This window comes from Copadichromis virginalis, linkage group LG20 (assembly GCF_057382275.1).
Source record: "Copadichromis virginalis isolate Kocher_CV1m ecotype Utaka linkage group LG20, C_Virginalis_male_GT1.1, whole genome shotgun sequence".
NCBI classification, from domain to species: Eukaryota; Metazoa; Chordata; class Actinopteri; order Cichliformes; family Cichlidae; genus Copadichromis; species Copadichromis virginalis.
This window is the reverse complement of record NC_140637.1, coordinates 19787937-19847103: the sequence shown is the minus strand read 5'-3', so window position 1 is coordinate 19847103 and position 59167 is coordinate 19787937. Positions and strand designations below refer to the sequence as shown.

General features: G+C 39.9%; 3 protein-coding genes across 6 annotated transcripts; 2 read left to right on the top strand and 1 right to left on the bottom strand.

The window, feature by feature from the left end:
* Positions 1–262: 262 nt before the first annotated feature.
* On the top strand, positions 263–11839 carry LOC146684680 (rho-related GTP-binding protein Rho6-like). Its single transcript, XM_085443898.1, has 5 exons — positions 263–537; positions 957–1044; positions 8365–8474; positions 8568–8702; positions 8830–11839. The coding sequence occupies exons 1-5, from the start codon at positions 418–420 to the stop codon at positions 9073–9075; spliced, it is 699 nt and encodes a 232-aa protein (XP_085300024.1). The 5' UTR covers positions 263–417; the 3' UTR covers positions 9076–11839.
* Positions 11840–21280: 9441 nt separating this feature from the next.
* ddx23 (DEAD (Asp-Glu-Ala-Asp) box polypeptide 23) lies at positions 21281–30000 on the top strand. Its single transcript, XM_085443955.1, has 17 exons — positions 21281–21414; positions 22646–22803; positions 22933–23052; positions 23556–23649; positions 23734–23799; positions 24513–24651; positions 24738–24871; positions 25048–25160; positions 25244–25387; positions 25492–25717; positions 25856–26001; positions 26124–26301; positions 27454–27696; positions 27792–27943; positions 28031–28139; positions 28933–29107; positions 29220–30000. Exons 2-17 carry the CDS (start codon positions 22646–22648, stop codon positions 29441–29443), a joined length of 2421 nt encoding a protein of 806 aa, XP_085300081.1. The 5' UTR covers positions 21281–21414; the 3' UTR covers positions 29444–30000.
* A 2551-nt stretch (positions 30001–32551) lies between these two features.
* Positions 32552–58944, bottom strand: LOC146684678 (voltage-dependent L-type calcium channel subunit beta-4-like). Of its 4 annotated transcripts, XM_085443030.1 has the most exons (15): positions 58603–58944; positions 57652–57744; positions 44420–44539; positions 43191–43313; positions 42941–43056; positions 42776–42855; positions 42656–42675; positions 42007–42084; positions 40870–40928; positions 40655–40755; positions 39964–40115; positions 39789–39884; positions 38634–38804; positions 38366–38411; positions 35144–35205 (listed from the first exon to the last, which is right to left on the bottom strand). In XM_085443030.1, the coding sequence occupies exons 1-14, from the start codon at positions 58681–58683 to the stop codon at positions 38382–38384; spliced, it is 1320 nt and encodes a 439-aa protein (XP_085299156.1). In that variant the 5' UTR covers positions 58684–58944; the 3' UTR covers positions 35144–35205; positions 38366–38381. The 4 variants fall into 4 exon arrangements, with proteins under 4 accessions (XP_085299154.1, XP_085299155.1, XP_085299156.1 ...); XM_085443028.1 differs by lacking the exon at positions 38366–38411 and having other exon boundaries at positions 32552–35205; XM_085443031.1 differs by lacking the exons at positions 57652–57744; positions 58603–58944 and adding an exon at positions 46410–46475.
* Positions 58945–59167: the final 223 nt, after the last annotated feature.

The following is a 59167-nucleotide window of genomic DNA, read 5'->3' as shown; positions in this document are numbered from 1 at the left end:
ACCCTGATTGGTGGCCCATTCTGGCTCTCCGGACTTATGTTTAACATCCCTGGTCTACTGTGTCCTCTGTTGTCCCACATAAACAGTAAACAAAGTGTCCAAAATAAAAGCAGAAGAACATTCGTTTGTACTATTAAATAAAAGGATACTCGTGGTGAACAAGCTGCTCCTCCAACCCTATTAGAAGATGAGCTCTCGTGCACGGCCCTCCTCCTGCGGCTCGCGCACTGCGCAGCGCTCATTGGTTGGCGCGACAATATAAAGTTCCGCAGTGACTCCTTCACTGACTGCTGCTCAGCCTCACTCACTCACTGCAGGAGGACACCGTGTACGGTGCCCGGCGTCCGAGAGGATTTACCAAACTTTCCCGCATTTGCACTCGGGCTTCCTTTGAAGGTCTCCCTGTTTTATTCCAACATGAAGGAGCGAAGACTCACACAGCCGTTTGTAGGGAGGTGTAAGCTGGTGCTGGTTGGGGACGTCCAATGCGGTAAAACAGCGATGTTACAAGTCTTGGTGAAGGACTGCTATCCAGAGGTATGAGATTTCTGCACACGTCTCATGTGTCTGCAGTCGTTTTAGGATCAATACTGAGGAAAAATCCCTAAAAAATGTCTCATTATCATTCATTTATACGATGTTGTAGATTCTGTTCTGCATATTTTTTGGGGGGTATAATTGGTATAATTATAAATAGTGTGTAAGCTATAATAATGAGATTTTTTTTAGCTCACACACACATATACATATATATAATGCTGCTTACATTTAAGCATCAAGTCATGAACTGATGTGTTGATTTTGTTTAAATGTAAAAAAAAAAAAGAAGCAAAATTTAATCTAGAATAATATGTGAGAATATGTTGTAATTTCTTTTCTCACTGACTGATTAATTAAATCTACTTGTTTCTGTGTGTGTTTGTCTTTTTTAAATCTCTTTCTTTAATTGTTTCCAGACTTATGTCCCTACTGTGTTTGAGAACTACACAGCCTGTCTGGAGCTTGAAGACCAGCGTGTGGAGCTCAGCCTTTGGGACACATCAGGTGAGCTCCTCTTCTGTCTACCCTCAATTCAGTGTTATTTTAACTTTTGCTGCTTAGGTTGGGCAGTAAAGTAAGGTAATTTGGTTCACTGCTGGGATAAAGGGTCATTATTGGGAAACTCAGCCAGCCAGGAGTTGGTGAATCGAACCACGTCCCGTGTATTGTTTGGCTTACAGTTTTGTTGCTGTTTACTCAGTCTTCACATTCTGTCAATCCTGTTTTGATGCAGTTAAGCAGCTTTTCAGTGGTGTGAGATCTGCTGAGAGATCAGTGATCGGCAGGTCTGAGCCGCAAGCCTGCCTGGATTACTTTAAGAACATCTGGAGCCAAACATCCAGTTTTGAATCTGAAATCCTAATGAGCCAAATCTAGATTAAAAAGAGACCCGGTTTGAAAAACTATGAAACTGTTATTACGAATAAATAATCCTGATGGCTGGTAGACACATAAAATAAATCTGCTGGTTGTTGCTTTTTGATCCTTACATCCTTTTTTTGTGATTTCAACATTAAATCATTTATTATCTGTCATAAAAACTGAGAACAATACCAGCAAGCCTGGTGTGTTTCAATACCAGACCAAAACCTTCATATATGCAGTTTACAAAGATATTAGACTAATAAAAAATGTGGTGTTTACCATTCGTGTTCGAAAACGGCCTTAAGTAAATAATCAGTTTAGCAGCTGATTCAATTCCAGCACACTCAGCTGATCATTCAAGCCTGAATTTGCTGGCCTCTGGCCTCAACGTGGACAAAGTCAAGCTATCAATGTCACAAAAGAGTAAAGCAAAAGTAGATTTGATTATTTAGGTCTTAAATATAAAGCACACACCAGAATTTGCTGCTTCTAGTTTTTTTAATGTGATTTTTTTTTTTTTAAGTTAAGATTTCTGGGCTTGTAGGTTGAACAAATCAAGGTCTTAGCAGATGTTGCCATAACCTCTGTGAAAAGAAAAGAAATCAGCAGATAACGTATCATGAAAACAATCGGTTGTTTCTTCTTTTGTTTTTTGTTTTTTAGTTCCAAATGTTTCGTGTGCTTTGTGCCTCTGGGTTAATGTGCTAACTTCAGCTGACCTTTGAATGTACATAGAAATTATGTAAATAGGATCAATAAGCAAAGCCATCCGGTGCACTACAGATTTATTTCATAACAGCACTGGCTGAGGTTTTGTGTTCAGAGGAAGTTGAGCGGTGCCAGTTGGCCTTCAGTGGGGTTGTTTAACAGGGGGGCGAGGGGGATGCCTCGTCCACGCAGGGGGTGGAAGTCCACACGAGTGTGGATGAGCGCGTGTTTGTGCGCGTCCCTTCTTTACTATGCGTGTAACCGTGTGTGTGCGGCGTACAGTCGCTGTGAACAGAAGGCACCAGTGAGGGATACTGAGAGTAAAGAGAAGCATGACCTCCTCACTGCCTTATGGTGTGTGCTGCTTTGAAAAAAGAGGTCTTATGTAACTGAAAGCAGCACTGAACTAATGTAGGTTTGTGTGTTTGTCTCCCACGAAGTGAAAACTTTCTGGACAGTCACCCTTTCCAGAGGAAACGTTGCATAAGACCGATTTACATTTAGAGCACAAACATAAACACGAGCTTCCCATCTCTCTTTGTTTTGCTTATTAATTCCGCTTTCCTGTTGTCTTTATTCAAACATGTAGAAGACGTTTTCTGATAATGGATTTCAATATTTTCACATTTAACCAAGCTAACTGTTCGGTAGAGAAATGAAGAGTGAGTGCTATAACTTCCTGAAGCACAAATTGGTTCCTCGAGATGTCTTAAGGTATTCGGTGTCCACAGAATTTGATATGTCTTATAAACTAATTATTATCATTTCAGATTTACTGACACTGCCTAAGGAGGAAAAAAAAGAGATTTTTACCCTATTTCTATGTGCATCTTAAGTTTCTTTGCATATGAAAGGCTGTTTTATTTCTGATTTATATTAAGGCAGTCTTATAGTCCTCTTGGTGTACAAAGATGAGTGCAGCTCCCACCATTTGCTTTTTTGTGTGAGAGTAGAGCGGACAGTTGCAACAGCTCCTGTTTGCTCAGCTAAAAGGGTTTTGTGTGCGTGTGTGTGTGTTTGGCTTGTCTTGTTTGTGTGTCCAGGCAGGGGGCTGCTAATGTGTGGGAGGTGGTAGGTGCTAGAAGTTGTGTCCTCTTTAGATATGTCTGCCTCCTCTTTCTCAAGCCTTACATCACCCTGGATAGTTATGTGACGGCCGCTTTGATTCCCTCTGAAAGATAGAGATTGTGTAAGTTGACTTACTTTGCAGCTTTAAGTCCAAAAATTTAGACGGGCTGAACCAACCAAGAGTTCGTTTGAACAGGGTTGCTTCTTGGCAGTAATATTGTTGTAAAACGTTTAGTTATTGACTGTAAAGCTCATCAAGATAACATGATTGTTTGTTTGTCCAGCTGGGGGACTAATAGAAAAATCTATCTTTGCTATAATTATGACCTCTTATATCAGCACAGAAGGCTTGAAGTTAACCTCGGAGGACAGGAGAAGGAAATTACATTTTAGTGTTAGTGTGTGCGGAGTGATTAGGTAGCAGAGGGAAGACAATAGAAAGCGGACATCCTGTCAGTCTGTTTTTAGCACTTCCTGAGAATGATATAAAAAAAAGTTGCTTTTTTTGGAATTGTAAGCTAAATATGCTTCCTTAATGTCATAATTCACTAGGACAAACAAGGTGTTATACAATGCTCAGGAGGAGGTTTTTATATGTTAGGGCTTTAAGTTTGATAGAGGAAAAAGCCTTCAAATACATTTTAAAAATGTGCAATGATGTCAAGGTATCTGCAAGGGCTAAGAAATCAGAAGATCAACCTTTAATACTAAAGGTATTAAAGGTACTACTCTCCTTTAAGTGAGATTTAAGTGGACAACACAGCCTCTCAGTACAGTGATTGCTCCACAAAAGACTATAGTGAAGCAAATAATCATAATTAAATTGTGGGTACTATACAGCAGTGCTATAAAAGTTGATGTTATTTTGCAGCAGGTGTATGTAAATTCGTATTGTTTTTGCTGGTTTCCATCGAGCTGAGTATTTGAAACTGTGGATCGTGAAATACAGCGTAAAGTTTTGGAGTAATTGTTTAAAAATTTAAAAGAAGCATTTGGACAACTAAAAGTGTTACATTAAGATGGATAACAGTTCCTTATGTAGCAGGTTGAATATAAGGCTTCAGCTAGCAGTAGTTTAGGTTGGGTTAGCAAAAACACTAGATGTAGCTGGGAGGCAGTTAGCTAAAAAAAGACAGCAACAATCCACCTAAAAGCATAACATAAATCTGTATATTATATCTTATTTGTCTATACAAATACCACTGTGTGAGAGTTGTTATGGTCTGTAGTCTGTGGACTCTGTGTTTCTGCTTAAGTTTATTAATATTCTGTGGTTTTGTTTATTTTGGGTTGTTTGTGATCATCTCTAGTGTTTTGTGTCCTCTGTGCTCTCCTTTTCCACGTTTCAAGTTTCTATGTTCTGTCACCCCAATCTGTGTTAAGTTTGCGTGTTTAGAGTGTTGTCGGTGTGTTTCCTGTTTTATTTTGAAGGTCAGTTTCTCTTGTCAGTGTTTCAAGTTTCGCTTCCCCTTGTCATGTTATGTCCAATTAATCCCAGCCGTGTCTCCCTTCTGTCTCACGGTCCCTGATTGCCCTGTGTGTATTTAAGCCCTGTGTTTTCTTGGGTGCGTTGCTGGTTCGTCTGTGTTCTTTTTCTGCTTCATTCTGTTATTTCTGCGTTTCATGGCGGCGTTTTGTTAGTTTCTCCCAGTATAGGTTTTTTAGGCTACATCTACACGTACCCGGGTATTTTTGAAAACGCAGATTTTTCTATGCGTTTGCACCTTTCGTCCACACGTAAACGGCGTTTTTTAAAAACTCCGGCCAGGGTGGATATTTTTGAAAACTCCGTTTTTGCATTTACGTGTGGACAAGAAAACGCAGCGTCAAAGGTGTGCGCCTTTTTTGACGTCACACTGTGCGCCACGTTATTGTTTCGGTGAAATGAATTTCTACAATACTGTTACTGTTAATTGTACTCTCTGCAGTGTTTAAATGCTTACATATACACACACAGTTACTGTTCCTCCACACATAGAATAGAATAGAATAGAATAGAATAGCCTTTATTGTCATTGTACAGAGTACAACGAAATTGGAGTGCCACTCCCTTGGTGCAAGTTTCAATAATAAATATAAATGTAAAATATAAAAAGTACAAAAAAACCAATCGTAAGTACTCAAACAATAGTATGTACAATATATACAGGATAGCAGCATTAATATAATGACAGTATGAATAGCAGCATAATATAATGACAGTGACGGTATGGAATAGGTTCAATTGTTTTTGTGCTTATTTACTACGGTGATAGCTCTGGGAAAGAAGCTATCCCTGAATCTGTTTGTCCTGGTTTTATGTGACCTGTACCGTCGGCCTGACGGTAATAGTTCAAACAGTTGGTTGCTGGGGTGAGAGTGGTCCTTGATGATATTGCCAGCTCTGCTGAGGTACCGAGAGTTTGCAGTGACCTCCAGGCTGGGCAGAGAGCAGCCAGTGATCTTCTGGGCTGTGTTGATGACCCTCTGCAGTACTTTCCTGTCTGCAGCTGAGCACCCTGCATACCATGTTGTTATGCCGTACGTTAGGATGCTCTCTATGGTGGCTCTGTAAAATGTCACCAGCAGCCTCTCCTCCAGGTTGTTCCTCCTGAGCACTCTCAGAAAGTGGAGACGCTGCTGGGCCTTTTTAACCACCGCTGTAGTACATACGACTAGGATCTGCTTCTATGCCCCATCTTTGTTTACTATTTCCCACCGAGGCTTCTAGACTTCTGATTGGCCAACATTTCTACACGGTTAGGAATATATCGCCACCTGTTGCTTTGGCATGTTCCTAGCAGCGTTTTCCTTCATTTCTGCGTTTACGTGTGGACGGGATTATTTTTTAAAACGAAAACAGAAAATCTCCATTTTCAAAAATACCCGTGTACGTGCGGACGTAGCCTTAGCTTCTGTTTTTGTTTGTTTCACTTACCGGTTTAATAAAGTTCACCTGCATCTGACGCTTGGGTCCTACTTTCAACCTCCACTCGTCTGCCAATGCAGACGTGACAAGAGTAATGTGTTTGATGCTGTTGAATAATGTTTTGAACAACAAACATTGCAGAAAAATGAAGAAGACGCATATACATTTTTGCAGCTTTGATTATCAGTTGCAGTTCAGTGAGTGGCGATAACAACAGTTACTGCGCTTGACTGAAAAGCAGTCTGACAGTAGAGCCCACTGACATTGTAGATTGTTGAACCATGCTAGCTGCTTTCATCTCTTTTCATCCAGAATGGAGATTATTTGAATTCTTCACTACAAAGATAAAGAAAAGTGTTTTCCAAGAATGTTACATACCTTCCAACCACAACCTTCCAACTCTTGCACGAGAATTTATGTTTAGAATTAGAATTTAAAATTAGAATTTATGTTTTTTTTCATTAGGGAATAATAAAGTATTCTGGTTCTGATTGTGATATAGAGATATACTAATTTTACTAACAGGCCATTATTTTAGGTACACATGTTCAGCTGCTTGTTGCAAATATCTAATCAGCCAATCACACGACAGCAAGACGTCAAGATGGTCAAGACAAACTGCTGAAGTTCAAACTTAGCATCTGCTGCAGCTCACAGATGGCAGGGTCATAATTTGGCATCATGAAAGCATGGATTAATCCTGCCTATCATCTGCTGTTTAGTGTTTGTTGTTACGGTTTAGTGGATAATATTTTCTTTGCATACTTTGGGGTCATTAGTACCAAGTGAGCATTATTGAAAAGCCACAGCTTACCCAAGTATTATTGCTGACCATGTCCATCCCTTTATGACCACAGTGCACTCATGTCACAAAGCTTAGATCATCTCAAACTGCTTTCTTGAACATAAGAGTGACTTTACTGTACTCAAATGAGCTCCACAGCCACCAGTGTGTATGTCTTTATTAGAGAACAAATATGTAAAGAGTCTACCTGAACATTTAACCAGGGTTTCTATTTTATCATTCAAAACTCTGGTATGAAAAGTTTTCTATTGAATCATTGAAAGATAGTTGCACTGTCTGACTCACTGAGTTAGTGGACTTTTCTGGAAAATTTCCCATCAGTGGGAAGGCTCCAGGCTTTGTGAAACTCTCATGAGCTTGGCAGGGGTGTATGTGTCTGTTTGTGTTTGTACTGTGTTAATGTGAGTAGGATGACTGTGATGGAACATTATAATACTGTCAGCTGGCACACCGTAGAAAGAGCAGTCATATTTTTGTTTTTGCTGGCTAACAAAATTGAAAAAAAGCTTTCAGTTTTCAGAGATGTTGTTTCGTGCCGAGTGGCCGACTGTGGAGGGTTGAGTTCTTAGGACCGAAGAGCACGACACAAGAAGCAGGTTATAGAAATAAAAAAGTAAAAGCTTTACTTACAAAAATAGGTTCAAGGATGGAAAGTCCAGGCAGGCAGACAAAGCACACAGTCCAGGCAGTGATAAAGTCAAAGTACAGGCAAATTTAACCCCGTAACGACTAATGTGTCATATTTGCTACATGAGATTTTGTGTGTTTTTGAGACTTTTACATCATCATCAAAAAAAAAACTTCAACATTAAATCAACAGTAAATTCAACAATAAATAAAAATTGTGAGATGTAGCAAATATGATACAAATTAAAACTCATATGCTCAAATTAATATTTAATTAATCTAAACTATTGTCAGAAGGTTCAATAAACACTCATTTTTTAAAATTGCATTTTCTTGCCATTAATTCGTTGTTCAGGCTTTGAATGACTAAAAAGAAATCAGAATCAGAACCACAATGTTGCATAGATGTGACATAAACTGCCAGTCTGACATATAACTAGCAGAGGAATGGGTGTATACACTGTGTGGAAAAATTAGTAAAGGTGAGCAAAGCCCCTAAAACAAGCAAAACATTTATTAAAAATGAAAACTGTGGTGTATTAGAACACCATCTTATGCATGCTACCCATTCTTTGCACCTGTGGCAGCTGATCCATTGTGTGCGATGCCTTTTTAAGACAGTGGGGTGCACACATTTGTCAGAGTGAACATGTCCCAGGTGATGCAGCAGGCAGGAAAAGCAGTGCAGGCGGGAGTGACTGGTCTAAAGAGACAGCAGAATGGATCACGAGACGCAAAAACCAAACTAAATGAATGGAGAAGCTCGGAATCCTAAATCTCTAGCTTCCTAAATTGCATATTTAGAAAATTATGGTCTCATTTTGTCAATTCTCTGTCTCGTTAGGTTCTCCGTACTACGACAATGTCAGGCCTCTCTGCTACAGCGACTCAGATGCAGTCCTCTTATGCTTTGACATCAGCCGACCGGACACAGTAGACGGTGCACTCAAGAAGGTATGTATCCCTGCAGTTTGCCCTCATTGATCAGTTGTCTGCCATCCCTCATGTCTATTCTTGCCCAGTTAAACCTGTTTCCTTTATTTGCAGTGGAAAGCAGAAATCCAGGACTTCTGCCCCAGCACTCGGATCCTGCTAGTAGGCTGCAAGACGGACCTGCGCACAGACGTGTGCACCCGCATGGAGCTGTCCAATCAGAAACAGGCTCCAATCTCCCACGAACAGGTTTGTTCCTCATCAACTTTTTGCTCCTTAGTATCTGCTTAAGCTTCTGTCTCCATCCTGTCTACAAGCCCCTCCTTTGTCTTTGATTTCCTCCGACCCAGACTCATCTCTTCCTTCAATTTTATAGGGTTCATCATTAGCCAAGCAGCTTGGAGCCGAGGCTTACTTGGAGTGCTCAGCTTTCACATCAGAGAAGAGCATCCACAGTGTTTTCCGTACCGCGGCTCTGGCCTGCATGAACAAACTCCAACCCACCAATAAGCCCAGCCCAGTCCGGCGCCTCTCCAAGAGACTCCTACACCTGCCCAGCAAGACGGAACTCCTCTCCTCCACCTTCAGCAAGGACAAGTCCAAGAGCTGCTCCATCATGTGAATACTACTAAGATAAATGTGGCAAAAGGACAAACGAACGAGACTGTTGCTGGCTCAGCGGGGGTGCCTGGTGTGCAAGGGAAAGAGAGCAATTATGTGGATTTTTACAAAGCCTCTCTCTCTCTCCTTTGCAGCTTCCTCCTGCAAACTCCTGTCAACCGCTTCCAGAAAAATCACTTTCTATATTCAACTCCAGTGCTGAAGTTTTGATCATGACTTGCCACCAGCATCACAATATCTGCAGAGAGAGAGAATTATGTTTGATGTTCAATTAAACCATGTGCTAGCAGAGCATAACAGGCGCTTTAAGGTGCTGTGAATCGTCTTGAATAAGGTCACTACTGCCTCTTTACCAAAGGAAGGGTTTGTAACTATTACATCTGACTGCATTTAAAATTCTGAAGGCAGTGCCCTTTCCCATCCATCTTTGTTTGAATGTCTGTCTGAGGTCACCGTATGGGCTGAGTGACGAGATTAAATGTAAAATCTGACATCTGACAGGAATTGGTATCAACAGAAATACGGTGCGGGGGATTGAAAATGGCAGGCCTTGGAGAAATTCCTCTCCCAGCTGACCCCTCTTGGTATATCGGTTGGAAATTAAAGCTGAAAGTGGAGAAAAGGTGGGGAGAGAGAGGAGGGGTTTGGCGAGCAGAGCGCTCATTTGCAAAGGCAGCGGGAGGACAAACCGAGAGCTCGTCTGAAGGAGCACAATGTGACTCAGCACTCACATGATCTGCAAAACAGTCACGGGTTGGACGTGCTGTGCTTAAAAACAAATAAACAAACACGTGCATGTCTTTGTGGATTCTCTGCCATTACCCATCATCACCCACCACGGCAGTCTTTTGTTCAGTGTTACTAACCACAGGCCTTTATTATGGCACTGATGAATCATCTTACCCTGCTTAATGGATATCGGTTTTTATACATGTTCCAGCATAAAAATGAAGTTGTTCTTGCTGGGCCTTCATCGATTACACAAAGATGTCCTTTTACACAACACAAACTCGATAGATGTATTTTAGTGTACCAAAAGAAATCTTTCTTTTCAAATCCCTCTCCTGCTAGACGTTTAATGACAAGTAGTCCTGGGAGGCTTAGGAGCCATAAACGTGCTTATCAGGGTTCATGAACTCCAGGGGCTGATTTTAAGGGGTATGAAACTGATTAGCAATTTTACCAACAGAAAATTGCCTGATGGACAATGGACTGTTAAAAAAGGAAGACCAAAATTGGGTCATACTTTTCTCCTTCTTTACAAAAATCTTGACACAGGCCTACAATTTCAATAATGAAACCTCCATTATAATTTCTAAGCTGGAAAGGTGGCTAATGTTCATTCTCAATGGGCCCAAAATTGTATAAGTGTGTGGAACATTAGGATAACTCCCAAAAGAAGAAGCCTAAACCTTTTCCTTTTCTTATGACAGCAAATGAGTCTTCTCTTTTTTTTACATCCATGCTAGTAGTAGCTAATCAAGCCTTGCATTGATTAGCTACCAATCTTCAAGTATTAAGAGACACTTGAAGATTGCTTGTCTGGTGCTTCAACCATAAAACATTTTCCAGCTTCATGAACTTTCTGGTACAGTATCCGCTCTTTAACTCTTTAAATCTGCCTGCTTATAGAATAAAATGACCGGGTGTGCATCAGAAGTTAGTGAGGGTGATCTCTGCCTATGCAGCTATGCTCGGAAGAACCCAGAAACTGCTCTAAAGGTTGTCAAACCCTGGCTTTATTGATATATACTGAGGTGCTAAAAGTCATCATTAAGGGACAAGGGAGGTTGTCAAATGCCATTTTGATGGGGAAGTTAAGCAGTAGTTTGTCCCAAAAGCTGTTAACAGACTGATTTGTAATATGGAGAAGTTTCTCCAAGCTCAATTCTTAACTAAGTTTCCTTGAGAGAGGAACAGGCTGCTCCTGACTTTTTTCTTCCTCATTTCTTTTTTTATGCATTAGATATATTTGGATATATATATATATATATATATATATATATACATTTTCATCCTAATCCGGCCTTTTCCCCCCCGGTGGATGCTTTGTTGTGGCTGTCACGGGTGTTTTTGTAGCTGATGATGTTGTTCTTGTATTCACCGGAGTCTTCTGGCATTAGCTGCTGTTGACAGCTCGGCTAATGGAGGACTTGATGATTTGTAGGTCTGCGCCGAGAAGCCCGGCAATGCGCGGATCACTGGAATTTAACGTGTTGCCTAGCAACAGTGTGAGCAGGGGCAGTTCCTGTTTCTCGGAGAGGAGGAGGGAGGGATCTCTCAGAGAAGGCGCCTGACCTTTTTATTTGTAGCATTTAGACAGAAGGAACAGCAAAGGTGATGGCTGCACATATCGGAGCAGCGGACTGTTGGGGATGTCCCGAGCCGTCACGTGTTGTCTAAAACTTGTCTTTGTAACACTACTGCAGTCATTTTTTTCACTCCTCAGTCCTGCCTGGAACATCATGTCACCCTTAAGTTGTATTTGTCTAATGTACAGCCATTATTTAAGTCTCTCTCTCTGTTTTTTTTTTTTTTTTTTTTTGTATATATCCTTTTAGAAATTCCCCAAAGAATATCAGTGAAGCAAAACTAAATGTTCATGTGAAGTTGCCAATTATTGCTTAAATTATTGACTTGAGTTCTGTACTTGTTAATGCCATACACTAACTTCTAAGTCTTTTACTTAATAAATATGTCTGAAGTTTATTTTAAGTCTGTGTTTCTGTGTTAAGCTTATTAAAGGTGAAACTTTGTTGGCTGTATTAAGTCAGTTTTCTTTATGCAACCTGATATCACAAATCTGTTGGTGCACTCTGACCTTGGACATTTCATCTCATTTAAATGAAAACTTCACAAAAGCTCTTTAACAGGAGCAAGAGCAGCTGAAGAGCTGAAGGATCCTTCTTGGACAGCCATATGTACTGACCAGTGATTATAAAGAAATCCACACCCACCCTGACTGACTCCCCGCTATATCTCTCTACTTTGGTCAAAGTACATCACACTGCACTTTTCAAGGTTTTGTTTAGCAGGAGCAAATGATTATTTGGGTACACTAATCAAATTCCAAGACTGATAGCTTGGCAGCACATTGTCTATTTTGTCTTAAAGATAACCTTTAATATCACTCACTCTTACTTTCTTGATCGAGGACACAATGGCCTACTTCACAGTCATCACAAAGAAATGCGGCATTACAAATAACACTATGCTTGAATGAAAAGCCTTACAAATAGTACCAATGGCAAGGCTGCATTTAAAAAGATTTGTGGACAAAAATGATCAAGTCTAAACAAGGCTCTGGACGTACTGATGAAACATGTGCACACGCTTAAAAACACACATGTCCAGTGCTGCAAGTACCACAATCGTGATAAAGAAAGGTGATTTAAGTGACAAGCATCTCTGATCGCACAACACACAAAAACCTTGCAGAAGACCACACCATGTGTTGATCCTCTCAGCCAAAAATAGGAAACTGAGGACGCAATTGCCGTCTTGTTCACCAAACCAACACAACAGAAGACTGGAAAAATGTTGCTCACTCTATGGCAACATTCAGATCAGTCAGAATTTAAAATAAACAACATGGAAACGGGGAGGGTGGTTAATCTTTTTTTTTTATATACCTGAAATGTACCCGATTTTAAGATCGCTCCTAGGTGCACAGGTAACCATGTTAGCAAGTCTGTAGCACTTAATGCGAACCTAAAAAACAACTCTATATGCACTGATGACACTGGCTGTTGTAGAAAGCCACTAGAGGTCTTCTGTTCCCCAGCACAGGCCATGAATAATAAGCCTAAACACAGAGAACCACTCCTTGAGGTCAACTGGGTGGTGTGGGGGTTTTGTGATTATAGATTATATGTTTTCAAGCCTTAAAACAACAACAACAACTTGATAACACATGCAGTGTTTAAACCTAAAACAGCTCTTTACCTTCAGCACAACAGGAGTTTTAATGCGTTAACTGCATATTGAACTGGGGGATAGTGGGGAACTGGAAACACAGATAGGCTAAATAAACGTAAATAAACGACTGTCACGTTTTGTTTTGACCACAGTCTGTATTAACAAGCTAGCAAGAGAACATCTATTCAGTTAGCTGAAAAATCTTAAGCTTTGCCACTTTTTATTTAGTAATGAGTAAATGGTCTCTTAGGAAGCAAATAACCAGGATAAGCTTGAACCTATTTGCTAGCACGATGCTGTGGTGTTTCTGCTATAAGGTTAAACTTTTTTAAATGGAGTCATTTCTTAAATAAATTAGCCCCCTGCTATTTCAGTGGTTTCCATTTCTTTTGCCTTTCCTTGTTTACACAAACCATCCTCCGTGACCTCCACCTCTAAATTTGCTTTGTCTTTCGCCCGGCTGATATTGGCCCTTATCAGAATCTCCTTGGCTGCGTCCTGCTCTCCCACTGATGATAGGACATGGATGAAAGGTCTGAATGTTTGCAATGCCTGAGCTGTCACACACAGGATACAGCATTAACTTATCCAGTACAGTCAAGGCAATTGTGGGAATATTCTCTGCACCGGCAGCTTCAGATAAATTTCATCTCTTGGCTCCTCCAACATTGATTTTCTACAACAAGAAATGGAATAGCGGTCTGATCATCTTTTGGATAAACAGGGCTGCCAGCCAGCCTGTCTCCCTACGACACTCCCTTCTCTTATCTTTTCCTACAGTTTCTGTCTCTCTGTTTTTCTTCAGCACATTTATCAAAAAATTTGCCCATGTACATTACATGTCTCCGCAAATCAGATAACGGTCTGACAAAAGCGTACTCAGCCTGTCATCCATGGCAGGTTGCTCGAAGGCATGATTATTCTTTAAGATCACAGTCACGGCAGGCATGTGGTCTTTTGACAAATACTGCACCTTTGTGGATTGCGAAATGTAACTCCTGAGCTGGTTATACTGCAGACTGCCATTAAAATGATAATTGAACAAGTATGTGAATAGACCTACAGGGAATCTTGTGTATAACTTTGATCATACTTTCATGTCTGACTGTGAAATATGAAGCTAGACTAGAAATAAAGCCATATAAAAGCTATATAGTAACAGATATAAAGCATTTGTTGTAAACACATAGAAAGGACTTATAGTTGATTATCTGTTGAGTCGTGCTCAGTTGACACATAAAATATGAACGTTGTAGCTTGTATATTAATGTAAAAATTTTAGATATAATGGCGTAAATAATGTGAAATAACCCATGTGAGCAAAAACTTTACCATGAAGACATGTGGTGCAGCTGTACCTTAGTAGGCTTCCAGAAGGTGACCAATCAGAGAGAAATAAGTTTTTATAGAACGGGATTTCAAGGGAAAGGATCACAGACTCTGTAGACTCTCAACAAAAGGCGACATAGTTTCCATAAACTGCAGTTCATCTAATGGCCACTTGAAACTGGCTCCAAGCTCGCTATAGTCTTATCTTACAATTTTGTGTTCAACGCTCTGCAAATGATAACTTTTGGCTCCAAAAAAACCCCAAAATGATAGAAATCTAAATACTAAAACTGAAACTTTAAAATCCGATGACGAAGGTATGGTGGTTGTGTCCATCATTAATATAATACAGTCTACGCTTTAGATAAAAGATGAACTGAGAAGTTGTTTAAAGTAGAAAAACAAATATTTTCGGTAGGGCTCATGCAAAGCTACTCTAGTCCCAGGATATTGAAGTTTTAATTTCTTTTTACTTGGCAGTGGATAAAAGCAAAAAAAAAAAAAGCTGATTTATTGATCAAATTAACTCCATTTTCTATGCCAGCTTCTGAAAAACAATCCCTGCTTGGAAAACAGATTTGTGCAGCCCAGAAGAGGCACATGTGGCACTGACATATTTGATGTAAACTAATGAACAGGTCAGCAGCAAGTGATCTGTGCAGTCTAGACATTTGTCCCTTCCTCTCATGATGGATAGGAGCCTGCAGCACAGACGGTGAGACTGCCTAGGACCGGGATCGGGATCCAGAGGGAGGATGACTGAGGGAAGAGCACTGCCATCTGAAACCCTCTTGAGGAGCTGGAGAAAATGGTCGCTTGTGCAGAGCGTCTCATTACTACACAAGCACATCATCTATCAGACATGGCAGTGCAGACCCACACGAAACACACACGTGTTGCAGGTTCACACACACACACAAACTATTGCATACATCTTGCACAGCAGCAGCAGAAAAGGAAGCTGAGGAGAGAATATGGGTTGGCAAAGCTATGCTGTCTGATTGCTGATGAGCTATCTGCACACTGACATGTAGGTTACGTTCTCTCTGTGCAGTGAGCTTTGCCACAGCTGCTCTGACGGTCTCGTAATTCCTGTCTCAGGATGGAAAATGGGGTTGCAGTCGAAGGCTCAGCTGGATGAGGAGCAGAGGAACGACTGTCCTACATGAGCGACCCTCTGTTTCAAACTAGCACACTGCTATATCTGCATAATCCATGAACTGTAAGCAATAGTTTGATACTTGGGAAGATGAAAACCACTTGCAGCAAAAGTTAACAAATCAACAGATCATAGGGATAAATAAGTCTTTGCCTACCACCTGGGTCTAGACACATATATTTGCCAGAACAGAAATGAACTTAAAACAAGTACTTAGTATCTTGGTTATCCTTTGTCAACCACAGTTTGTGAGCCTTCCAAATTCCCATCACATATATGTTTATATCTGTCATCTCTTCTCTGAATAAAAGAACAAACTAGCAGTCCTGGCACAGCTGCAAACATGAGAAAAATCAGAGCGGATTTTTTTCTGATTGTGCAGGACTTTGTAATGCTTCATGCAATCAGTCCATCTCTGTGTGTCTGATTTTTGAGTCCAGAGCTGTTCTGATGTGATGGCTTCACGCAGCTCTCGGCCTGTTTGTCAGTGAGCTTCTGGCTATTTAATGAGGCATACAAACATCACTAGACAGCACGCAGCACAGCCTCTGTAGCCTTAAACCCTGAGGATTCATTCTTTTTAATATTAACCACATTACGCTGTTTTAGCATTTACATGCAGTGCACAACAAACTGAAAATCAAATACAGCGCTCGATAAATATGGGATAGATGTCATTGGGGCACTATCAATTATACCCATATGGGGCAATTTTAAGTTCGTATGTGTATCTGTGGGCAAATTATCTGCAGCTTCGGGCAGCCATGCGTAATCATGCACATGTGAACTGGTGTATGAATGTGTGTCAGGGTGTGCTGTGTATACTAAGCAGTTTAGCGTGTCTGCTCTGCTTCCCAAGAGCAGAAAGGTGAGCGAGGTTCACACTGACAGCACTCAACTCATCTGCTGGAATGATAAGACTTATTGTGTCCCTGCTTGGGGTAAATAACCTCCCTGCTATGTCCTTTGCACTCCCCCTTTATATAACCCTTTCACTGATGCTGCTCACCTTCACCAGTTCTATCCCTCTTCCTGCATACATGCCCCGTTTGGCACACCCTTAGGGCATGTCATGAGTGAATGCTCTTCTAGCACTTTAATTAGACAACTGCGTCTGGCATTGGGGAATATGGGGGGAAGGGAGCTGAGGCTGGGGCACATGAGGTGCCTGGGATGGGGGTTGACTTTAGTTAGGAGTTGGGAGAAATATACGAGATGATGTTTCATCCAATCATGTGACAGAAGCCTGTTTCCAGGGCTTCAAAAGTGATAATAATCACTGATCGGCAGAGCTATTTCAATGTCAGATCGTAAAACAATGGCCTGAACAGTGTCACTACTCTGGTATTGATTCCTTTCTCAATCAAAGCCTAACTTTAACCATCATCAATCATCAGCTGCTTGTGATTAGAACTGAGTAACAGTCAACGTTACACAATGCTGGTCGAAAGCAATTCACCTTCCTCACTTAAAGAATGATTAAGTGGTTGTAAAACACACATTTTTTAAAGACTTTTGGTCATAGAAATATCCAAAAAGGGTAATTGTTTTCCAGTTACTGTAATTCTTCACATTCTCATCGTCTCTGCCCTTCATCTGTTTCTTGTGCAGGCATTTATTCATCTCATGTCACGTCTCTTCATCTCTTCATCTTCCCACCTCTTGTCACTGCTCGTCTCCTCTGCCTCTTTACAGCAGAAGCGTCAAAAACAAAACTGCTGCTCGTTAGGAAAATAATAGAGAGTGGATTTGTTTTTTTTAGGTTCATCTGTTGTGCTGAATCTTTACTCTGTGCAGCGCTCAGTGGGGCTGTTGTACAGAAGTCAAGCTCCTGATGGCAAACATGGTGTAGTCAAGATGAAGAAAACCAGTGTGCATTTGTATATGCGTAACAGTGATGTGTACTCATGTTAAAAAGAAAGTACTCCCTCTGTCACTTCTAAGCTTTTACATATTGGAGAATAATAAAAAAAAAATTGGCAGCAGGTTTAAAAAGTGTGTAAACACAAAATCAGGTGAACTACAAACCTTCACATATTGCATTGTGTTACTGTTTATTAAAAAAAAAAACTGAAGGCAAATGCAGAAGCAGTGTGCAAAAAACTAAGGACTCCCCTCACTGCTTCTACTGAAATTAGGAGGGTAAGAAGCAGCCAGGTGCTGCTAATCAAATACACTTGATTAACTGATTATTAGCCAGTGTGAGCGTCTCCATAAAACCAGTTTGTTTTGGCAGTTTGCTGATCTGGAGCTTTCAGGTGTGTGTTAACACAGCGCCAAGGAGGAAAGATATAATCAGTGATCTCAGAGAAGCAACTGTTACCGCCCATCAATCTTGGAAGCGATATACAAGGCCATTTCCAAACAATTTGAACTCCATCATTCTACAGTGAGAACAATTATTCAAGACAGTTGCCAAACATCCTGTCAGGCCAAACAAAGTGTAGAGAAACTGCAAAGAAAAACCCAAGAGCTGTCAAATTTTAAAGGCCTATACTGTATGTTATAAAAAGACTGAATAAGTATAGTTTGTTTGGAAGGGTCACCAAGAGAAAGCCCCTTATCCCTAAAAAGAACATGTCAACACAGCACAACAGCACAAATGTTTGCAAAGTGGAATCTGAACAAACTACAAGACTTCTGGAACAATGTTCTTTGGATAGATGAGATCAAAGTGGCCATAAAGCCATGTAAAACCAAGCCCACCTGTTTTTTTCAATCATTGAATCGATCATGAATTCCTCTGTGTACCAAAATATTCTAAAGTTAAATGTGAGGCCATCTGTCTGATGGCTAAAGCTTATCACAAACTGGCTGGTGCAAGAGGACAATGCACTACGCTCAGCAGCAAATCTACATCAGAAAGGCTGTCAAAAGAAAAGCATCAAGGAGCGGAATGGTTCAGAACTGAACCTGACTGAGATGTTGGCCTTTAAAGAGCTCTGTACAAATAAATGCCAACAAACCTCGATGAACTGAAGCAACGCTGTAAAGATGAGCGGGCGGATATTCATCCACAATGATGTGAGAGACCGATAAAATCAAACAAAAAATAATAATTTTACTGCTAACAGTGATTTTACATGCTACTTAATAACACACTGCTTCTGCATTTTGACACGGCATCATATGTGTGTGTGTTTCTTCTCAGGTTCTATTTGAATTATTTTAAAACCCAAAAAGGACAGGATGATTTTTAATTATGTCCTAAAGTGTGACACGTTAGAAATGAAAGGCTGCATGTCAGTGCTTACAAATGCCAAAATTGATTTGTGCAGTTTTGTGACTCATTATTTTATTGAGATTGTTAACATATAACATTTGATTGTGAATCCATAAAAACACATACACTTATAAACCCATGTTCAGAACCTAATATTATATAAGATTAATGCAAATTCTGCTATATTCTGATAATTTTACATCTAAAAACTTATAAACTGTTGTCATTCCTGAATATCACAGGAGAATTTTTTTTTTTTTGTAAAGAAAGTACAAATTTCATGACCACCAGCATCACAATCAGATGTCTTTCTTGGACACAGTGCATACTTGGTGTTGGGCCTGTTTTCAGCTTTATAAGATAATTTTTCATGTGTGTGTGGAGCTCTTGCTGTTGCTACTATATGCATGTAATAAATGGGCACTGTTTTGCGTTTTTCCATGTTTATTTTATTTATTTGCTTATTGATTTTTTTCAGTACCTCAGGCTGACCTTGCTTTATGCAGTTCTTTTTCCACCTTAATGGAACAAAAAGGTCTTCTTGATTTGTTTGCTTAGCCTGACTGTCTTTATGTTACCTACATGGCTATCAAACAAGACAAGACTGCTTTACCCCATCTGTTTTGTGAGATACATCAGCTTACCTGTGTGCTGACGTAGACTCTGGGTTCAGAGGCTCTAAACCATAAAATATACATTATGTTAGTCTTTAATGCAACAGGAAAAGGAAGTGAAAAGATTAGCAGAGATTTTAAAAATTGGACCTAATCCTCAGCAGGCATTTTTGTCATAGCTGAAAGAGTCAAGCTGGAATTAACAACATTAACCCTTGTTTTTTATGTTCAGGGGTTTCAGGCCATTGTACTCTTAATGGATGGACTTACGTGCAACTTACATCCTCAGACACTGATACAAGTTGTTGTTACAGCTCAGTTTAGACTCGTCGAAAAAAAGCAAACCAGCAAGAAGCACAAACTGTTCTAAATGAATAGAAGGTCAGTGAATAAAACCTGTTACTGTCTTACCAGTCTATTGTTTTCTTTTCTCCTCCTGTAGTGTGTGTGTGTGTGTGTGTGTGTGTGTGTGTGTGTGTGTGTGTGTGTGTGTGTGTGTGTTTTCTTTCTTTCTTATTTTTAAACCATCATCTTTGATCTGTTCCTACTGAAACTGTTCAACTGCAGAAGGGCTCCATAAATCTCTTTTGATCTCGTCTTGGAAGAAAATCCACGTCCAGAATATGAATCAGCATCCAGCCAATCCAGACTGTAGTCAAGCAAAGCACCATCTAAAATGTCTTTCATCATAAGACACATGCATACACACACAAAGAAAGAATGGCTATGATTACAGGGAAGAACATATTCTAGCTTTGGCACTAACAGAACAGCACTTCTTGAATTTTAATCTGCTGCAAAGGATAGCCGCTCTAAGTGCTGCTCAGCAGACAACACTGTTTCATCATATCAGCAGGTCTGCATAGCATTTAGGGTTTTATCAGGCAATAACAGGCCAAGAAGACATCCCACAGAATTGAAAATATCTTTCAGTACTGTGTGAAATAGCTTAGATAGATAGATTCCAAAGGTCTGCAACCAAAATAGGATATATTGACTGGTTCTTATAGATTTTTACTCACTGAAACTAGGAAAATATTCCATCTCGTCAGATTTTCTCGCAAAACTTGTGTTTTTAGTTTAATTAAATGCACAATTTCCAATTTTAAACTGAAATCCGGTAACCCCTATACTTGTGTCAAAAAAACACGTCCCAATAAAGCATGTCCCAACAGCTTTGTTTTGTTCATAGCGAAATTATCTCAGAAATCTCAGAAAAATTATGCATAGTTAATTGCAAAAAAAATATTGATTTTTAAAAAAATGTAAACTCCACATGTTTTGCAAAAAAAAGTACTTGATCAGAATCAGAATCAGAAAGGGTTTTATTGCCAAATGTTGAGCAGGTTTACAACATTAGGAAATTGCTGCGGTACTTAGTGCAAAAACATACTGTCAGACAACGCTTAAATAAACATAAAAATTAAAATTAAAAGTGCTAAGTAGATAGATATATACATGAATGCAGGTGGTGATCAGTGCAAAATTGGAATGATGCTGTGAACACAGTGTAAGGTCATGTGTTAGTCGTGCGAACAGTCATATGGTTATTGTTCATGAGTCCAACAGTAGAGGGGAAGAAACTGTTCTTATGGCGAGAGGTTCTGGTACGAATGGACCGGAGCCTCCTGCCCAGACTGTGTCCAGGGTGAGAAGGGTCAGCTGATGAATGGAGGGAAATGGAGAACAGTTTTGGATTCAGCACCCTAAAAAACATAAAATTTACCGAAAATATCCCATGCAGTTGAAAAAAACATTTTTTTGCAGACCTGTAGTTTCTATCTATCGTGGTAACTCGTAACCCTATCGCCACCTCGTGCCCAAAATGACAAAAATACAACATAATAGAGAAAGTAATTTTGTTCAGGCATTTAGGCGTCTGTATGCTAAACATTGAGGGCCCTGGCGTAAGCTTACTTTTTTGGGAGGGAAATGTAGTTTCAAACGTTGCCTTTTAGCCGCTAGTTTCCACTGTTTCGTAACAGCCAGTACTACAGCCCCCACAATTCCTGGCGTGCTCCAGTTCGCGTTGCGGGCGACATGGCGTCTTCTTGAAGCGTAGATAAACCGTAACTGTTTTGTTGACAAGTGATTGAGGTAAGCTCTAAATATTTTTAAGTATCATAGACTCTGACTGCGCTGTCCTACCTGCGATTAGCTGATTTTAATTTGGTTTAACCGGAGCTCTTTTGAGCAGCTTTCCTGGAGATAGTTAGCCTTTTTGCTAGCTAACGTAAGAGGCTAGCTAGCTTGCTGCATTTATTTTGCAGAGGATAGGAAGGTAATTCAGTTTCTCTTCTCGTTTAACAAGTTAGTTATTTTCGTTATTGGTTTGTAATTTCTGTCCGCACAAAAAATGTGTCGTTATTTGTTGCTCTAAGAGTTTAATCGCGTTTTCTATCGGAGAGTGTTGAGGAATAACAGCTGTCTTCACTTTTTGGGGCACATCCTGATACCCGTTTTTAGGGCATAAGAAACTTATGCATCCACAAAACATATGTTATTTCTGTATTGCTATTGTTTTCATGTGCTTTCTCTTTTCGTATTTCACAATTTGATTGAGTTCAAAATTGTCAGCCATTAAAAAATTATCAAAATTACAGACAGAAAAATTAGACCAAAGGATTAAGCTAAATATACAAACGGACAAAGGTTGCAACACCCTTCCTTGCATGATCAGAAACAAAACAAAACAAAACATCATCACTCTGATCATCAGGCTACCCTTTTTACTTCGTCTTTTGCTATTGATAAGATATATGGCATGAATAATGTAAATATGTTTCACAATTTCAATATTGTCTGAACCAGAGACTCTCACTTTCTTCAAGTAATAGAAACAGATATTTGGCCTAAAATATTGAAATGACATTGCTTAAGTAGTTGTCCAGATAAAGCCATTTGAAAATGACTCCACCGAAAACTCTAAATAGGCTCGAAAATATCCCTAGCTTTATCGCAAAAATAGTCTTATGAGCAAACTAACACTAGAAAGCTTTAATTTGACAGCTTGTCTCTTAAGAAGTGTATCATCACCCTGAAATATTTCTTCAGGGAAATCAAGGTTGGCCAGGCTAGGAATTTTTCTCAAATTTAGTCAACTGAACTCGAGCGTAATTCAATTAGAGGTGAAAAGAAAAACTGGATTTGGAGATGCGTACACAGCAATATATAAACAGTAACAGCTGGCAAACGCATGATCTGTACTCATTGTACATAAAGCAAATATAATGTAATATTAATATATGTCCTGCCACTGTGGTGTGATAACAGTTTTCACTTTTGTAAATGCAATGAAAGCAGAGTTTAATGTCTGGTCTTTGTGCAGATGGCAGCTGACTCCACAGACAAGAAAGATGCAGACTCTTCGGGGACCAAAGACCGAGAGAGGAAACGCAGCCGTTCGCGAGACAGAGATCGTAAAGTCTCACCTTCCCGCAAGCGCCATCGTTCCCGTGAACGAAACCGCTCTAAATCTCCCGAAAGGTAACCGCTGCACAAAAAGAACCCATCAGGAACACCAGACTGACTTCTAGCTATTAATCTTACTGCGTACTTGTGTTATCTTTCCCTTAAGCTTTTTTGTGTCTGTGTGATTTTGTGTCATTACGATAGAGATCGACGCATGAAAGACAAGGACAGAGACAAGGACCGAGATAGAGATAAGGACAGAGACAGGAGCCGTAAGGACAGAGACAGCCATCGGCGCGATAAAGATCGCAGCAGGAGATCCAGGTATGTGACACTGATTAAGCTTCTTCGGTCAAAGCTGGCAAAGGAGATTTTTAGTCATAATTATTTCATAATCCGTGTTTGCCTGAATAACACGCCAATATTTTTCACATTAACAAAAATTTGATATTCAAAGGAATTAAACCCAATTTAAGTGACAATATTTTCAGTGCACAGTATTTTTGGCACTGACATTACTGTTGCCTCATATTAGAAAATGCCGATAAGGCCAACTGTTAGCAGTGAGGGGTTTTTTCTCATAAATAAGCCTCAATCCAAATAAAAAGGTCTTTTATCAAACCACCTGAAGTTCATCCTATGTCTGAAAGAAGCAGTTTTACCTCCTCTCCCTTTAAGTCACCTTTCTTCTCAGAAGTCAGTTCTCAGCTGCACTTTCTCACTTGTTAACTAAACTCTTACCAAACATCCAGACGTTTGGATTTTGCTACAGTTAGCACTTCAGCTAAATTTCTGTTTTGTCGTATTTACATTTTTGTCATCTATAGAAGCGCTTCTCCAAGATCAAAGGATGCCAAGATAAAGAAAGAGAAGGATATAAAAGGAGAAGATGAGGAGGATGAAAAAAAGAAGAAGGAAAAGGTAAAAGTCTGGTTTAGTGTTTGTGTAAATTTGAACTGCCACTTCGGTTATTATTTTGGGTGTTTGACATGTGCTGTTGTTCAGGTCCAGCCGCTGTCTTTGGAGGAGCTTCTGGCCAAGAAGAAGGCAGAGGAGGAAGCTGAAGCAAAGGTGAGAACATCCATCCGTCTGTCAGTTTGTCCATTTTCTAAAGCTTTTCTGGGGCCAGGGCACATGGGCAGAAGTCTTAAGCAAAGATGGCCAGATCTCCCTATTCCCACCCACCTCCTTCCAGCTCATCCATGGGAACACCAAGATGGTTCCCAGGCTAAGCGTCCAGCACACCACACAGTGACTCCTGTAAGGCTGGATACTCTGAACTGTTGTAAGCCTAAATAGCAGTCAGAACCAGTTTCCCAACCCAAAGATGTTGGGAAGCAACACTTGTGTCCACCATGAATAACCCTAACATTATACCCATGCCTGCCCACCTCCTGTCACTGAAGGCGACTCCAGATTGTAGCACAGTCAACTCCTCTTTAGGAAACTGGTTCCACTTAAATCCAGGCCAACACATATTGCATCCGACCCCTACGGCACTGCAGGTGTTGGCATGCCAATGTCTCCTCTTCATGCTGTGCCCGACTGAGTCCTGTGGGCTAAGGGCCAGCTACCAAGCACTCTTGCTTGAGCTCCTTCCGGACTCCAGAGTGGGGAACCAAAAAGTATGCCCTGCACGGGGTGAACTAGTCCTGAACTAGTTTTTTTTTTTTCTTTCTGCATTCATGTTTTGTGAATTGCTCTTCATCTGGGAGATTAACTTTTCAATTTAAGATTATATTTTCTCTAAATTAATATTATTTCTTTTGCTTTGTGTTTTTCAGCCCAAGTTCCTGTCAAAAGCAGAGCGAGAAGCCGAAGCTTTGAAGCGCAGAGAGCAAGAGACTGAAGAGAGGAGGAGGATGATTGAAGAGGAGAGAAAGAAGAGAAGGACGTTTCAGGACATAGGGAGAAAAATGCTGGGTGTGTTTCAGCCTCTAACCTGAAACAGTTTGCATTTAATTACAGGATATTAACGTGTCGATAACCACCGTGATTCTTTGTTACAGAGGACCCTCAGGAAAGGGAGAGGCGGGAGCGTAGGGAGCGAATGGAACGAGAGAACAACGGCAATGAAGATGATGATGAGCGACAGAAGCTCAGAGAGGAGAAAGATAAAGGCAAAGAACTCCAGGCTATCAAGGTTAATTGCATGAGAAAGAGTTAAAATTACAGTTGTGTACAGATTGGGCTGACAGAAACTTTATTGTGTGTGTAGACTAACAAACAAAACTTCCACTTATTATTTTGAGGGGCTTGAAAATTCCTAGGGAAACTGGAAAAGCAGAATTTAAACCGATGTCCACAAATTATTCACAGGAGCGTTATCTTGGTGGGATCAAAAAACGGCGACGGACTCGCCACCTGAACGACAGGAAATTTGTGTTTGAATGGGATGCTTCTGAAGACACTTCGGTCGACTACAACCCGATGTGAGTGGATCGTGAGCACAAAATATATCCACAGATTAGGTCTTTGCGTTCCCTCGCTAAACTCTCGTGATCGGTCTTTGCAGTTACAAAGAGAAGCATCAGGTGCAGCTGTACGGACGAGGCTTCATCGCCGGCATCGACTTAAAGCAGCAGAAAAGGGAGCAGTCGCGTTTCTATGGTGACCTGATGGAGAAAAGGCGCACGCTGGAAGAGAAGGAGCAGGAAGAGTGAGTACAGTGGAGTATCTATAATGGAAAATGATCCTGTATCCATAGTTTCACCTTCAGCTTCCGCCCACCCCACATCTAATCTTTGTTTTACCTCGCTTCAGGACAAGACTGAAGAAGATGCGTAAGAAGGAGGCCAAGCAGCGCTGGGATGACAGACACTGGTCTCAAAAGAAGCTGGACGAGATGACAGACAGAGACTGGCGAATCTTCAGAGAGGATTATAGCATCACCACCAAAGGAGGAAAAATCCCAAATCCCATCAGGAACTGGAAGGAGTACCCGCTGCCTGCACATATTCTGGAGGTCATCGACAAATGCGGCTATAAGGTCAGCTAGGGTTCAACTTATCTGGTTCTGTTTTTTGTAATTTTTCTTTTTTAAATTATTTTGTAGCTGTTCACTGTTTTTCACTGTGTTCAATTCAGTCTCCACTAAGGAATTTTTTATTAATTTTTTTCTGTCCAGGATCCGACGCCGATTCAGAGGCAGGCCATTCCCATTGGTTTACAGAACCGTGACATTATTGGTGTGGCTGAGACCGGTAGCGGTAAAACTGCTGCTTTCTTGATTCCACTGCTGGTCTGGATCACCACCCTGCCAAAAATCGACAGGTAACGTGTCTAAGATCCAATAATCTTCAGCAATTTCAGAAATAATAACTCTGCATTTGGACTGTCTTACTGTGCCTCTACTATCTCTTATGATCCTTTGCTCTCTGTATGACTGGATGCAGGATCGAAGACTCAGACCAGGGTCCTTATGCTGTGATCTTAGCTCCGACTCGTGAGTTGGCGCAGCAGATCGAGGAAGAAACCATAAAGTTTGGTAAACCGCTCGGCATCCGAACTGTGGCTGTGATCGGAGGAATCTCCAGAGAGGACCAAGGCTTTCGACTCAGGATGGGTTGTGAGGTAAAACGGAGAGGGCTAATTTTAGAAAAGAAAAAAAAAAGTGTTTCTGCCTGTGAAGCAAACTGAAGCCTCACTAACAAGTAGTTTTTAGTAGTTTTTGTTTGCTGTCAGTATTTTTACATCAAAAGAAGCCCATGAGGCTACTGAAATAAACTCAGCAGAAAGGCGAAGATGGTGCAGGACTACTGTTGCATTTGCAGAGCAGTAACAATCTCATCACAGGTGTAGTTTATGGAGGAGCTGTAGGCTCTAGTCTCTTGACACACACACACACACACACACACACACACACACACACACACACAGGTGATATTTCAACCAGGAAATTGAAGTCCAGGTGAAGTGAGAGACGTTTCTTCAGCAACACTCACTGTAACCTTAACCAGAACCTTCAGAGGTAAACCCCCCCAGAAAAACAAAAAAGGTCTTTTATCAAACCACCTGAACAACAAGCTTAAAAGAGAATGAAAGCTCCAATCCACTGCTTGTGTTAAACAGAAGCAGCGTTACCGAATAAAGAATCCAAACTGCTTGTCTTGTTTGCCACTAGCTCTTAAATTTGGCAGCTTTCTTGCAGACTTGGCTGCTGTCAGCCTGCAGCCAAGTTTATTTAATGTGATTCACTCTGTTTATAGTAGAATGTTTCCAATCTTTATTTACAGTCTCCCACATTAAGAGCTTAATGGGAGAACACGGATATAATACACACATGCTTTTTCTTGCTCTTATAATTTCCAGGCTTCCAAGTTTATTTCATACTTTGTTTCTATAACTAATTTTGAGCATCAGTATCATGGGATTTGTCATTGTTTGAATGGTAAAGCTGCATCAGTTTCATGTCTATGGCATAGAGCATCTATTGATGTTTTTTCTGAAAACCGTCTGTATGTTTTGTGTGTGTTTGTGATGTGTAGTGCTTCTGTCAGTGTGTATATTATGTGAGTAAAGAAAGAGGGAAGCGGTACAGATGGTGGTACAAACAGTCCACATGGCTCATTCTCAGACGCTGGTAGCTTAGCAGCTTAAATACACACAGACTTTACACTGTGTTTTTTGGCAGGAAGTCCATCCTGGCTTTTTATCCATAAGGTGAGGATTCTACTTGAAAATCATCTGTTCACCAGCGTCATATTTGTTTACATCGTCTAACAGATCGTTATTGCCACGCCCGGCCGTCTGATTGACGTGTTGGAGAACCGCTACCTGGTACTGAGCCGCTGCACCTACGTGGTCCTCGATGAGGCCGATCGTATGATTGACATGGGCTTCGAGCCCGACGTCCAAAAGATTCTGGAATACATCCCGGTGACCAATCAGAAGCCAGACACCGAAGAGGCGGAGGACCCTGAGAAAATGACGATGAACTTTGAATCCGGGAAACAAAAATACAGACAAGTAGGTCTTTCTTTAGCAGTTGGAATCTTCTGAAGGTACCACATGATTATCTGTTGAGTGTTTTCACTGATTGTGTGTCTGATTGCACCGTACAGACGGTCATGTTCACAGCTACCATGCCTCCCGCTGTGGAGAGACTGGCCAGGAGCTACCTGAGACGTCCTGCTGTGGTGTACATCGGGTCTGCTGGAAAGCCTCACGAGAGAGTCGAACAGAAGGTCCTGCTTATGTCGGAGGGAGAGAAGAGGTGAGACGGATGCAAGCATTAATTTTAAACACCAAAAATTTCACTTGCATCAAGATTCTAAATGTTTTGTATAATGTGCCCTTGCAGGAAGAAGCTGCTGGAGGTTTTGTCGCACGGCTTCGAGCCTCCGATTATCATCTTTGTCAACCAGAAGAAGGGTTGCGACGTGCTGGCCAAGTCACTGGAGAAGATGGGGGTAAGTCACTGTAACCTGAACCACAATGGATCTCAATTTGGGGTCGAGATTTGGTAGAAGCTTCATGCTTTGGAGTAAAAAAAGTAACAATCATGTCAGGGGTGTCAAATATAAGGCCCGGGGATCAGAATAGGCCCGAGAAAGACTCCAGTCCAGCTCACTGGATGATTTTGGAAATATGTGAAAGACAGCATTTTGGATTTTAAATATTTTCCTACAGATAAAGACCTGAAGCATTGCCACTCATAATACACCAAATCAATTAATGGATAAACAGATAAATGACATTTGATGTTTGTGCCAGCCTGTAGAAATTTCTGGGGACATTTTCTATAAAATATCAACAAATATTTCATTGATTGCCTTAAAATTATTCTCGGATACGTTTAAGGTCACAAGAGAAATATTCCTAGAAGTTTTTGTTTTCCTACTAGCAGAACAAATTGTCTTGTTGCACTAAAATTATATTAATCACTCAAAAAACCCACAGTTTTAGTATAAAGAAGAAGTTATGAAAATTCGGAAAGCCAGATACATTAAAAGGCAACAACAGCTTTTTAATGCACAGTATTAGCCTCAGCTGTACTTGGGGTTCAGTGCTAGTGTTGCATCCTGACATAATGCTGAGTTTTGCCGTTTGTTGTCAGAAGTTTTATCCAAAATACAAAAGAAAGCCAATAAATCTCAGATGGAGGTTTAATTTTAATTCATTTTGGTTTCTGATTTCCTAAAATACTAAATATTTTGAGCAAAGATTAACCTCCACTGGTCCTCCTTCTCTTCTTCTTTGTAGTACAATGCTTGCACGCTGCACGGTGGCAAAGGCCAGGAGCAGAGAGAGTTTGCGCTTTCCAATCTCAAGGCGGGAGCCAAAGATATCCTGGTGGCCACAGACGTTGCTGGGCGAGGTATCGATATCCAGGACGTCTCCATGGTCATTAACTACGACATGGCAAAGAACATCGAAGGTAAGAGGCCTCATCTGGTGTGCAGTGTTTGTTTATTGACTGAAATTAAATTTTTGCCATAGGAATCACTAAATGATTCACTGAATCGTTGTTGCACTTTCTCCTCTTGCAGACTACATCCATCGTATTGGTCGTACGGGTCGTGCTGGTAAGAGTGGTGTAGCCATGACTTTCCTCACTAAAGAGGACTCGGCGGTGTTTTACGACCTGAAGCAGGCCATCCTCGAGAGTCCCGTCTCCACCTGCCCTCCAGAGCTGGCTAACCATCCAGATGCTCAGCATAAACCTGGAACCATCCTGACCAAGAAGAGACGCGAGGAGACCATTTTTGCCTAAAATGACCTTTATCAACTGAAGGGGGAGGGGAAAACCCCACCAACTGTTTATTTTTCTCCCTCTCAGGATCTGCTCTCTAGGTTACTCTCACACATTTTGTTCTTTCCCACCTTGTCTTTGTGTTTTGGTCCCATCTGTGCGTGCAGAAACACAGTAACTGGTGCCGAAGTCGTCAGCACACTGGTTCTCATCAGTGTGGGTGGATTTTAAGATAACTTTGTTTTGCGTCTGTAAGCCAGAACCAGGAGCAGTATGCAGGACCCCAATCTGATCTGATCTGTACTGTATAAATACCCAATGCACCAAATTACAGGCAGGATGTGAGTGTAGATGAGCAGTAAGTGCTGTGTTTTTAGTCATAATTTGAGTTTTCTATGTAAGAAACCTTTACCAGAAGTGACACCAGTTTTCTTTGCTTCAGATACATCATTTGATTAAAATGGAAACAGCTGTTTTAAATGTATGATGTGAATACAGCAAATTTGAGCTTCTTAACTGTCAAACTGAGTTGTTTTTTTCTTTTTTCTTTTTGCATTAAATTACACGTGAAATGTGGAGTTTTCACAAGTAGAAGAGCAGTGTTTCCTTTCAACATGCCAATTATAGAGCTCTTCATATCTCCTTTAGTTTTCCTCTTGGCATTTCCCACCTATATTCTTTAACCTTTTATTCCTTTATTTAACCAGAAAAACTCTTTGACCCCAATATCTTTTATATAGGAAAACTCTTTAAAGCTCTTTATGTGTTTATCTATGCCATGTGGCTCACCACCTTCAAGAGGCACCATAGGGGTCAGGTGCAGTGTGTGTTGGGCAGAGGCCCTAGCAGTCCAATCACCAGCTGTTGAGGCAGGCTTTTTGGACATTGCAGTAATAATGATAGAGTAATGCAAAACTCCCTATTTCTTAAAATTTACATTTGAAAATGAAGGAATATCGAACTATTACCTGGCAATTACGTGGTAGTGGGACGTCATAATAACACCATAATACTGAAGTTCAATCATTTCTGCTAATACAAAGAGAGGCAGAAAGTTCTGTTTTTGAAACTATGAACAACTATAACTTTATCAATACGGAAAGTTTTAAATCTAATCTTAAAAGTAGAGAGGGTGTCCAAACTGGGACTTGTTCTACAGAAGAGGGGCCTGGAAGCTGAAGGCTCTGCCTCCCATTCTTCTTTTAAATATCCTTGGAACCACAAGTAAGCCAGCAGTCTGAGAGTGTGGTGCTCTATTGGGGGCACTATGAGGTGTTTAAGATAAATACCTCATAGATTATTCAAGATCTTGTATTTGAGGGCAAAGACTTTAAATTAAAAAATGACTCCAAGATTCCTCACAGTGTTACCAGAAGCCAGGAAATGCCACCCAGGGTAAGTACCTGGTTACACACCAGGGCCCGTATCCCTAAAGAATCTTTGTGCAAAAAGTGGCTCCTAGCAGCCAAATTCTAAGAAAATTCTCAGAGTCATGACGTTTTCTTAGAATTTCCCCTAAAAGTGACACGACAATCCCAGTTAATATAAAAGCTATTCCTCAAGATTCCTAGCGCTTAAAAGGGCTCCTAAGGCGAGATCTGCTAAGAGCAGGGAAGAGGACTTTTAGTGGCTTAGGAGTTCCCCTAAGCAGCTGCACAAAATGGCCAACAGAAGAGGCAGGAGAGATGTCCTGCAAACACTGGATGACAGGGAATTATTGAGACGCTACAGATTGGATCGTGCAGGAATCATGTTTGTGGTGGATCTCCTTAGAGATGCAATTACTTCACCAACTCGACGCCACAACACTATTACACCGGAGACGAAAGTAATCACAACCCTGAGGTATTTGGCATCCGGGAAAATGCAACAATGCAGCAGTGATGACTTGGGTCTGCAATCACAGACATTGCTAAAAGCTGAGCCGTGTTACCCTCGTTAAGACCACACTGGACTTGTAACGTTGTGATTTCTACTTCATTAAGGACAGCCCCTTGAGATAGGCCATCTTGTTTTCAACAGGGTCCATATGGGAGTGAAAGTACAAAATATGTCAGTTAGGATATTAATATGAGCAAATAAGACACAAATCATTATTTGAACAGGGTGTAATGAGTTTAAGTTTTCACATATTTTAGATTCTAATGTTAGGCTATAACCCCTACAGCTTACTATTCATTTTCCAGATATTTTCTTGAATGTGAAATATTATTTACAATTACAGTCAGCATAGGATTAGAGTGTATAATTATGTTTATTGATTTGAGGGTACATCCTTTGCTCATTATCACCAAAAGCTCATTTCCATCAAACTTGTAGGATCAACCAATCACGGCTTTTGAAATGATGACTCATACCTAGCAACGGGGTCAACCACACCTCCTCACTAAGATAGGATTTTCCATCCATTCCTTGCTCAGAGTTCACTGAAAATGTTCTGGAATCACTTCTAAGCTAAAACTCCTGGCAAGGAATTTTTAGGTTAAGTTAGCAGCTCTCTGAGAGGATTCTCAGAATCTTTAGGGATACGGGCCCAGGTTTCTAAGAATTTTTTTAGGCCAGTATAATAACTTAACTTAGAGGTCGTCCACATCTTCGTCTTTAAGACATTCCTGATGTCTGGTAGGTTTCATCTGACTTTATGGATAGATAAAGCTGGGTATCATCTGAATAGCAATGAAAATGTAAGGTGTTCCTTCTAATAATACTGTCTAAGGAAGCATGTATAATGCATATAGAATTGGTCCCAGCACAGAACCTTGTGGAACTCCATAATTAACTTTACTGTGTGAAAATGACACTATTTACATGAACGAATTGGAATTATTCTGTATGCTTCAAACCATTCCAGCACAGTACCTTTAATACATATTGCATGCTCATGCAAACCAATGCATGTCATTGGTATCAGATGCTCATAGATGATTCCACTGTCAGCAGCCATAAGAACATCATTCATAACCGTCACAGTATTTTTGTACAGTGATGAATTTTGAATCCTGACTGAAACTCTGTTAATCCAGTTGGAGATCCACTTAATTCTTATGGCAGACAGTCCTTTCCTGCTACACATAAATGCTCATAGGTATTGGTCAGTAAATGACAATGAAAGACAAATGAGTTACACCATTAAAAGTACATAAAATGTCATGTTTATTTAGTTTAATTCATATTTTACTTAACATTGTAAATCTATTTTCAAATAGAAAGCATTCTATACAGCATCAGGCAGGAAATGTCTCACTTTTTCATTTGCTGTCTCTTTTGATAAATAGAGGGAAGAGGCGTGTCAGGTCACGCTAGCACGCTGTGGTAGTCTGGTGGATATATGGTTATATTTAGTGCAGTTATTGCATTACAAAGCAACCATCCCAAAAAAAAAGTAGTGCAATTTTTTTTCTCTACTCACACAAAAGAGGAAGTCCAGATGGTCTAAGGCGTTTAAAGTTTTTCAATGTTAGGCTTTGTATTGCATACAGAATAAGACAGAGGAAACTGAAGTATAACTCTTGTAAAAATTGTGCTTCATAAATCGAAAAACCTTCAACTGTTTTATCAGTTGCTAAATTGGTCCGCATTGAAAAACATACTCTGCCAAAATATAACGAAAGGAGCTAATTGTTGAACTAAGACATGCAGGGCTTAGATAATCCACTCATTAGATCACAAATTAACAAAATCAAAGGCCTGATCTGGGACGGGTTTTTTGTTTTGTTTTGTTTTTTTCCCCCAGTGAGTGACTTTACTGTGGAAGAATGTCCTCAGTGTTAAAGGTGTGTGAAGAAATAAACAGATCTTTTTAGTAATCGTGTTGTTGGTGGTGCGAGGAGTGAGTAGCCCCAAAGACAAGACTATCACTACAAGACGACGAGGAGAGTCAGAATCGATGCATTACTAAAATACTTCAAAAGAAACAATCAGATTTCATGCAACACTTGCATAGATTTTTTTTCTTAATTTTTTTTTCAATCATGCTGATTTTTTTTTTCTCTTTAAAATATACAGAACACTAGATAGAGATACCTGTGACACATGGAAGCAGTAAACCAGGGTTTCCTATCAGCCGGCCGTGACAACAATCCACCCTGTGTAAGGAACAGAGTTGGGCCGCCGCTTATCAGCATCGCGTCCACCTCGTCGTCGGCTCACGGACTAGAAATGGCGCAGGAACAGAATGACGTGTCACGAGTGCTACAAGTCCTCGGGGAGCACGACACGGTCGTTACATGGAGCTGAGCGCGATGAGTGTTGTAGGACATACACCTGAGGATCCGCCTTTGTAAAAACCAGCTGTAAAACTGCAGTACGCAAACAATGTTCGACACACAAAAAATATCCGAGGAGAGTGAGGTGGATGTAAGGGGAGTGAGATCAGTTTAGAAACTGTGGATGCTACAATCAATAACGTGCTACAATCGAATTTACGGGGCGATAGGTTGTGCGACCAAGTGGTGCTGGAGGTGCAAAAGGCATGCAAGCTTACATTCTCTGAAGCCTGGATTTGAAGAGGAGCTGCAGCTGTGCAGCATGTGCTTGAAATATGTGTATGAGTGGATGTAAACAAGCGTGTGTTTTTTTTGTTTTTGTTTGTTTTTTTGGCAAGGAATTCATCCTTTAAAAGATTTAAAACATTCCCTTTCATGGTTGTGTTTACATTCTCTGTGCCCATTCAAAGATTTTTTTTTCTTAAGAGAGTGATTGTGCAACAGCAAAGACGAGCGATGCCCAGAACGTACTGCACTGTAGGTGACGCTGACGCTGTACTGCAGCTTCATATCGATGACGTTTTAACTGTTTAGAGACTGTACAATGTCTCTCCAAAAATCTCCGTTCACCGAACACATGGATGGCAACAAACAAGTCCATATAAACAAAATCAAACAAATAAAGTAGCAGTGCCCATTCAGTATATACATTGGAATCAAATGCATTACTATTTCCCATAACTGATTCAGCGGTAGACATTCCTACGTTAGTTTATCCATAAAGGTCATTCACTTCCTGTTCTGACGTTAATGTGCAAATAGTCTTAAAATTATACATGCAATAGTAAAGATCGTTAAAAGTCTTAGGAATTTTAAGGCCAGTATATGAGACATCCTACAATAGAGAAACCTTAGGCAAAGCAGCTAAAGTTTGAGTTTGCGTACAGCTGGTAGCCTGAAACTTTTCCCTTTCAGAGGTGAGTAGGCCCCCTGGAAGATTGTGATTGGTCGATAAACTGGGCATCTGTTTGTGTTTGTTTCCAATTGGCACTAAAGTTTGGCGAATCTGGGAACAAATTTCATCTCTATGTTGCTAGTTTGGGCCTGTGCGGTGGGTGGAGGGCTTGGGGGGGGGGAGCTGGAGGCTGGAAGGGGCCCCTTGTCTCAGTAGGTGTCTCGGGGCCAGGGGCGGCTGCGCTGGCGGTTCCTCTGGTTGTGACCTTGCTGAGCTTCGCGCTGGAGCAGCCTGTCTTGTGACTCGTGCCCGTTGGCACTGTGGGCACCGCCCGTATGGCCGCGGTGAGAGGGGTACATGTCCCTATATGTGCGAGCGTGGCAGGGAGAGGCGTATTCATCCTCCTCATCTTCCTCCTCCTCTTCTTCCTCTTCCTCCTCTTCATCCTCCTCACCCCCCCTGTGACAGGGGCTCCCCCTCCGGCCACGAGAAAGCGAGTCGCTGGCTTCGTCAGATGGCATAAGACTGTCCTGCTCCAGGGGGGAGTGGGCCTCCTCGCCGGCCTCCTCTTCCTCATCACCCTCCAAGCCTGCTGTCTCACAAGGCTGCGGCTGGTTCTTGTTCTGGATGATTCAAGTGGTCATGCAGGAAAAAAATACAAATAAAGGCAGAGTCACATCAAAGCTTGGACTCAGGATATCATCTCGAAGGAAAAACACAAAATAAGGCAAACACTACATCAATAAGGACTTTGAAGGAATTGTGGGAGTCTGTCTGAAAGGAAAATTCTGGTTTCTTTCTCATTATTTCCCACTGAAGTAACTATTTTGAGCCTACAGAAGACATTGAGCTCTCCAAGTCTCTGATCACAGTGTGATCAGATCAATGCCCAACCGTCGTTCTAAGTGGTCAGTTTTTATGTTTATTTTTAGTAGATTTAAATTAAGACTTTAAAATGATTCATACAAAATTGTTTCTTTTCTTTTCCATGAACAGCATAAAGTTAGCATTACCCTCAGAGACCAATAGAATATGGCAGACTCAAATCATTCCTCACATACCCACGTGTGCCTTTAAAAAAGCTTCTTACTGAACACAAAGTGACACCTACTGTAGGAGTTTAGGTACAGTTTAGACCACAGTCTTTGTTCTGTTTAAACAGGTGTCGAGTATTAAACGAGTATAAAGGGCAAAAGGTGTCACTTTTATTTTTGCTGAAGAGCCGTGCCCAGTTTTACTTGATCTTGGTTAGTAAAACTACTGAATAATGACCAATGAAACAATGTATCATCTTTGTATCTTTGTGTTAGTGTTTGAAAAGGTTCAATCTTCACTAACAATCCCTTACAATCAGATAGGAAAAAGCCTCAGCTGTCTTAAGAAAAAGAAGTGCAATTTCATCACATTCAGATGGTCATTGCAAAAAAACCCAACAAAAACAAAACAAAAGAACTTAAGTGAAATATATATGTGATATCTTTGTCAGTAAAACTGCTGCAAAACTGATGACGATTCAGACCTCTTGCTCACATAAAAAGTTATAATGCGATCACTCTTAACACTGCAATACTTCCTGATACAAAATACAGAGAAAAGTCACAAAAATAATGCCGTGCATGTCTGCAGTTTTTACAATTTGAAAAGCTACCTAGTAGGCCACATTGGACCATTTGGCGGGCCACTTACAATTCCTTGTACATATCTTGGACACTCCTGCAATTCAATGCTACTTTTATGATTCTTTATATGGCCTGAGGACTGTGGGCTCTGTAATCTCTCTTCTACATCGGAATTGCATTAACAGTAAGTAAGAGTAAGACAACAACACAAACTATTGATATCAATTGATAAAAGATGTAAGTACATCCTCTACTGCTTGTGGTGCTATATTTTCTTATGTAACTCCAGCCCCACACCACCCTGAATTGGATAAATGGTAAAGAAAATGGATGAATGGATGGATATTCCAATGTAAAGTAAGCTACCGTAACCCAAAAGCTTAATTCCGTGACACAGAGCTGCAGAACTACAGTTGTGGTCAGAAGTTTGCATTGCACTTATAATCGACATGAATGTCATGGTAATATAGGGCTTTCATTTCTGCTAATGCTAATGATTTCTTTGAACTGTTATTTTTCCACAGTGGAATAATTGTACAGCATACATCTTTAATGAAAAAAATGAATGGGTGCACAAATTTTAATTTATCCAGTTTTTCCTGTAATCCACACAGGCTCAAATATATACATATTACACATATTTGGTTAAATGTTCCTTAGCAAGATTCACCTCGACCTCATGCTTTTGATTGTCATCAACAACCTTCTGCCATAATTCTTGCCTGGACATTTGACCACTCTTCCTGGCAGAATTGGAAGAGTTCATAAATTTTTTTGGTTTTCTGGCACAGACCCGACTTTTAAACATATTCCACAAGGTTTCAAAATGTATTCCAGACGCTTAATGTTAGCTTTATCCAGTCCAAAACCATTTTTGATGTGTGTTTGTGATCGTTGTCCTGTTTGATCACCCAATTATCTTCATGTTTCAACTGTCCAGCTGTGTGTTGATCTGAGGTAAAGGTGAAGAATTTGCATGTAGTCTTCTTCTTCATTTTTCCATCCACTTTGTGTAATGCACCAGTACCGCTGACAAGAAAACAGCCCCAGAACATGATGCTGCCAGTGTATGTATATGTTTGAGCCTGTATATATACTTCTGTCCCTGTGTGAATTAGAGAAAATTCAAAATAAATTCAAACTTGTGCACCTACTTGGCACTGCTCGAATTATTAAAATGTTTGCTGTGCAACGATTCCACCCTGGAGAAAGAAGCCAAAATGACCCTGACATTCATGCTCATGATGAGTGTATGTAAACCTCTGACCACAACTGTAGGTAACATTAAAAAAAAGCCTATATAATGACCAAAAAACTCCTATTTTTACTAAAATTGCAAGAAATAGCAAATGTGATGTATAACCTCAGAGATATTGTGGCATTTTCTAAAATATCAAGGTATAGAAAACTGGGATTATTTGTTCTTTAATCAACCTGCAGTCAGTGTCATAAACCGCAGGTAAGTAAACTGCAGAAATAACACAGAGCTGAGCGACATAAAAGGGTGATAGTGTTCATAAGTGGCATGCAGAAGTGCAGCAGTGTTGTTATCTTCAAAGTCCTTTGTTTTGTCGGTGTGTGTATAGATTAATACAACAGACACTGAACAAAAAAATGCATGTGAAACGGCTGAATGGATGTTCAGGAAGTTCCTCTTGGAGGTAAAAAGTTATTTTGCCGATGCTGTGGACTCATTTTTTGTGTGTAAATTTGCATTTAGTTCAGGTGAAAGCATCGTTTAAGCACCCATCACTCGCTTTAATTAGCATCATTCAGGTAGCTTCATGTGCCACAGTGAGCGGGGACAGCATTCACAAAGCATGCTTGGAAACTGAACACAATAGGGAAAGTTAGATTTAACAAAACCAATATATTTCAATTGTAGTATTAAAATGGAGACAGAGCTTAGCTACTTTGTGAATAAAGCTTGTGGAGCAGTGATTCACCTGAAACCATCCAAGTAAAGGAAAAGAGGCAGGATGCAGTAAATTAAAGACAAACAACAGCAGAAAAACAAAAACACACCAGGTCTAATCTTTTCTGAGAGTTGAATGAATAAAATGCTTTTCATTCACTGTCTCAGCCGCAGGGTCGTGTTCGGGTGTCGGAGGTGCGCAAGAGAGGTGCAAATATATATACATATTATATAAACCCTACTACTCACCCCAGTTTGTACGCGATCATTCAATTAATTCCTGTGTTTCAGAAAACTGCAAAGATGTTAAGCATGGATGAGTGAGAGGACAGACAAGACAACTGGAGACAATTAAACAAAACACAGGAGTGAAGCCTGAGATGGGAAGAGCTGGCAAAGACAGTGACAACATACAATGTGTTCAAAAAACAAGGCTCGTTGTCAAAAGTCTTACATTATTTTAAAAGCGTATTTTTACGCTCTCCTGATTTATGTACACACTCAGAGACAAACTTACCTGTAGGCTAGAGATGGCAGAAGGCGGGGTCATGAGGCTCTGCTCCAATAGTGGATTAAGAGGGGTGTTTCCTGGGAGGTGAGTGGCACGCCAGTAAACCTCCAAGTATTCAGCCAAATGCTCACAAGCATCTTCCAACTGGTTCTCATCCAAAATGACATCAAACATATCCTACGAATGTACAACATGAAAAATTAGACTGTAACTCAGTGGCATTCTGTTAGGACAAGCAGTGCTTGCATTATTAAATCTAGAAATAAAGTAAAATACATTGAAACATTCCAAACTATAGCGATCTCTCTCCTTTCATCTCAGACAGTGCTGTCATAAAGCACCTTGCCTGTCAATTAATGCGCACCCAGTCTGTACATTACTGCCATCTTGTGTTAGGTAGTTGGCTATTGTCGCTGAAAGCTGTGCTTATTTCATGACATAGCAAAGTGTAGTCGTCTCCTTCTCTGAGGGGGTATCTGTTTCCTGCTAACAATAACTGCTGCTAGGCAAGCTGAGAGGCCAGCAGTTTTTTTTCTGGTGGTTTGCGCATGGGCACTGCGGATAAACCTCTGGTCTTTGATGGTAATCTAAGGGGAGAGCAGAGTGCGAGGCAAGCTGCCGCTGGTCTGCTTTCACTGCTTCAAGATCAGTTATGACCTGCGCTTTGTGTGGAAACACAGCTAGCATTAGCAAATGAACGGGCTTCAGTGATAGCATTATAGCTTCAGAGGAGTTTTCTCTTGCTAATCACCTTGGCCAACTTCTGAGATGTAGAGGAGATGGCACGTGAAAACATTTTTAATAACTTCAATACATTAGAAAGGAAAGCAATGACAAGGCAGCTCTGACCATGCCTGGTCTAATAAAACAGGCAAGTTGAACAGGCGCAAGCTCAGGAGCACTTTGAGATTAGCATCTATGAGAATGTCTGAGTGCAACAAGCTTAACCAGCTGTTTTGCTAAAACTACACCTTTATTTTTCATTCGTATTTTAATCCCCCTGTAGATACTAACAGTTAACCATGCCACACACTGCTCAAGCCTTTAATTCAGATGATTTTTTTGATACTAAATATTTTAATATACTTTTTGAAAAATCATTTTACATGATCATGTAAAATGTCCAAACTGTATGGACTTATTACAAACTGTAGCACTCACAGGGGGGCACTGAGAAAGTTTGTCTGCAGCCATCATCTGCACATTCAGGTGCTTGCTCTGAGACTTCCCCCTGGATTTGATCAGCCTCTGGAGCACCTGAGAAAAAGAAACAGATGGTGTAAGAAACCAAGAAAGATAAGACTGCCTTAATCTAATGTTCATGAGCAAGGTGTACCTTTGGTGAGGAAACTTTAACATAGACAATGATGGGTGCAAGGGAGGTTTTGGCGAGCTGTGCGGGATGGTTGATGGTGTCTGCGTCCAGAACAACCAGTTGCAGGGTTTTGGCGAGTTCAAATATCCTTTCAATCTCACTCTGAACCTCAGCTGCACAGACAAGATACATTACATTATCAAAGTTGATTCCCTTCCCTAAATGTAAAATAGAGGTGGCCAACCTCAAAATACAACAATTTTGGTTTGTCATTAAGTGTGAACTGGATAAGATCTTCACCACTGACTCTGAATGCACTCCATTGTGCATGCTACTTGGAGTAGCAAACGTCAAAATCAAGGGGAAGTTTGGAAAGCAGCTCTATGCACTGTTAACATTCTGTGCAAGGAAATGTGTACTTTTGAACTGGATCACGGACACGGCCCCATCTAAGACTCAATGGCACCGGATGATACTGGAATGTGTGTCACTGTGGATTCTCTATTTATTTATTTGTATTCTTGAGCCGGGTTGTTTGTTTTGTCTGTTTTGTTTTATTCTGTTATGTTGGTTTTGTTTTGTTTAATGATGGTGTCAGTGTAAAGTTTAAAACTCAATAAATACACGGAAGAAAAAAAAAGTTGCTTCCCTTCAAAAAAAGAAAGAAAAAAGAAACTTGTGGAACTTTCATACTGGCATCAGCATAGCTTACCTAAGCTCGAGCGAGTGTTGGATCTCTCCATTATGGGTCTTTTGTTAAGGACAGATCTCTTGGCTAAGGACAGGTCGGCAGTTACACGGGTGATTGAAATTCTGTGGACAAGTTGCAAAATGCAGGTAAATATACACTGAAACTCTTTCACTGAAATAAAGGCCTGGCTTTCACCAACTACTTGATTTATTATATAATCTCCCCATTTTACTGACCTTCCCTCAAATCTGTGTTTCAGGAAGTCAAAGAGAGCTTTCTGCATCATATCTGTCACCTTTGGGAACATAAGAAAAACAATTAATTACAAACACATTATAATTAAAAGGCTAAGACATCCTGCTTCCTCTTATTGTTTTTCAAATGTATGCTGCTAGAGTTGTTCATGTTAGTACTAAACATGGTCAAATCAAATAAACCAAAATGTTATGCTTCAGACTGCTCTTAACACTTGACTCTGGACATTTTTTTCTATTCTTGGCTTGGTACGATATCAGTGAAAGTGGATCCACCCCTCCACCTGCTAATCAGCCAATCAGAAGAATGCTATTTTGAAGGGAGGATGGCAGGAGGTAAAACAGCTTCTTTCAGGGAGTGGATAAAATGTACTTAGCACCAAGGCCCAGTTTAACATAAATAAAGATTATTTTAAGATCTGAATCCTGCAAAGTGGTTTTAGTGAAGTCAAAGATTTATAAGTAACTAAAAAGTAAAATTCTGAAAATTACCAAAACAGTTCAAATAAATAAACAAAACATAAAATGTTTGGGTTACTACAGTAAAGCGTACTAGGTACACTTGTTAGACTGTTCGCTAAATGTCTAATTAGCCAATCACATGGCAGAAACCCAAAAAGTCCACTTGAGTCAAAGTACAGTTACTTCATAAAAGACAAAAGCTTGAGTACAGGAGTCATGAAAACAATTACTTGTGCAAACGGATGAAACTGTCTACTGAAAAATAACTTATGAGTAAAAAAGAGACATAAACATGCAACTGTATCAATAGTCCAGCTTTGATGAAATTCTTGATCCTAATTTCCTAAAAGTAGTAAGTAGTGTTAATTACAGACTGCATAATCGTCCAAATTTCCAAAAACTGTAATGGCTGTCAAATGGCCCTTAACAAAGTATAAATTCAGGGTCTGAGGACTTTCATAAATGCAAAATCACAGTGTCATTTTCTCATTATGTGTGTAGACTAAATAGCAAAAAAGTCATCATTTAATATTTGAATATTTTCCAATAACTTTCAAAGGACAAATTCACATGAGCTAATAACGAACGCAGCAGTGCAAATAGTGCAGAGGAAAGCAGTCGTTCTGTCTGCTGGAGGTGAAATGGGGAGAAGCTGACCTCATAGCCCTTCAGCGATGGTCCCACGAGAACCACCGGCCTCATAGAGGGCACCACATCATAGGGAGGGACATGTTCCTACCAGAAATAGAGGAGGACAGGAAAGGGGATAAAGAACAGCGAAAACAGGGGTGAGAAATGATGGGAGTTGGGTTTGGTTGTTGTTTTTTACCCTCATATTCAATCAAACAATGACCGAAAAACCAGTATTAAGACCTGAAGTTATTTAAATGCATTTTGGTTTTATAATATTACATAACAATAATTACTGGTATTAGTTAATCAACTAACCTGACAATGAGACAGGTGACAGAAAAGGGATTGGTTAGTTGTAAAATATTTAAAGGTTTTGCTAAAATCACTCATTTTAAGATCAGGTGCTTCCAGTGTACTACTGCAGTGATTATTTTAATATTAACTCCATAAAAAAACAATTAAGCAACCTCCTATACTCACAATCTGTTACACCAAGCCTGCTTGTAGTTTCTAATTGTATAACCTATTTTTGTTTATTTTCCATGGCCTCTCTTACTTTAGGGAATTCAGTATTATCTTCTACAAACTCTGTGTTGTTTAGAGTGAAAAATTTAAAAAAAAGAAGCATGAATTATAAGCAAATTCTACATCATCATAAAGTACCAGAACCTACCTGTTTTTGCTTCTGTTTAGCTTGTGAAAACAAGAAAATAGCAATCAGTGACAGAAACTGATAAAAGACAGCAGAAGCTGCTTTTTGTTTCAGGACCAGAAGAAGGTTTGCTGTACTTACATTCACCTGCAGATGGCGGCGTCGTCCTCCAGCTCCCTGTCACCATGTCTCCTAAACTTGAGGAGTTACCTCCTGTTTTCCTGCAGAAGCAGCAGCAAAGACACATTGAATTACCGAAGCTGTTTTGTGGAAATAGATCACCTGAGATGAAATGAAATAGCCGACCTCTGTTTCTGCTCCTGTTTCAGTCGCATTGCCTCCAGTCGTAGAGGGCTGGGGATGAAGGTGATGTCTGCTCCTTCTTTTACTAGCCGGCCGATCCACCAGTCATTATTGTACTTCTGTTAAATTCAGTTCAAAAGTAGCACTGGTTTACATACAGCATGTGTCTTGTTTTAATATAATGAAAGGGCATATTATTATCATTATTATTAGTAGTAGTAGTACTAGTATTATTCAAAACAGATAATCTCACTTCTTTGATGTGCAGGAAGTCTTTGGCATCGAAGTTGACTGCAGCTCCTTGGACTGGACAGTCCTCATCCAGAGCTCCACAGTAACTCACATTCGTCTTTACTGCAAACGCTACAGGTTTGGACTGTGGTGTCAACAAATAAGAACATGAAGAAGACTTGTCAGTGATCCAAATGCTCTGCAAACATGTGAGACTCGAGGACAAGAACAGAGTGCAATAGATCAACTCCTTGTTACTTGAAAACAGACTTCCTTTGATTGAATCAGCAACCAATCACACAGCACAAAAGATGGTGACCAGACTAGCAGATTATCAAAGGATGTGACCGGGTGGTAATATGCCAAATATGTGGCTCAAATAGGAACGCACCAATACAACATTTACATTGGATAATGGTCAGATCCTAACTCAGACATCAGTGACAGTGATTGTGCACATGATGTCACATGATGTCACCTTTCATATTGTTCTGTTTACTTCACCGCACAACAGCAGCAGCTAGCAGAAGCACTAACAGCAAAGCGTTAGCAGTTTAGATGCCTCCTTTACCAACAACCCGTCTTTCTAATAACAATTTTTTTAAAGTTATGTCAACACCCTGCTTGTTTGCTCACTTATTATATTCAGTCAGAAAAGTATCAGGTAGAAGCTGGTGCAAAAACTTGTTGGAAAGCTTTTAATATGGTTACAGTAGCATAATGTGTCATAGTCAACTCAAATAATATTATTTTGCTCCAACTGTCCTCTGAAAAGTAAACTAGCACAACTGTAAAAGACAAAGGTACTTAGACTAGTGCAAATACATTTGACAAATCCATTAGTTATCTTGGGCCTGTTGTTGCTTATTTTTTACCAATTAATATCAACTCATTAAAAATATACTCTTGGTTACAGAGTTAGGAAAGATATGTTTAAAATTAATAGTGATGCTTCCATAGACATAACAAATGACTTCCTGCCTCTTTCTCATAGTGATGAACAAAGTTTGATAATTTAACGCTAATTTAGCGGTATCAAACAGCACAAATGATGAAAAATGATTAGATTTTCAGATTTCTTTGTAAAAGCACCGACATTAACATCTCTTTTGCTGACTTTTACCTACAACCTAGACTCTTCTACTTCAAAATTCAACTGGAGAGATAGAGCCAAATGTTTCTTAGATATTTTCGTTCATAAACAGTCTAAACACAGCAATGTGTAGCTACGATAATGACTGTATGGTGTACCTTAGCTCTGTCGAGCTGCTGTTGTGCCTGGCGCTCGGCTTCACGCCGATACGCCTCGCGGTCCTCCTCTGCTGACAGGTCTGAATCAGATGGTCTACTGGTGTACGAATCAGCTGACCCCTGTCGGGAAAGAGTGACATGATATTAGTGGCACAGTGTTTAATAACTCAGTGAGTCACATGAAGATCATCCAGTCATGTTAACATTACTTAGGCTGTATTACTGTTTGTTTTTTCTTTCATCTGCTTCTCCCTTTTAGCGTTTGTTTGAGTGCAGGTGTGCATGCAAATATGTGCCTGTACTCATGAACACATTCATGTGTGTGCATCTACAAAACAATGCGTTGCTCTCCCACACCAGCCATCTTCTGAGAGGCCAAATATAGCACAAAGGAGGCAAGAGCTTCCTCTTCTCTCCTGCTTGGCCCCAATCCAGTCCATCATCCCCCACAGTGCAGCATATATACATCATTTATTCCCCTGTTTATTCTCCAAGGACATCTCCTCATTAGCAAAATATATGCTGGTTATCATTTTTCATTGTAGGACACATACCAAGGATGGCTAGCATGTCATGCTGAGGGCGAGGGATAAAGCAAACAAAGAGCTATTTTACACAATAAGTAAAATAGTGAAAATAGCTTCATAGGTCCTTCTTTTATTCACAAAAAACTCTAATTTTCTTAAAATAGCTGCAACCATTAGTCAATTAATTAATTAGTCAATCAACTAAAAATGAACAGGGAAATATTTAGGTAAACATTTTAATCAGATTCCAGTACCTCAAGTGTGACGTTTTCTGGTTTTTCTTGATCTCATGTGGGAGTAAAGTTAATATTATGGTTCTGAACTGTTAATGGAAAAAAAGGCTTTTCAAAATAGCCCCACAGATTCAATCAATAGTAATAATAACAATTGCAGTTTGTATACAATGTACAAATGGACTTCCACAGTAATAGTTTGGTTACTGCGTGTCCCTGTGAGCGTGTGAGTTCTCTTATATTTGGCTTCTCTTAAGGAACTCAGTCCTGAATCTGTCAGCAAAAAGAAAACCAAGTCAGAGGAGACAAAATACAAAGGGGGTTCTGGCAGGAGAGAAAGAAAAATCTGTGGTGGTGGTCATGAAAATGCTCAGGTAAACCTCTCTAAATGACATGATCAACCATATTGTTGTAAATAAAACAAAATGTTGAGAAACTAAAAAACAGCAGAAATACAGTTCACTTTGGTTTTCCTCTCCTCCAGAGTGCAGCGATTCAGTCCCGATCATCCATCTTGCCCACATATACAAACAGATCCTCTGGAGGACCAATTAGCAACAGCAAAACAAAAAGAAGTACAGGCACATAATATAGACACACACACATACACAAAGTGTCCAGACATACCCCCCCCCCCCCTCCACAAAACAAAACAAAACAAACAAAAAAAGAACCAGCCAGCACCTTTGCTTTCTCTGCACTTCAAAACGCATGCATGCAATCCAAAATAAATCATCATCTACAGTACCACTGCAAGCGAACACCTCTCCCCGTTTCTTTTTTTGGTGTGGTGGTGTCTGTTAGATAACTAGATCTGATTTCTAGCACTCAGAAGCTCTGCAAGGCAACACTGCACCAGTGCCAGAGAGCAGCACCGTCAGAAAAAAGGAGGGTGAGAAAGAACGGGTAGAAACAGACAGCGAGAGAGAGAGGGGGGGGGAAGGGGGGGTGAATACTGTTGACAAGACATACTGAAAAGAGGATGTTTACGAGTGAGTGATGGAGATGCGAGAGGTTTTATGCAACGATAAAGACAGGCTATCTAACGGGAAAGATGAGATTAGGACAGAGTAAAATGCTGTGAAGGACTGGAATGAGACCTACATATCTTTCCTTACTGCAGATACACGAAAAGATGGGAAACAGAGGGAGGTGGAGGTGGTGGTGGTGGAGGGAGGGACCGTGACCACATGAGACAGACGCACACAGATACCGGAGAGAATTGCATACCTGGCTGATTAGCAGGACGGCGCTAGAGTCTGATAAAGACATGAATGTGAATTTTCTCACTCTAACAACGATCCCTGTCTTCACTGGGAATGCTCACAAACACACACAGACATAAAAGCGGAATAAATATGGTGGTGGGCGCAGAGGAAAGGTGTTATGTCAGAGTGCCTTTTAATGATGTTAGAACACAGAGAGCTTTTCGTTAATAACGTTTAGACAGGGGAGCATGCACCTGTGCTGCACACTCACTAACTTACCAACTGTTAAATTCTCCAAAGAGCAGCTTTACCACCAACGTCTTTTAGGTGAAGCTTGGCTGCATTGCAGAGTGTAACAATATAAGAACATCCTTATTGTGTTTTCTAAGGATGTCTTGTTTTTTGTTTCTGTTTTTTTGCTGCTAATGTCCCTGTCTGCAGACTAAATTTAACTCTGTTCCTTCCTACTCTGCTTCTGTGATTATTCTTCACACACTGCAACACTGATGGCCCCAACTCCACAGGGAGGGGCCAACAGGGAAGTGTGTCATCTAACTAGTCGAGTCCTCAGAGGGCCAAGTCATCCTACAGGCTAGGGACCGAACAACAGAGGATTTCCACACTAATTTGATTAGGCGGATTTCACTTATACTGTTCTGTTCTTTTCCCCCCTCCTTCTGATAAGACATGTAGAGATGTCTTTACTACTGGCTCAAGACTAATGAATTTCTTAGCCATGGTAGAGTAACTTTACAGAAGCACAACCCCATTAACAACAAGGAACAACTGATTATTGATTTATGATGTTGATAAATCTTATTAGAAGAAAAATGTGGCTTTTGAGCTGCTAAATACGAGAAGGTGGCATAAACTCAGTTAATCTGATATTAGACATCATGTGTACATGTGTTGTGGTAACAAAGCAGAAGCTTTCTTTGGATTAAATTACATGTGGGTTCGTCCCTATGATGTGAGTCTTTAATATTATGTGTAGTAATTTGAGCTGCCATTAATACAAAAATTGGGTGTATATTTTACGCAAGTACCTCCAAAAATCAGATGTAAAGTTATTGACTGTATTAACCCTATTAAAATTTTATATTTTACCCTTTTTCACCTTCATTGACATAATTTATCACTTGTTTACTTGTTCTCCCAAATTTGATTTCAATGTGAAAATCCAGTCGCTACATGAAGTTTAAGGTTTACAGGCAGCAAAACCTTGGGAAACTCACATGACCTTACCATTGAAAACAAAGACCAGTAAACACAAGCTCCAGCTGAGACTGATGTGAAGGTCTTTAGTTTTGAAGTGACTCTGTAATTAGTATTGGACAAACTGAAAGTTTGATCTCATTAAATGTATAATAGTGTCTCGTCATCCTCTTAAAGTCTGGGAAAAATCCATCCAATAGCTGTTGAGTAAATCCTGGCAATCAGCAGGCTGGCATCCATCCCTGCTGCCATGTGGCTAACACAGCAAAAAACAATGGATACCTGCCCTCTGTTTTGCTGACAATAGTATTTCACAGTATGCCATAGTGGTATTATTACTGCACAAGTGGGCTTTTACACGTTGGCTCATACTTCTGTCAGGAGTGTATACAATACTTAAAAAAAATTTAATTCCATTATTATTTAAAAAATTAAGCAAAAATAAAGCGAAACCACACAAAAAATTTAAAATTATCTCATTTTGCCTCTGTTAACAAAAATGACATTGTGCCTGTTATGTTTTAAAAAAGAATCTGTTGGCCTTGACTAACACGATATCTTTGCCTCACCTGAAAAACTACAAAAAGCAGACACAACCTCTATTTTGATCACAACTCATTTTGAAGCTTCTCTGGTCTCTTTTCTTTATCCTCCATCTGTCCTTCCTGTTCTTGAATATAGTGACAGCTGTTAACAGACTGTTGTGCTACTGTGTAAACTGCTGTTCTTCAGTGTTCATATCATGCATAAAATGATGCCCTGCACATATTTAAAGTGATGTTAAGTGAACAGAATTTGTTAATCAATACTTTAGATATTCTCTAAACATCTCATGTGATGGCAGTTGGTCCTGAAAGCTGTCATGCACGCACATACATAACTTTCCTCCTTAAAAAGAAACTGTGCAATTTAAGAATGTCTGTGTGTTTTTGCGTTTTTTGCAAGGCCACTATTAAACATAAAATCTCAAGTGAGCCCTAGGACCAGGGCTAATGCAAACCGAAGAAGCTGCTAAATAATCAAATTAAAACTTAATTTCAATGTCAAGATCAAGTCGTACATGGTGCCAAACATGTTTTTTAGAACTGTGTCACATTGTAACTCCAGTGTTTTCCCCAGGCTGAGATTTACAGTTTAACAGTTCTCCCTAAACGCCTCACTTGTTAACTCTGACATCATTAGCCATTTCAGGGCTCCAAATGCTCCTTCTGTTCCCAAAAGCAAACAAACACTGAGGCACCAATGAGGCTTAAGAATGGTCCAAATTCTTTCAGCTCTAATAAAATGATGAGTGTAGCTGTTTCAGGTGTTACTGTAAAGTTTAACTTGACAAAAACAGGACGTATGAGTTTAATCTAGCTAGCTGGAATCTAAAGATGATACACCGTGTTCTGACTGAAGGACTGGGCAATAAAGTGATAAAGATAGTTAATGCGAAATAGGTTTTCCGTGATATGAGACATAATTAAAGTCTATAGAACGTCTGTGTTTTGAAGGACAACACAAAAGGCCAATGATAATGAGAATAGTACTGTGCCAAATCAATCAGGTGGCTGGAACAGAGTTGGAGCCACATCAGGTTAGACTGAGGAGTCTAGGAGGCGTGGGCTACCACAGCTGTATACACCAGCACAACAACAGAAAATCAAGCAGTGCCATCCCTGCACAGCTGACAATTTACCTGCACAATGCAAGACTTTACAAGACTCTTTCTCCCGTAACATGCCTTATGACAAAAACGAAGAGACACAGATGTATCACAAATGCAAGCGCCTGTGTTATGGTAACACCTGATGTCAGTAAGTACAGTCAAAAACACAGAACTTTAGCAGCTGATTAATGTAACTGACCCTTGTTACTAACTCCCTGGCCATAAACACACTGAGTGTAGAGAGTGTCACACTTCTCTACTGCATCAGATTTCATCCGATCCGTGTATGAATCTCGCTGCCCACCTCACTGCGACTGTACTGCACTCCCTGGGCTGTAATTTTTTTTCCATTTATTTTTTGCTTTGGAGCATAAGCCAACCACAGTCGAGTGAATATGAGTTTTTTAAATGTTCTCCTTTGTTTACATTTTAGCGTTTCTTACATTTATACTAAGAATATTTAAACAGAATGCTTTGTTTGTTTTTTGTCTTATTTATGTTTTTGTTTCCAAACAATTTAAACCAGTTCGAATCTATACAAATTAAGAGGTTTTATTTAATAGTTTTAGCAGATTTAGATTTCATTTTGAATGAATCTCTATGTATTTATTTGGAATTGACAAATAAAATGTAGTTTTTCATTTAGATTTTATTTTTAAGTAACACTTTAAGCTTTTAACTCGTCAGATTAAAGATATAATATTCTACAGCAGTGGCCCCCATGGACCGGTTTATGTCTGACAAAATTTTCATGGACCAGCCTTTAAGGTGTTGCGGATAAATACAACAAAATAAAAACCAGTACTGGTACCCCCCAAAAAAGAAGATTTATTCATAACACACGGGAAAAGACCCATGGAAACCATGTTAAAGATAAAAACGATAAAAGAAAATAACGGTAAAAACCGATAAAAACCCTGAAAACCATAAATTTCACACCCAAACCTCAACTTTTTTTTTGGGATATTAAGAAAGTAAAAAAATATCACACTGCTTTAGACGTAAACAAAAACCTTAAACTAAACACCAGTCACATTTAGAGGGTAATTTTGGTTGGACTCTTTGTATAATGATATCCTACTTCGTCGCTAGCTACAGAGCTATGGTTAGGCCAATATAAACACATTAGCAAAGGAAGCTGTGGGATGACGGTTAAATGCTCTCAACAGAAGTACATATTGAGGGTCTTGAATTGAAAGAGAAAAATACCATCATATGGCAGGTAGAGCAGGGCGATATGACCAAAAATATTTATCACGATATACATTTGAAAATCTGCGATAACGATATAACTGACGATATAATTGACACTAGACAAAATACTTTACAACTCCTTAATTCATTAGTGCAAAAAAAAAAAAAAAAACATCAACGTATTTTCACTTAAACAAGCAGCTTTTTTGAAGTGCATTAAAATTATATAGCTTAGCAAAGTCGTACTGAAACATTTGACAGATTTTCGAGCGACCGTGTACCACATAAAATCGTTTCGAGGTCAGTAAACACAACCAGAATTCATACATAAGGCACACGGGATTATAAGGGGCACTGTCGATTTTCAGAAAAATCAAAGGATTGATTTTAAGTGTGCCGTATTTTCCAAAAAACACGGTAATAACGACGGCCCACTAGCATGTGCTACCAAAAATAGTGCTTTGTTGTGTATCTGACGGATGAAAGCTAAACCAGTGCCACACCACTGAAGTTGCAGCATTTTTACAAACCAATTCTGGTTCATCCGTTTCATTTAACGATCCACTTTCGCTCTTCTCATTCTGCGTCGCTGCCATGTGCGTATGTAAACAAAGGCACTACGCATGTGCATTTTACCCATATTCTATCGCGATATTTCATTTTCCTATCGTTGCCCAACGTGAACGGTATGATATAGCCCAGCCCTAATGGCAGGTATAAGACACAGAAAACAGACAAAACTTTAACCAAGACGATGCCTAAAAGGAGCCTTCTGAGGCTGAAAAGGTCATGATTCTACGTTTCGTGTCTACATTGAGTTTAACAGAAAATCCAAAAATCCAAATGATTTTCAAAGTGTATAGATCAAATACATACAGAGACTCCTTCTTTTATGAGAGAAATAAAATGCAGGGACAGCATGCTAATGCAAATTTCTATGGTTTTATTAAACCATAGGTAGCAGATTATCCAGAGCAGCAGCAAAATACATTATTCAGCATGCTGAAAACCCTTTCCCTCTTTGCAAATATTCTGAGCAAAAACTCCAGCAATCAGGATATCCAGCAACCAAATATCTAATTTCAAAAAGTGTTCGATTAGCTGTGCGGTCGTAATTCAACGTCAGCGAGTTCCACGAGCTACAGAGCTCTCTGAAACACACTGCAATAAATCAGTCTGTGGTTACATCAATATGGAAGGCAAGATCAGGCATACTGCATGTCAAACTGCAAAACTCAGAAGAGGTGTGAAGAGCAGCTGAGGCAATCATAAAGTCAAACAGGTGAACGGATGAGCGAAACAACGAGCATGAAAGAGGAAGACAAAGCAAAAGAGAGACAGGTGAAGCGGCTACAACATGATCCTTTAGAGATGTTAGGAAATCAATAGAAGAAGAAGAATCTAACTGTATTATAAGTCTTTGTACTTACTCAGTTGATGTGGTGATGGTGATGCTGCCAGTCCCTCCCTCTCTATAAACTACATGCTGCGTGCAGACAGACCGCACTATGTCCCATCACCTTACCTCACTACAACCTGCACTGGAGCAGACACCGGCAACACCTTTTTCTATTCTTACCTCATCACATCACAACACAACAACGAGTGCAGCTTTTGCGTCACCTGATCAAACCGCCTCTTTAAATTTACATCACATTCTTACTCATTTCCATTACAGTCCAATTCATCGGAGGAGAAACTGAAGAAACTGCTGTTATTATCATGCACTCCCTGAAGATTTCTCCTCTGGTCTCAAAGCCTCGCGTCCTACATATAACACATACATCCATACTGCTTATTGTATCCTGCTGCAGAAATGAGTCATACTCCACTGCTCCTACATAGACACCCCACCCCTATCACAGACAAGAAACTATCTGCTCTGTTTGTGAATTTTACTCCTTCTGCATAAAACACTTTGTCATATCAGCAATGGGAGCAGGAGGAGGCGGGGTGCCTGTTGTGCGTGCAGGGAGAAGGTAATGATTGAAAAGAAACCAAAAAGGTGCTCGTGTGAACACTGAACCCACACATCACATCGCCCGAGGCCTTCAAAATGAGAGTCATGAATATTTTAAACCGTGCAATATTCTCTGGAAATCTGGAGATTGTCATTAAGCCTCGCGATCTGGATAACTAATGTCCCCTTCTGAAGAAGATGTCTGCTCAGCCCTTTCCCCCCCCCCCTTCATCTTCTTCTTTTTCTCACGCCTCTCAGTTACACTGTTCCTCATTCCTGTTCTGTAAATGAAATCGAGGTATTTTATTTATTTATTTTACAGACCTTTATGCTTGCAGATTATTCACACCTATAAGAAAGGAACATGATGCCTTTACCCCTTAAAACCCTCTAAGTAAATGTAATGTGGAGATTAATGAAGAAGTGGATAATGAACTGCTTCGCTACTTTACCAAATTTTTGCTGCTTCTAGTCTCTCAAATTAAGAAGATGCTGCTTATTTGTATCATAAAAGATAGTAAACGAGCTGTGGGTGAAGGCGAAGCTGTCGATTCACTGGTAACAAAAGTTTGTACAGTCATCTACATCTGTGGGCTGTGGGTAGTGACCAAAAGAACAAGACTGTGGATATAAGGGTGTCTGGTGTCATCTGGTCTATAAAACACTCACAAAACAGTGCAGAAAACCCTAAAGTGATGGAAGTTGCTATAACGTAATACAACACAAAGGGTTTAAAATGCTAAAATTTGGCACCTTTGATTAAAACTAACTCAATCGGTTAAGGATACTACTGCTTATTATTAGTGTAATAGCTTCAGCTTTACTTTGAGAGATTATCTGACCAACTGACTTTTCAAGGTTATTTTTGTTAAATGTTTTCTCAAAGTGCACGGAGTCAGAGTAAAAATTGATCAGCCAGGAATCAGAATAGTCTGATTTTCAATGTTCTGAGTCTCACATATGACACAAACATTTTTGTCTATGCACAGTGGTGTGAGCAAATAATCACTTGCACACTCACAGTCACAGTAAACTGTGGCGGAACCGCCACAAAAACATTTCTACACTGAAATCACCTTCACCCAGCCGAGCATGGACATTTAAAGAAGCTAACAAAGGGGAAAGTAGCTGAAGCTTAAGCTACCCAGAGCTCAGATCCAGGCGCAAAAACAAACAAACAACAACAAAAATGCAGCAACTGTGTGAAAATGTAACACAATGTGTGAAAAATGTTTTTAATACATCTGTTCTAAAAGTGCAGCAGCCTCGGTATGAGCAGTCACAGGATCAAAGCAGTAATGAGGAAAATTATAGAGACAAGCAAAATGATGTAATGAAAACAATGTAAGCGCCTGACAATTGCTTTGTTAAAGAAATATGTTGCACCTTCTTTTGTTTGGTAAAGTAAAATATGTCAGATAAAGGTGAATGTATATCGTCTTATCTTCAGTTAATTATTTATGCCTCTTTCCAAGAAGCAAAGGTCTTTATTTTCAATTAGTTAACTTAGTGTACTGGGGGTAGGCGGAAATTTGTAAAGTTTAATAATATATTTTGTTATTAAAATTACATTTTGAACTGATTTTTTTTTTGTAAAGGCTGTCAATTATAGTTTTCAAAAGAAAATTGTAATTGACAAAATCATAAAGAGACAAGTAACTTTAATCTTCATCAGGACAGAAAAACCTAAAGTAAAAAGTTGCCATTCAAATCTAATAAAATAAACTGTTAAAAACTTAATAAACAATAATGTTTAAAGAGCCTTTTTATCTATTTGTTTAATTTACCTCAGTTTACCTGACTTTTTCCAGGCCTGCTACGTTTCCCTTGTAAAGGTCCCTTGTAGGTGGAGTTAATCAGTGTAAGTGGGAGCACCTGGCTGGTCTCCCTGAAGCATTTACAACATTTGCTTCTTATTTGGTCTGCTTTAGCCCTGTTAGCTCGGAGTTTATACTAAACAACACCTTCCACTCATCATTCAAACACTCATCCCACTGCTGACACACTGATAATACTGACTAACACACCTCATATTGCCAAGTATGGTGCCGATCTGTTTTAATTAATACAGTTGTGCACTTTTGAAACTGTCCTCCTATTTGTCACAACTTATGAGTTGGACCACGACAATGGATGTGGTAAGCTGGCAAAATAAGTACACTTTCTTACATCTTTACTAACAAGTTTTAGATAAGCTGCAACACTAGTGAAACTGCTGTGTACCTCTATCTCTGCTGCATGAGTGCAAAGGCATGGCTGGCTCATACGTTTCCTGTTTTAGCTGCTGTTTGGCTCTATTGAGACCATCTTTCAAAATTCACACTCAAATTTTTATTCAGGATTTTTTCTGTCTTTGCAATATTTCTGATAAGGGTGCGTTGGTTGTTGGTTGTGATGGTTTATTTTTATTCTTTAGGGAGGGGACGTCGGGAATGGCAGTTAAATTGAAATATAATCTACAAACAACCATCACTGATAATAAATATATCTATGGGTGTATTAGGCAAAGTGCACTAAGGTGAATTATTGTGAAGCGCAAGAACTTGCCTTTGGTATTTTAAGTGTGCTGCTACTGATATATTTATGTTCACAGTAAATAAGATTATGAGCACATGGCTTTTACTGTTAACAGAGTATTTCTACTTCTCCTAAAATAATAACTCAGAATACTTGCTCCACTCCTGTCCCAGATAAGGAAAGTTGGGAGAAGTAGCAGATGATAAACTGTAAATCCTCGTATTTCAAAAATGGGAAGTGGTTACCTAAAGTCCCAATAAAGCCCCAATTCCAAAAATGGTGGAATGCCATGTAAATGTATACAAAAACAGAATACAATGATTTGCAACTCTCATAAATCCTTATTCACGATTGAAGATAGAAAACGGAAATATTTTAAGAAAAATCATTAGCTCCTTTTGAATTTAATTGCAGCAACATGTCTTAAAAACATTGGAGTGGAGGCAGCAAAATGTTAAGTAAATGGTACTAAAAGAAATGGCTGGAGAAACATTTTGTATCAGGTTTAACCACAAATACATCAGTAATATGACTGGGTATAAAAAGTATGTTAGAGAGGCAGAGTTTCACCAATATGCAAAAAAAAAAAAAAGTGAAACATGTTCTTCAATGTAAAATTTCCAAGACTTTGAGTATATCATAATCTATAATATCAAAAGTAACAGATTTTTGGAGAAATCTCTGTGTGCAAGGGACATCGCTGAAAATCAATACTGAGACCCTGTGATATTCAGTCCTGAACACTTCCAGAAATCGCTGTTTGAACACAGTTCTCTATACTATCTACAAATACAAGTTAAAGTGTGATCATACAGAGATGCAAAAATGGCTTAAAAAGCTTAAAAAGGACTGAAACACAGTGGAAAACTGTTTGGCTGTAATAAATCAAAATTTGAATTTAATTTATTATTTGTGTTTGCTTTGTTTGTTTTTAAATCATATGCTATCATCCAGAATTTTTTTTTTTTTTTTTTTTAAAGACTCAGCAAGACGATGCTTAAAGCATTTAGCACATCATGAACCAAAGAATACAATAACGATAAACCAGTATGGTTGAGCAGCTAGGATCCTCTATCAGACAAAAATGGGTCAACACTTCCCTCCCAAAGGTCCAACAACTGGACTTCTCCGTTCCAAGATCTTTACAGACAGTTAAAAGAAGAGGGGATGCTGTGGTAAACATGGCCCTGTCCCAACTTTGACAGGTCTCGCTGTCACCAATTTCAAAGCGAGCTAGTGTTTTTGTTTTTTGTTTTTTCTCAAAATGCTACATTTTCTCAGTTTTACACATTTGATTTGTTTCGTTACACTTCGTTTATTGTAAATAAATGTGGGTTTTATGAGTTTTGCAAATGATTGCATTCTGTGTCATTTATATTGCAGATAGCATCCCAACATTTCTGGAATTGGGTTTTTTGTTTCTGTTAATGCATCTTAAAACCAAATTCCAAAACGGCACATGACAACTAACTTGAAAATACATGGGAGGAGCCGACACATGGTCCATGTGATTCCAACCCTCAATGTTCCACAAAACCGAACAACAGAGCACCTTAACGATATTCAACTTTGCTGTAAGAAGCTTTTTAATTTGATTTCAAAAGAGGGTGCTCCACCTTTTTTTTTTTTTTTTTTTTTTTTTTTTTTTGCAAAAACACTTTTCTATGATTAACTCCAGCACATTGCAGATACAAGCTAAACATCTGGTTTTCTCATATCTGCCAAATTTGATAGTTTTGCTGAGTGGCAACGATCTCAAGTGATCTATTACGCTAAATAACCCAATACATCACAATGACTTCATATTTCAGATGATTTGTTCACAAACTGTAACAAGTTTATTTTTCTAAAGTAAAATATTAAAATTTAAAGTAGTAAGTAAAACAAATTTCATGTCATCAGTATACATATATATTCATGTCAGTACATCGTATTGACACGCAAAGACACATTTTTTTTTTAAAATTTATTTATTTTTTAACTAATTTCTCGGTTTCTGGAACACCATCTATCAGATTAACACAGTTTAAAATAATTCATGTTCCAGTTCAGCTGTTCAATATATAGTCTTTCAACTTAAAGTCAATATGATCATCTGAGAAAATCTTTCCCACCCCTTGCCCATTTCTACAATCCATTCAAAATAGCTATGCAGCAACATCACATGGAGAATCCTTTTGTTTCCAATTACAGATACCTTTTTTCTTAAATAACACTAAAACTCCATCGGAGTCTTCCACACTTGTCTGACCTGAAAACATTAATTAAAAAAATACTGTGCTGTGTTGGGATTTTGGTTGAACCTTTTTCTTTTTTCTTTTCTTTTGTCAAGCACTTTGCTACCCTCTACTGGGCAAAGCAACCTCTGCAACTGAGGGAAAAGCGCTGTGGCTGAAGATGCAGAGCAGAAACTGTCACACTGATGCGAACAAAATAAGTAGAGAATCATGCAGGTATTTTAACACCCCCATCCCCACCTCCACCAACAGCAAGAACAGCCTATACCTAAAAAAAAAAATATGCAAGAGTTGCGTTACTGCCAACCAGACACTTCAGAGACATTGGCTCTGATGACAAATTTCAAGCACCTTATAGCTTTATTCCAACATTTAGAGCACACCATGACCTATATTTTCCACAGAACCTACACCTTTTTCCACCCACTAACAATCAGTGTGCAATAATGGGCCTGCAGTGAGACAATCCAGGCACAAAAGGAGCTTTTACCTGTCGTTTGATGAAGCTGGACGTAGTGTCGGAGGATGTGCTGCCATCTGAGCGTTTGAAGCGGCTCTTGCGCTTAGGCAACTTCCGGGGCAGCTGTGAGGAAGAAAGAGATGCACACGGGTGAAGAGATAAAAAGGGGAATGGGTAGATGGATGGCGATAGATAACGGGATGCAACAACTCTCTAGCAGTAATACTGGCAGCAAGGCTGACTATAATTATTTCAGTGCTTTAGTTACTAATTATTTTGTAGATTTGTATTATTCATACAAAAAATAAATCTACTGCTGGCTTTTAAGGACTGCAAAAGACAAAATGTATGGTCATTAAGTGCAAAATAGCTGCTTTGCACCAAAGCAAGCAGTAACTCTGCCAGAATCACACATATTTCAGGGCTGCCTTTATTCGGCTTCACATGGTGGTTTGATTAATGCAGAGAGCCCCATCAAACTGAGGAGAAAGCCTTTCAGATTCAGGCTACAGGTGAGTCCAGAGTCACGGCCTGCACATTTGCACCAATATCCTGCATGAAAGTCCCATAATGTTACTGGTGTGTGCTGGTTTCCCTGCACTGGAGTGGATGAAGCGTAGCACGGAGGGTAAAAATGCACTGAAATAAATAATAAAGCATCAATGCAAAGGCCTGATCTGCGAGTTGAGATCAAAACAGCAAATGCATCGACACCCAAGGAGGTGTTAAACTGTGTATCTGTGTTTAATAGCCATAATATGAGGATACATGACCGTTCACCGGCTCAAGCATCAATCTGCAGTTTCTGAAAAGGCGGAGGTGAAAAAAAGGGAAAACGGAAAAAAGTAGCTCGCTGCCAAAACGCGACGCCTCAGATTGAACAACAAGTAGCATCTGACACACTAATTACCCATTTTCCTCTTTTCTCGGTGAAGACAGAGTTAGATGCGAGAGAAATGGGAGTAAAGTGAGCGGATTTACCTGGAAATAGTGCGACTGGGAGCCGGTTTCCACGGCAGACAGAGGGTCTACGGGCGATTTGGACATTTTGACTTGCACCATATATTGAGAGCGCAGGGAGGCGGGATGCACATAGACATGGGTTACTGGAGGAAACAAGAGGCATCAGATACAGTGAAGAGAGCGAAGAAGCGGGAGGGGGGGAAACGGACACTAATATCCAAACTCAGCTGACGGGAAGGCTAGCTCATACTCCCGAATAAAAACAAAAAAGTCTGTGGCGGAGAAACGTAAAGGGAGTGGGGGAAAATACAGAAGCTAAAATAAACCGTTAACGCTGAAGCATCAGCGCACGAGCGAACCGTACAGGTCCGTACTAAGTGTGAGACTCTGCCGGGGGTGTCGGCGTTGATTAAAATGACACAAAAATCAATTCAGACCTGCTTACAGGCAACATTTGGCTTCTTTCTTTTTTAGAAGTGCCTGGCTTCAAACAAACGCCGTGTTCCTTCTCGTCTGTGCATAATATTTGCTTGTCAAAGAAGGATTCAAATAGTTGAAACCGCAGTCAAATAAATGTGGAACC

Bases quoted from the DNA above. Each gene is read 5' to 3' on its own strand.
- LOC146684680 (XM_085443898.1), top strand. From the start codon at position 418: ATGAAGGAGCGAAGACTCACACAGCCGTTTGTAGGGAGGTGTAAGCTG. The intron at 538-956 runs GTATGAGATTTC...AATTGTTTCCAG, and splicing joins TGAAGGACTGCTATCCAGAG to ACTTATGTCCCTACTGTGTT. The intron at 8,475-8,567 runs GTATGTATCCCT...CTTTATTTGCAG, and splicing joins TAGACGGTGCACTCAAGAAG to TGGAAAGCAGAAATCCAGGA.
- LOC146684678 (XM_085443028.1), bottom strand. From the start codon at position 58,683: ATGGTGCAAGTCAAAATGTCCAAATCGCCCGTAGACCCTCTGTCTGCC. The intron at 42,856-42,940 runs GTCGGCTATTTC...CTGCTTCTGCAG, and splicing joins AAACAGGAGCAGAAACAGAG to GAAAACAGGAGGTAACTCCT. The intron at 39,885-39,963 runs GTACACCTTGCT...TCTTTTTCTCAG, and splicing joins TTAAAGTTTCCTCACCAAAG to GTGCTCCAGAGGCTGATCAA.
- ddx23 (XM_085443955.1), top strand. From the start codon at position 22,646: ATGGCAGCTGACTCCACAGACAAGAAAGATGCAGACTCTTCGGGGACC. The intron at 27,697-27,791 runs GTAGGTCTTTCT...TGCACCGTACAG, and splicing joins GGAAACAAAAATACAGACAA to ACGGTCATGTTCACAGCTAC. The intron at 27,944-28,030 runs GTGAGACGGATG...GTGCCCTTGCAG, and splicing joins ATGTCGGAGGGAGAGAAGAG to GAAGAAGCTGCTGGAGGTTT.